Source organism: Pseudoliparis swirei, chromosome 5 (genome assembly GCF_029220125.1).
Source record: "Pseudoliparis swirei isolate HS2019 ecotype Mariana Trench chromosome 5, NWPU_hadal_v1, whole genome shotgun sequence".
Classification (NCBI taxonomy): Eukaryota; Metazoa; Chordata; class Actinopteri; order Perciformes; family Liparidae; genus Pseudoliparis; species Pseudoliparis swirei.
Window position 1 is genome coordinate 23,901,526 of NC_079392.1, and position 72,089 is coordinate 23,973,614.

Sequence of the window (72,089 nt, forward strand, 5' to 3'; positions counted from 1 at the left end):
CAAAGTATTGATTCTGCTTTCATTCAGTCATAACTTGAGCTTTTATATGTACCGATGTGATGTAGTACAGTATAAAGTACAATATTTACCTCTGATACTTAGAAGAGCAAAAAGTACAATATGTACCCCTGAGATGTTTTATTTGTGTTACTTCAGATATATAACTTAATATAAATATCTTTCTAACTAAGTAAGCCAGGCCAGAGATGAACATCAAAAAAGGAATTAATTGTCATTTTTAAAGCTACTACAGTGGGAATCCACTAAAACCTGTACACTGTTCCTTTAAGAATTACAATATAGACATCAGCCAATCACTGATGGTCTTGTTTGTTTAGGTCTTATAAAATCACCAGAATTAAATAGAGGCCGTTTCATAACAAGTTAAAAGCTCTTTTTAGTAACTTTAGGGGAAGCGTTGCATGAACCGACCCCCATTCATTTAGCTGTGTACTCAACCGTTAATAAAACCGTTAGCTAGCTGTTAATCACTGTCAGCTGCGACGCTATCCAGTTAGCTCGCTAAAACCCATGCTACGACTGTGACTAATAAGGTTAGCTAACGGTAGTTCGGTTAATAATTGTGGCACAATGTAGCTTAAAAACCTTTTGCATTACTAAATTAATGTTGCGCTGCCGTGTTTAAGAGACCGACGCCCTTAGCCTTGACCGCGTGTAGCATCTTAGCATCGGAGCTGCTGCATGTTGTGTTACTGGGAGAGTCCATGTTGTAACTGCAACTGCAATGAAGCAATGTGACCACGTGAGGGCGCCCTTTGTCCGTCTCTCACTCTCTCATCCTTCCTTCAGCGGACTCTGCAGACTCCATAAACCACACTATGTCCCCCACTTAACAAACAAAAAAGACATTTAGCCTTTAAGTTTGGTCGTGCACACGGTCCTAAATGTAATGTGCACTTGTTATCTCGATGACACATCCGCCATGGAGCTGTTACGGCACGGCCGTGAGACCTTGAGGACAAGTCGCATGTTTGCCTTTTCTCTTTCTTCTTTCGAATCGGTCCGCTTCAAGGTGACGCATTCGAGTGTCTCCTGCACCGGTCACGTATTTGCTCGCGTCTATATCTTCCTTTTGAAGACACTCATTTTTCCCCACGACTTCCATTATTTCCCGTGGCAACTCTGTGAAGCGCCTCCGTCATTTCTCAGGTGAACAGGCCGCGCTCTCGACTGACAGAGGGTGTGAAGTCCACATCGTATTGGGCAGAGCGTGAAAAGAAAGCGCTTGTTTTATTGCAATCGAAGATAGAAAAACGCAGCCGCCCCATCACCGTCCTCCCGGCGTCGCCTGACCCCGGCGAGGCTGAAAGCAGCTGCATCTTCTATCCACTCGATTTACTCCTAATGTGCGTTACTGATTGAACCGGCAATGAGGGGAGGAAAAGTGTCGAGGCCGGATAGAATCTCTCCCCCCCCGTGTCCCTGTACACACAACTTCCCTCCTCCACCCTCGCCCTCCTCCTCCCCGCTCTCTCCCCGGCGGCCATGCGAAGTCCCTCCGGCGGTTCATTAATGGGGAAGGTGAATGTCGCCGCACGCCGCCGCCCATGCCAACAGCAGCCCCTCCATCTTCACCTTCCTCTTCACTCTCTTCGTCACCGACGTGGTCGTGACTCAGGCTCTCCCTCGGCGGTCATTTAGCTTCCGGACCTCTCGGCCCCCCTCAGGCGGGCCGGTGTAACACCTCCTCCTGCGCTCGTGAAGACTTGCACAAGCTCTCGAGTGTTTTTAGTCGACTTTTACGACAACCTGGAGCGTCCGGACTTCGCTCCGAGGTCTACAATATGATGAAATACGCATTAGTATCGACTCCGGAAAGATGTCTCGGGTTGAAAGTCAAGTTATTGTGCAAGAAAGAGGTAATTTCTGAGTAGTCACGTCCATATAGCCAACATATTGGACAACAAATATAGTCCATGTCAAATTAGTCATAGGGGAGATGAAAGTATCTAATTTGCCGTTTCATGACTGATGACTGGAACTGCCTCAGTCAATAGTTTTTGCTCTCCTTATGACAATTACTGGTGACGTCCATAATCCTGGGACTGATGGAATGATGAGTGCAGAGGGATGCAAGACATTCCAGATATGTTTCCTGAGAAAAAGTTTCCAGTGCATCCAGGTCCCATTATTACATTTACTTTACTTTCATAAAGGATGGTCCAGTGTGGACTGAAGGAAGGAAGGAAAGGGAAGATCTTAGAATTAAAGACCTGACTCATTGTGATGATAAAGGAAGGAAGGAAGGAAGGAAGGAAGGAAAGAGGGAAGGAAGTAAAGGGCAGATCTTTAGAATTAAAGACCTGACTCATTGTGATGATAAAGGAAGGAAGAAAGGAAGGAAAGAAAGAAGGAAGGAAGGAAGGAAGGAAAGAAAGAAGGAAGGAAGGAAGGAATGAGGGAAGGAAGTAAAGGGCAGATCGGATCTTTAGAATTAAAGACCTGACTCATTGTGATGATAAAGGAAGGAAGGAAGGAAGGAAGGAAAGAGGGAAGGAAGTAAAGGGCAGATCGGATCTTTAGAATTCAATACCTGACTCATTGTGATGATAAAGGAAGGAAGGAAGGAAGGAAGGAAGGAAGGAAGGAAGGAAGGAAGAAAGGAAGGAAGGAAGGAAGGAAGGAAAGAGGGAAGGAAGTAAAGGGCAGATCGGCTCTTTAGAATTAAAGACCTGACTCATTGTGATGATAAACGAAGGAAGGAAGGAATAACTACTTTAATATGCATTTACTAACTAGCTATTATTAAGCGATACTTATTGCAACTACAATATAGAGCTCCCTGTCCGGAATGAGTATTACATATTGCCAAGATTTATAAAATGTAAATAAATAATTACATATAAATACGTTTTAGGAATGAAACACAAAAACACACATTTAATGTATACTTTCTACAGTCAACAAGTTTCTCATAAGTGCTTATAACTGTTTTATATCGTCGTATTAACCCAGCGTAGTGTTAATGAACATTTTACAAAGCTTTATTACATATTGATAAGTTATTAAAAGGACATTAAAATAAGGATTTTGAAACAAGGTCACCGGAGGCCATTTTACGAGGCGCTTATCCTTTTGGGAAATAGATTTTTTTTTGCGTTCGAGTACCTTGCAGGAATAATAGAAAACACAATAGCTGGTTGGTTTACAAAAACAAAAGGTAATGTCATCGCTTACAAAACACGAGTGCGGATGCTGGTTCAAAAAAGGTTGTTGTGGTTATTTGAACCGAAGCGCGTTGCCGTCTCTCTTTTCGCTTCGTGATACGACTCATCGCCGCGTGAGGAGGAATCATCCTCTGTGAAGCAGTGATCGGGCTCACCTTCACACGGAGACAGAGTGCCCCCCCCCCCCTCTCCAAAAAAACCACACTGGAGTGTAGATTACATTTCAGATGAGATGCCAAAAGGCCTTTTTGTTTTCTATTTTCCCGGCGGGGCGACACAATCAGTCGTGCGTGTGTGAAAACACGCTTTTGTTTCGTCATTTGCATAAAGCCTCGAGTTTTTAGCCTCCTTTTGTTTTGTTTTTGTCGCCTTTTTTTATGCTGAAGCACTTTTGTTTTCCAGCCTTGTGTCGCCATCATCATCATCATAATCATCGTCATCACCATCATCGAGTGAGTCTCTGTGGGACCCGTCCTCGTCAATCCTCTGTGTATGATATCAAACTATCGTCTCTGTCAGTGGTTCTCAGCCTTTTTTTTGTGATGTAATCCTTGGGAAATATTTTTTTCAGCCAAGTACCCCCTAACTAGACATTTTTGTTTAAATACACAGCGCTGTGCCATCAGTGTCTGATTTAATATAGAATATATACAGTTCTGAAACCGGTCTTAGACATGGTGGACCCCTCTGGGGTGGACTTTGCCCTCCCAGATTAAAAACACTGGTGCCGATGCTGACTTGATATGATGATGCAACCTTAAAGATGTACTTATGTCAGACTGGTGATGTGCGAATGTGTTATTTTCTGTGGTTTTTCAAATTAGTTTTTATCTATTTGTTGTTATTCTTTACCTTTTATTTCTCCTTTGCCTTTGTATTGTATCCTTAAAGTCCTGTCTTGTTAATTTATCAAATCAAAATAAATACATTAAAAAAAGAAAAATATATACAATTCTGTTTATGAATTTACACACTTATATTCTATTTTTAAATGGTTTTTTTAATGGATGCTAATTTTAAATTGTTTATTTTTTTTACAAATCTCATGTACCCCCTGGAGTGCTTTCATGTACCCCCAGGGGTACACGCACCCCCTTTTGAGAACCACTTTGTTATCGACTGTCCCAAAAAATATTTTCACCTTCATGGACCTTCTTTTTCAGGCTTCTAAAATACAAAACTCAAAGAGCTCAAAGAGCCAGTAATATATACACATTGATACGTAAACATGTAGTTATATAATGCACCCCGTAACTAGCTTTGTTGTAATGCTTCAGAGGAGCATTAAAGGAGATATTCTTTATATTTGTTGTAAGACTAATCACATTAAAAAACAAACATCTCTCTTCCATCTCTATCTCTTTCTCTGCGCGCTGGCCCTTTAACAGACTCTTGACTACACCTCATGCTGGCAGCAGTTGCCATGGCAACAGATGACTGAAGTGTATTCGTTGCACCGAAAGCTGTCAGAAAACAGATAAATAAAAACCAAACAGAGGAGGGGGAAAAGTTTTTGATTCCTTCTCGCACAATTGGAGCCACGCGACGACTCAACACCGGCGCGTTCGCGTGTCGAGTGTTCACAGACCGCCGCCGCCGATTGGTGGCTGTCGCCGGCGGGATTTCACATCAGAACTCGAGATATTTGACGCTTTGCTGTTTTTTTTGGGGTTGCAGCTTCGTTTTTTTTGGCGGGCCGAGTAATGGGCTTCCTCCCCAGCAGCACTGCATCATTCCAGAGAATCAAATCGACCTCTCTGCCATATATGGTCGCGGCTTCCTGCGAACAGGCAACTTGGTGATGAATGGTAGATGAAAAAAATGAAAAAAAGACTGACTGGCTTTATACATATTTAAATATGCAGAAAGGGCAGATCGGATCTTTAGAATTAAAGACCCGACTCATTGTGAATATGAACATTAGTGTCGACTTACGAGGCGCCACGCCGGAGTCCATAAAGTACTAATGAACGGCGGCAACAACAACAACAACAAATAAACCGCCTCACCTCCTGAAGTGGAATATGCTCACCGGGACTCCAGAAGCCGGCATTTACGATTGCTGCAGGAAAGAAATAATCTTTATTGATGCACTCGAAGTAAAGTAAGAGCCCATAATACACCGGGGTCCTAACAGCGATGGTTCTCAAGTGGGCCATCAGGTGGAGTTAGCACACATGTGGACAGAGTTGCAGAACATTGCTGGAGCTGATTCTGTATTAACCCACCGAGGGTGATATATTATTGTAGATATTATATATATATACATATATATATATATATATATAATATATCTACAATATTATATATATATATATATTTACAATATTATATATATATAATAATATATATATATATATATTTTATATATCTTCAATATAAATATATATAATATATCTACAATATTATATATATTATAATATATATATATATAAAATATATCTACAATATATTGTGGCAGCTGTGTCTGATTTGGCCTCGGGTGCTGGTGATTGTCAATCACTCAGCAGCCGAGGCCACTCTTATAAAAGCTCCCACTCGAGAGTGGAGGGAGAGAGGTGAGCAGAGGCACGTGTTTTGCGGTCTGCTCGGTGTCGTGTGTGTGCCAATAAATATGTCGTGGAACCAACCCTCTTGCGGTCTGGCGGATCCTTGGTGCTGGGGGGGGAAACCCACGGGTGGCGGCCTCAGGCTTGCTACATTGGAGCCCAACGTGGGGCCCCTGAGGACCCAGTGCCTGCAAGGGAGGGAGCCAGACCAGGAGGGAGAGCTGATGAGCAGCTTGGGCCAGATACTGGCCCGGATAGAGGAGATGGGGCGGGCACAGCCGGAGGAGAGCCGCCTGTTCCTCGGAACCCTCCGAAACCCGCCGGCGCTGTGGCAGACTCCCGTGACCCGTCGCCGCCGCCGACCCCCGAGCCCCGGGAGCCGTCGGAGCTGCCGACCCCCGAGGTCCGGGACCAGTCGGAGCTGCCGACTCCAGAGCCCCAGGACCCGGCGGAGCGGCCGACTCCAGAGCCCCAGGACCCGGCGGAGCGGCCGACTCCAGAGCCCCAGGACCCGGCGGAGCTGCCGAACCCCGAGGTCCAGGACCCATCGGAGCTGCCGACCCCAGAGGTCCAGGACCCATCGGAGCTGCCGACCCCAGAGCCCCAGGACCCGTCGGAGCGGCCGACCCCAGAGCCCCAGGACCCGTCGGAGCTGCCGACCCCAGAGCCCCAGGACCCGTCGGAGCTGCCGACCCCAGAACCCCAGGACCCGTCGGAGCTGCCGACCCCAGAACCCCAGGACCCGTCGGAGCTGCCGACCCCCGAGGTCCAGGAGCCGTCGGAGCTGCCGACCCCAGAACCCCAGGACCCGTCGGAGCTGCCGACCCCCGAGGTCCAGGAGCCGTCGGAGCTGCCAACCTCCGAGGTCCAGGAGCCGTCTGAGCTGCCGACGACCCATGTTCCCCGGGACCCGTCGGCGGAAGGCCGACCCTGGTTCCCCGGGACCCGACGCCGCTACCAACCCCTGATCCCCGGGGCCCGTCGGCGGCGCCAGTTACCCCTGCCCCGTCCCCATCTCGGCTGGCTTCAGCTCCCCGTCCCCCCGTCCCAGTCGACCCCAGAGCCCCCACGTCCTGAGCCCGGTCCCCCAGAGGCCCTCCTCCGCCCAAGCTCTCATGGGGGGGGGAGGGGGAGTAGGCTAGGCCGGATGGAGCCCCGGCCTAAATCGAGTGGTGGGGAGTGTGGCAGCTGTGTCTGATTTGGCCTCGGCTGCTGGTGATTGTCAATCACTCAGCAGCCGAGGCCACTCTTATAAAAGCTCCCACTCGAGAGTGGAGGGAGAGAGGTGAGCAGAGGCACGTGTTTTGCGGTCTGCTCGGTGTCGTATGTGTGCCAATAAATATGTCGTGGAACCAACCCTCTTGCGGTCTGGCGGATCCTTGGTGCTGGGGGGGGAAACCCACGGGTGGCGGCCTCAGGCTTGCTACATATATATATATATATATTGTAGGTACTGGCGGAGGTCTAGTGGGTGTTCTTTGTTCGAAGGCTCTATATAAAATCCGCTTTTATTCCAAATATTACACGAAATAATATCTCTATTTCATATCATAAATACTATTATAGAAGATATAATGCAGGCGAAGACCTCTTGCTCCCGGTGCAAATTGGTTTTCTGAATGTGTCAACAAACTGCTGTCAAAACCTTTCACTTTTAATTGCCGTCAGTCTCCATAATGATTGACAGCGAAAGAGGCAGCAACTAATAAGTGTGTGAGGGAAACCAAAAACATCCGATAAAGTAGAAGAAAAGAAGAAGAAGAAGAAGAAAACATCATCGAATCCCAAGATTTTAATAACGTAATCTTGAATTTGCGAAATATGGTAGGTAGAATGTGGGCGGAGTTATTACGTGACAAATTACGAGTGTAACGGAATCTCAAAGGTTCTGAATCCCAAAATCTCAAATTACTAGACGTCCCGAGGAATTACTAATGCAGAGGAAAGAGGCCTCAACACAACATTTAACTTTTGGGATCTTCTGATTATTCCTCCAGTGGCCACCAGGGGGTAAAACATTCGAATTTTCACAATTATTTGGTGTATACCTGCACAAACAAACAATCAAATGTTAGCGGAGCATCAGTTGCTGCATTTGTTTTGGATTTTCATTTGTTTTTTCGGAAGTTTATAGAAGATTTACAGATTATTTCTCCTCCCGTGCTGTTGCTCCACCGAAATCAATCTGCTTCAAATACATATTTATTAAATACATTTTTATAAAATCCAAATCCAGTTTCCATAATGGTCATTGAACCAGATTTTCCTCAACGTCAAAGTCCTCGGTACACGGTGTACCGGAGTTCTCCGATTCCTGCTGTCAACATAATTCTATTCGTGGTTGAACTTGTTGGAAGTCACAGATAATTGCCGTCCTTTCATCGTCCTCCTTTATGTAACTGCAGCGGTGGAGGTGGCGGAGCAAGACGAGCTGTTTGACGTTGGAGTGGGCAGGAGAGCTTCTTCGTCGCAGGAAGAAAAGAAAAAGAAATGAATTTTTTTTTAAAGGAAGACAAACTCATTTCTGTAAATAATGGAGGCCGACGATCGCGGCGAGGGAATAAAGCGCGGACGACACAACGGGTCAAAGGAGACGGGGAAAACATGTGACAGGAGCCAATATGATCCAGGATGTGTGCGTCTCGACCTCCAGTCCATGAAAAACGTACACACACACACACACACACACACACCACCCACGCATCACTCTCTTCACTACACTCACACCTTCCACACTTCTGCCCACGCATACACACATACTACTTCATGCAGTTAGGTTATAAAAAAGCTCTCTCCACACACACACACACACACACACACACTATCACTCACCGCTACCTACCTCATGCCCCTGTAGCTCGGCTGGCATCACTCGTATAAAACGAGAAGGTCTTCTTCACCCCTCCATCTCCAGCTCTCACAGAGAGGACACGTGTAAAGCTGCTGCTCTATAGTTCTTGCTCTATTCAATAGTTCTTGCTCTATTCAATAGTTCTTGCTCTATTCAATATTTCTTGCTCTACTCAATATTTCTTGCTCTATTCAATAGTTCTTGCTCTACTCAATAGTTCTTGCTCCATTCAATATTTCTTGCTCTATTCAATAGTTCTTGCTCTATTCAATATTTCTTGCTCTATTCAATATTTCTTGCTATTCAATAGTTCTTGCTCTATTCAACAGTTCTTGCTCTATTCAATAGTTCTTGCTCCATTCAATATTTCTTGCTCTATTCAATAGTTCTTGCTCTACTCAATAGTTCTTGCTCTATTCAATAGTTCTTGCTCTACTCAATAGTTCTTGCTCTATTCAATAGTTCTTGCTCTATTCAATAGTTCTTGCTCTATTCAATAGTTCTTGCTCTATTCAATATTTCTTGCTCTATTCAATAGTTCTTGCTCTACTCAATATTTCTTGCTCTATTCAATAGTTCTTGCTCTACTCAATAGTTCTTGCTCTATTCAATAGTTCTTGCTCTACTCAATAGTTCTTGCTCTACTCAATAGTTTTTGCTCTACTCAATAGTTCTTGCTCTATTCAATATTTCTTGCTCTACTCAATAGTTCTTGCTCTATTCAATAGTTCTTGCTCTACTCAATAGTTCTTGCTCTATTCAATATTTCTGGCAATAGGAAAGGACGTGCGGGCCATTCTCTGTCTGAGCGGGAGAGCTCCGCCTCCTGACGACACCTGGAGCATGACAGCGACGGTGAATACGCTCCATGATAAACTAATAATAAAATCATGTTTTTGTAAAGTTATGGTTTCCTAAACAACTCTCTGAATTCATGTGCCACATTGTTATAGCAACATCATTGTCTTTTCATATTTTCTCCAGATATTGCTAAATAAAAATGTGTTTCATAAATTATTTAGCTCACGATAATTGTGTCTTAAAAATGTGATATTGTCAGACATCTAAGTTTAATCTAAAAATAGATATATTTACAATATTTACATCTCCACTCATCAGAACATTCTTCTTCTAGTGCGGGACGTGGAGGTCGGTGATGTTCCGTGTACTCTCAACTTAAAATCTATTTTTATATTCATGTATGACAAAGTTAATATTCATTCTAGAAGAAGAATCTGAATGGACGCCGACTGTTTCCACCGGGACACGAGTACGTAAGACCAGAAGCTCAATTACTGTGTGTGTGCGTGTATGTGTGTGTGTGTGTGTGTCATGAATGGACTGATTAAAATGTGTGAAAGACAAAGGGCACGCTCCATAATGAGCCATACTAGTCACGACCCCCCTACACAACACAACACACACACACACACACACATCTTTGTCCCACGTTTGTCAGAATGTCCTTTCTATATCCATGTTTTTCTCTTCTTATCCGCTAACAAGCTGTCAGAGTATTTGACGTGTGTTCATGATTAAAAATATATCACATGTCAGGGCGACACTTTATTCCACCGAGCGTGTGGAGACAATCGATCGGCGGAAAAGAGCATGTCAAATAATTTTCGGAGGATGAGCTCGTCTCCGGGGAGAATCATGTCATTGGTACCCGGTGCTATCCATAAGGCCGAGCCCCGGAGAGCCATGAGAAGAGGAGGAGGAGGAGGAGGAGGAGGGGCTCCACACAGCGTGCACTTCAGCGTGTGACTGAACATAAACAGCCCCGGTAAATTATTAACCACGCCATTTATTGCATTTGAATCTATTTTGGTGCATCACCTCGGCTTTCATGCATCATCGACATCCGTGAGATGCTGTGATTCATCCTCCACACAAGTATAGAACAGGAAGAAGAGCCTTCGCACTTTAAATGCAGGTTTTCTTTGTAGTCTGGAAGGATAATGAGCTAAATATTTCTTTAAATATCTTAAACATGTAAAACACAGATTATTATGGGAGCAAATTACAAGGCAATGGGGATGTATTACAATATTAACTCTGACATCAAGGGAGACTGGGTAGATCTGTTGTTTGAATAAAAAAAAAATCTAATTATAAGTGTGACAAATTAAATGTGTGTGTGTCTCTCCAACACTCACATTCATTCTCATTTATCTTTCACTCAGCTTGTCACACACACACACACACACACACACACACACACACACACACACACACACACACACACACACACACACACACACACACAGACACACACACGCACACAAAGCAGCCTTCCACCACCCCTCTGTACCTTCCTTTCCTTTGATGGAGCCATCTTTTGTCCTGTATGGAAACAGTTTTTCTGGCCCTCCGTCACACCGGCTCGGTACAGGTGCACGCTTGACAACAGCGTGGTAATCAGGAACTGATTGGTGTTGCGCACCTTCCGCTTTTTGGGGGGGTTTGTGTGCCTCTTCCTTTGCTGCACGCCGCTTCTCTGTTAAATGTGATGTGGCGAACACTCACCGTGAGCACAGACACGAGGGAAGGGGATCATGTGGCCATCGCACGGGCTGCAAAACAAATATCAGTTGTAGTTGAAATGCGATCCTGTTGGTTCTCACTCCCGACGCCGGGGCTCAGTCGACGCCACCGGGCTTTCCACGGATTTACACGTGAACCCAAACGCGTCATGAGCGGAGAGACTCGGAGAGAGAAGGATGTCTCGACACAGGACTTCACCCAGCAGGCCGCTGTGGGGGTCTCGTGGGAAGCCAACGCTTCACCTCAGTTCTGTTATGGAACTTCAACATTTAACTAACGCCAGTTAGCTAACAAACTTATTCTAATCCAAAACAACAAACTTTACTTCAGACAAATTAAGTGACTTTGTTTCAAATTTAGTAGATAGATAGTTGGATAGATAGATAGATAGGTAGGTAAGTAGGCAGGTAAGTAGGAAGTAAATCAATAGATAGATATGTAGGTATATAGATAGATAGGTATGTAGGTAGGTAGGTAGGTAGGTAAGTAGGTAGGTAGGTAAGTAGGTAGGTAGGTAAGTAGATCAATAGATAGGTATAGATAGGTATATATATATATAGATAGATGGATATATAGGTAGGTGTGGAAGGTATACGTAGATACATACTGTATGTAGGTAGGTATGTATACGTAGATACATGTGTAGGTAGGTATGTATACGTAGATACATATGTAGGTAGGTATGTATACGTAGATACATACTGTATGTAGGTAGGTATGTATACGTAGATACATGTGTAGGTAGGTATGTATACGTAGATACATACTGTATGTAGGTAGGTATGTATACGTAGATACATGTGTAGGTATGTATGTATACGTAGATACATACTGTATGTATACGTAGATACATACTGTATGTAGGTAGGTATGTATACATAGATACATGTGTAGGTAGGTATGTATACGTAGATATCTTTGTAGGTAGGTATGTATACATAGATACATACTGTATGTAGGTAGGTATGTATACGTAGATACATGTGTAGGTAGGTATGTATACGTAGATACATATGTAGGTAGGTATGTATACGTAGATACATGTGTAGGTAGGTATGTATACGTAGATACATGTGTAGGTAGGTATGTATACGTAGATACATATGTAGGTAGGTATGTATACGTAGATATCTTTGTAGGTAGGTATGTATACGTAGATACATGTGTAGATATGTATGTATACGTAGATACATATGTAGGTAGGTATGTATATGTAGATACATGTGTAGGTAGGTATGTATACGTAGATACATATGTAGGTAGGTATGTATACGTAGATACATGTGTAGGTAGGTATGTATACGTAGATACATGTGTAGGTAGGTATGTATACGTAGATACATATGTAGGTAGGTATGTATACGTAGATACATGTGTAGGTAGGTATGTATACGTAGATACATGTGTAGGTATGTATGTATACGTAGATACATATGTAGGTAGGTATGTATATGTAGATACATGTGTAGGTAGGTATGTATACGTAGATACTTTTGTAGGTAGGTATGTATACGTAGATACATGTGTAGGTATGTATGTATACGTAGATACATATGTAGGTAGGTATGTATACGTAGATACATGTGTAGGTATGTATGTATACGTAGATATCTTTGTAGGTAGGTATGTATACGTAGATACATGTGTAGGTATGTATGTATACGTAGATACATGTGTAGGTAGGTATGTATACGTAGATACATATGTAGGTATGTATGTATGTAGATACATATGTAGGTAGGTATGTATGTAGATACATGTGTAGGTAGGTATGTATACGTAGATACATATGTAGGTAGTTATGTATATGTAGATACATGTGTAGGTAGGTATGTATACGTAGATACATATGTAGGTATGTATGTATACGTAGATACATATGTAGGAAGGTATGTATACGTAGATACATGTGTAGGTAGGTATGTATACGTAGATACATGTGTAGGTAGGTATGTATGATACATGTGTGTAGGTATGTATACGTAGATACATATGTAGGTATGTATGTATACGTAGATACATGTGTAGGTAGGTATGTATACGTAGATACATGTGTAGGTAGGTATGTATACGTAGATACATTTGTATTTATGTATACGTAGATACATGTGTAGGTAGGTATGTATACATAGATACATATGTAGGTATGTATGTATACGTAGATACATACTGTATGTAGGTAGGTATGTATACATAGATACATGTGTAGGTAGGTATGTATACGTAGATACATGTGTAGGTATGTATGTATACGTAGATACATATGTAGGTAGGTATGTATATGTAGATACATGTGTAGGTAGGTATGTATACGTAGATACTTTTGTAGGTAGGTATGTATACGTAGATACATGTGTAGGTATGTATGTATACTTTTGTAGGTAGGTATGTATACGAGATACATGTGGTAGGTATGTATACGTAGATATCTTTGTAGGTAGGTATGTATGTGGATACATGTGTAGGTATGTATGCATTGCTAGATACATATGTAGGTAGGTATGTATACGTAGATACATGTGTAGGTATGTATGTATACGTAGATATCTTTGTAGGTAGGTATGTATACGTAGATACATGTGTAGGTATGTATGTATACGTAGATACATATGTAGGTAGGTATGTATACGTAGATACATGTGTAGGTATGTATGTATACGTAGATACATATGTAGGTAGGTATGTATATGTAGATACATGCGTAGGTAGGTATGTATACGTAGATATCTTTGTAGGTAGGTATGTATACGTAGATACATGTGTAGGTATGTATGTATACGTAGATACATATGTAGGTAGGTATGTATACGTAGATATCTTTGTAGGTAGGTATGTATACGTAGATACCAGTGGCGGCTCGTCCATAGGGGGCGCTAGTGCGCCGCCCCTCTTAAAATTTGGAGATGAAAAAAAAAGAAGAAGAAAAAATCCTGTCAAAAAACATTATATGCCAAATCATTTAAATAGTAAATATACCGTGTTGACGCGCTAAATGTGTGTGGGAGACCGTAAACCCTGTCAACAACCACTTAAGTTAATGTGAAAAAATATAATATATCGCCATTATCACGGAGAGAAGCCCCTCCCTTTTCGAGGCGCTGCTCTAACGTGTGTGTACGGCAACGAGAAAACATTTCAGTCGTTTTGGCAATGACCGGCTTCACATTGGCGGATGAAACCGGGAATCTTGGTGCGCACAAATGTGCGCACGCGATTGGATTATTCGGCAGATCAGAGACCCGTATGTTCCCTCAGCAGTGTTGCCAGGTCCGCGGTTTTCCTGCGGAATCGGGCCACTTTTGAAGTGTTGCGCGGGTTGAATTTGTTGTCCTTGGTTCGGGTAGACCTATTTTGCATGCAAATTACATGAATATCTTTAAATGAAATCCATATTTTAAATGAAATAATTTATTCATACCCAAATCCTACCAAACTGACTCCAGATCAGCACGTACACACATTTTATTTATGATAATATACTGTATCTAATTACACAAGGCCATTTTAGGACCTAGGTGAAATAACTTGAGGGAAAACTGCTTTTAATGCTGGCAAACTAAACATATGTTGTTACTTTGTAGATATTACAATACATTTGGCAATGATAGCAATGCTGTTGGACTTTAAAAGCAGTGTATATGGTTTGGCACGGGCATATTTTTTTTGTTTGCCAACTTGAAAGAGAGGCGGGCTAAATTTCTTTACAAGTAGTGGGGCCAATGTAGCCTACAATGTGATGCATCTCTTTCTGAATCCAATGTTTCGTTTGTTTCGTTGTTGTGGACAGTGTTGAGCACTGTGTTCTTGAAATAAAGCTTTGTTACAATATTCTACTCAAAACCTCTTATCTTCTCATTGTGGAGTGCTATTTAAACTGCGCCGCCCAACTGCGCCCCCCCAAAAAAAAAATTCACCAGCCGCCACTGGTAGATACATGTGTAGGTATGTATGTATACGTAGATACATGTGTAGGTAGGTATGTATACGTAGATACATATGTAGGTAGTTATGTATATGTAGATACATGTGTAGGTAGGTATGTATACGTAGATACATGTGTAGTAGGTATGTATAATGTAGATACATATGTAGGTATGTATCACGTAGATACATGTGTAGGTAGGTATGTATACGTAGATACATGTGTAGGTATGTATACGTAGATACATATGTAGGTATGTATGTATACGTAGATACATATGTAGGAAGGTATGTATACGTAGATACATATGTAGGTATGTATGTATACGTAGATACATGTGTAGGTATGTATGTATACGTAGATACATGTGTAGGTAGGTATGTATACGTAGATACATGTGTAGGTAGGTATGTATACGTAGATACATATGTAGGTATGTATGTATACGTAGATACATGTGTAGGTATGTATGTATACGTAGATACATGTGTAGGTAGGTATGTATACGTAGATACATATGTAGGTATGTATGTATACGTAGATACATATGTAGGAAGGTATGTATACGTAGATACATGTGTAGGTAGGTATGTATACGTAGATACATGTGTAGGTAGGTATGTATACGTAGATACATATGTATGTATGTATACGTAGATACATGTGTAGGTAGGTATGTATACGTAGATACATATGTAGGTATGTATGTATACGTAGATACATATGTAGGTATGTATGTATACGTAGATACATATGTAGGTATGTATGTATACGTAGATACATATGTAGGTATGTATGTATACGTAGATACATATGTAGGTATGTATGTATACGTAGATACATGTGTAGGTAGGTATGTATACGTAGATACGTGTGTAGGTAGGTATGTATACGTAGATACGTGTGTAGGAAGGTATGTATACGTAGATACATATGTAGGTAGGTATGTATACGTAGATACATATGTAGGTATGTATGTATACGTAGATACATATGTAGGTAGGTATGTATACGTAGATACATGTGTAGGTAGGTATGTATACGTAGATACATGTGTAGGTAGGTATGTATACGTAGATACATGTGTAGGTAGGTATGTATACGTAGATACATGTGTAGGTATGTATGTATACGTAGATATCTTTGTAGGTAGGTATGTATACGTAGATACATATGTAGGTATGTATGTATACGTAGATACATATGTAGGTAGGTATGTATACGTAGATACATGTGTAGGTAGGTATGTATACGTAGATACATGTGTAGGTAGGTATGTATACGTAGATACATGTGTAGGTAGGTATGTATACGTAGATACATATGTAGGTATGTATACGTAGATACATGTGTAGGTAGGTATGTATACGTAGATACATGTGTAGGTAGGTATGTATACGTAGATACATATGTAGGTAGGTATGTATACGTAGATACATATGTAGGTAGGTATGTATACGTAGATACATATGTAGGTATGTATGTATACGTAGATACATATGTAGGTAGGTATGTATACGTAGATACATATGTAGGTATGTATACGTAGATACATATGTAGGTATGTATGTATACGTAGATACATATGTAGGAAGGTATGTATACGTAGATACATATGTAGGTAGGTATGTATACGTAGATACATATGTAGGTAGGTAGTTACTGTATTCATCCCCTGGGGGGAATTTGTTTGTAGCAGCATAAAGAACATTTACAGAGTAAACATAACAATATGGATATTGCACATCGATGCTGGATGACGGAGCGGCCTGCGTCCTTTGAGAACAACGTTCCTGCTCCACACTTCGGTGTGAGGCGTGTGGAGCTGAGCTCCGGCAGCGTGACCCGTGATCACCATGACGCCGTGTCAGCACCAGCACCCAGACACGGATCCACAGGCGGGCCAACAGAAGGTGCGAGCAGCACTCAATATGTCTTTGGCTCTTGTTTTGGCTAAATGCAGCATGGTGTCAGCCCTCCAGCAACACACACACACACACACACACACACATGCAGACATCCATACACACACACACATAGACGGCTGATTAATCATGAAGGCAGAACCAGAAAAGGCGAGATGAAAGTTCTCCTTTTGCATCGTTTGTGTTTACAACGTCACGATTCCGATGTGAGTACACGAGCGCCTTCAGGAAGTACCTCTTCATTCTCATGAAACTCCTCCTCCTCCTCTTCTTCTTCCTCCTGTGTCTCCCCGGAGCCGTTTTTACAGTCGGTCCTCCTCAATCACCGGCTCCGTCCGCGTGGAGCGAGCCGGGCAGGAAATGAAAGAGAATAATCTCCCCCCCCCCCCCCCCCCGTTATTACATAGTCGTCTGACTGCACCCGAGACCTACTTCTACACCCGGAGTCAGAGGCGTCTCCTCGGGGGGGGGGGGGGGGGGTTCTTTATGATCCTATCTTGTTTTATTATGTTAGTCTTTTGAATTGGAACATTTCTTTTGGAGCTTAATGAGCTGCATGGAACTGTGACCGCGTCCACGCAGGAGCCAATTAAACGAGAGCCGAGGGGCCATCGCTCTCCTCCGGCCTCACTCCTGGTGTCGGGTGTTTCCTCCCGTCTCGCTCTCTATTGCCAATTAATGGCGGGTTAAGAATGTCAGACTGGAGTGTGTGTGCTGGGAAATTAGATTACTTCCTTTTCCAATTTGAAGTGACGGCGGATATTATTTTAACGCAATTTAGGGACTCGAGATAAATTATTAGTGTGGAGGGGAGAGGAGGTCAGAAAAGGAGGCGCATGGGTTCTTTTATGAGAGGGAGCACCATGTATTTGTATTTACAGTTTTTTTCGTTTGCTAAACGACAGTGGGCACAACTGGAGTCACATGTGCAAAACTCTAACCACAGTCTGCACTACCAACGTCACCTGAGCTAAACAGTTCACATCACCTGCAAAACTCATTCCAAGCAACACAACTCTTCACACATGGCTCAAAACACGCTCAGTGCAGCCAAACAACATGCACAACCCTCACTGAGATAACACACACTGAGGTAACACACACTGAGGTAACACACACTGTCACTCAGAACACACTGAGAGTAAAAACACGAGCATCAAACACCAATACAGAATATACTAACTTTTCATCTTTACAGTTTGAACAATTTCAGTGACTTCAAACAAAGTAATATTTTCTTCAAAGAAAAGCGTGACATTCTTTCACATGATTTATGAATTTTTTTAGAACATAACAATTCTTTAAGGTAAATTAAAATTAGCAGTTTGCTTCAATAGTCTGTAGTAATTTACGGAATTACAGTAATGAGAAAAAAAAGGTAGAAACTAAAAGTACATACTGTAATTCGAACAAATACAGTTTTTGCCTATTGCTTACACACGTTTTGCTAAATTTGGCTCATTGTGTCAAAACTCTACACACAAGCAAAGAAGACACCACACTGGGAAATAAACCATTGACATCTATGTCAAATTGACACTCTGCTATCAAAACCTAACAATCCTTTGTCAAAATGTCACTCTGATGACAAAATGATGCCCACTTGCATCATATGAATACACTTTCAGATCAGCAGCAACACACTAGTCTACTTTAGATAAAAAACTGCAGTCTTTTGTTTTCAATGTTTTTATTCAGTTCCATAGAGGGCATATTTTCACAACAACCAAAAAAATGAAATACTGAATTAAAAATCATTACATTAGTATATTTTACAGTACAGTACATTTACAGTTTTTGCCTATTGCTTACACACGTTTTGCTAAATTTGGCTCATTGTGTCAAAACTCTACACACAAGCAAAGAAGACACCACACTGGGAAATAAACCATTCACATCTATGTCAAATTGAAACTCTGCTATCAAAAACTAACAATCCTTTGTCAAAATGTCACTCTGATGACAAAATGATTCCCACTTGCATCATATGAAGACACTTTCAGATCAGCAGCAACACACTAGTCTACTTTATATAAAAAACTGCAGTCTTTTGTTTTCAATGTTTTTATTCAGTTCCATAGAGGGCATATTTTCACAACAACCAAAAAAATGAAATACTGAATTCAAAATCATTACATTAGTATATTTTACAGCACAGTACATTTTGTTAAATCAAAAATAAAACAAACAATACACTGCTGTAAACACAGAAAAACACAATTGTGCACAAGTGGGCTTATGGATCCTGCCGTCTGTTGGGGTCTGGCCACAGGATCTCATCAACATCACAAGCAATGTCTTCCCTCGCTAAGCATCGGGGGAAATATCCCCTTGTGTGGCGAATCCATCCCTGGATTGACCTCACCTCCATGTCTCCGCAGGCCTGTTCCATTGCCTGAGGCATACGGGCATGTGGTTGGCGGTCATATACGCGCCATCTCCAAGCGGAAAAGAATTCCTCTATAGGATTTAGAAATGGCGAGTAAGGGGGCAAGTACAGAACTTCAAATTGATCATGGTTGGTGAACCAGTTCTGGACCAGAGCAGCCCTATGGAAACTAACATTATCCCAGACAACAACAAACCTGGGCTGCTCTGGTCCATCCTGTACAACTGCATCATGAAGTGCATCTATAAATGTGAATATGTGTTGCGCATTGTAGGGACCCAGTTTGGCATGATGGTGCAGTAGCCCTCGAAGACTCATGGCAGCACACAATGTGATGTTTCCCCCGCGCTGCCCCGGGATGTGCAAAATTGCCCTTTGGCCAATTATATTACGTCCCCGTTGTCTGTTTTTGCTAAGGTTGAATCCAGCCTCGTCAATGTAAATACATTCATGCGGCTGGCAGCTCCATCCATGTCCAAGATTCTCTGTAACAACATTTTTTGTAGCTGGCTGATTGGTGTTCAGTTTTGTAAGTAAGTGTTTTCAGGTGTGTGTCTATGTCTTTTCAATTAACCAATGTGTGTTGTATTTTGAATAGAGGTGTTTTCCCAATGGTACCCTGAGATTTCATTTTTGAACTAAGTGTCTTATGTATGAAATAGTGTGTAGTGTCTAGGAGCAAGTGTGTTGCAGAAAGGAGCAAGTGTGTTACAGAATTGCAACTAAAGTGCAAAGCAGCGCTTTTGTTTAAGGTATGGTTACACTTTGTTTAAGGTATCGTAACAACAAATTCAAGTTATGTTACTTTGGTTTAAGCATGTGTCTATAGTGTTCAAGCAACGGACAAAAACTGTAATTGAGGGGCTAATCCTGCCTCTCTCTAGCATCAGGCCACATGTTGTCATCAACATCACATCTAATGTTCTCTCTTGCCATGCACCTGGGGAAGAACCTTCTGGAGGGCCTTATCCATCCCTGGCAGTCCTCTGGAGTCGTGTCCTCACATCCGGCACGCATGGCTTCCAAAAGAGACATTTGGTCCTGTGGGTGGTGACCAAACACTTTTGTTGCAGCCTCAACCTGCCTCTCTCAATGAGAGACCATGGTTCACGACATGGTCTATAAGTGGAGCCCTTATTTCATCTGGAATAACAGCTCTTTGTCTTCCTCCACGCATCCCCCTCTCCCTGCCACCTTCTCCCTCCACGAACCCGTCTTCCTTGTTCCATTTCCAAAATGAGTCTTTCTGAGCTCTACCTATATATACTGTAATATATATATATATATATATATATATATGTGTGTGTGTGTGTTCACTAACAAGTCTAAAACAAGACACCTGCTTAGCCTTTCAGCTGAAATTGCAATCCGCAGTGTTTGAAAGGCACAAGGCTGAACTCTATTCCGTTTTGAATGTGTGGTTCACAGTGTTGACAGCAGTGTGTTAGCATTTGAACAAAGTGCTGTACATCCACAGTGTTGTGCCGGTTGTGGTTAAAGTCATGGGATAAGTGTTAGAGTTTCGAAAACTGTGTTCAAGCAATGAAAAACAAACTAGAGTTTGGTCCACATAAACTGCTGCTGTGCAGACTGTAGTTAGAGTTTTGCACATGTGACTCCAGTTGTGCCCACTGTCGCTTAGCAAATGAAAAAAACTGTAAGGATTAATAAAAAAAAGACCCAGGCACTGTTGCAATGTGTTCGGTAACACAAGAGGATTTCGGTTTGCAATGAACTGTAATTGTTCTTTACTGCAGTTTCCAGGTGATAGATGTATCCGATAACCATAAAGCAGCAAGTTAGGACATTTATACTGCATCATAATGTAGAAATGATTTGGTCTATTTCTACTGATTTTTATTACTCATATAATCTACAACTTTATTAATACAGATTATTATTAATATTGATACATTATTATTACGAGAGTGTGTGCGTGTGTGTGGTGTGTGTCTGTGTGTGTGTCTGTCTGTGTGTCTGTGTGCGTGGGCTGTGTGTGTGTGTGTGTGGTGTGTGTGTCTGTGTTTATGGGGTGTGTGTGTATTTGTGTGTGGGATGTGTGTGTATGTGTCTGTGTCTCTGTGTGTGTGTGTCTGTGTTTGTGTGTGTGTGTCTGTGAGTGGTGTGTGTGTGTGTGGTATGTGTGTGTATGTGTGTGTGTGTGTGTGTGTGTGTGTGTGTGTGCGATGCTCATAACTCCACTACAGAATGAATATGGGATACAATCATCTCCGGGTAGTTTTCTGAGAGGTTTTCCAACAACTCGACTCTTTACTAAACTTTATGTTTGATGACATTGAAACATAAACAAATTAAATAAACAACAAACAAACAAGAAGAATGTGAGCGTTGGATTAATCTCATTTATAATTGACCAGTTTGCTTCTTTTATCGAGGAGGAATTGAAATATATATGTTTCCAACTCGTCTGGGAGGGATCTCTTTAATATATTACTGTATGGTTTGTATCTCTCTATAAAGGTTATTATATTTAGCTGTTTTTTATCTCTCTATAAAGGTTATTATATTTAGCTGTAACACTTATTATCACTTTGAATCTCTCTTGGAGCTCCAGTCGTGTTGATGGATTTCCAACCGAGCAATCTGCTTCCTGTGGTGTGACATTATGTTTTATATCGTCATTTATAACAGAGGAGGACATCGCTGAAGGGAAGTGGAAATCTTAAAAATCAAATAACCAGTAAAAAGTTTATTCCTCACATAATTATAATGAATTATTATTAATTATAATAGGAATAATTCACCTGAAGTATTCCAGAATACTGGAGAGCAGTCTCTAACGACAGGTCATATCACAAGAAGAACATGCAGCGTGAATAACCGGGACAATCCTAAATATGGGGTTGTAGTTTTGTGGTGGGAGGCTCGAGACACACACACACACACACACACACACACACACACACACACACACACACACACACACACACACACACACACACACACACACACACACACACACACACACACACATCAGGCCGCGATGTGGAGGAGACGGAGCCGCTGGGTTTCACATTGCAGTGAGAGAGAGAGAGAGGTGTGGTTGGAGGAGAGTATTGTGTTTTATACATTTTTCTTTATTTATATATATGTAAAGAGAGAGAGAGAGAGAAAGAGAGAGAGAGAGGGAGAGAGGTGTGTGGTTGGAGGAGAGGATTGTGTTTAATACCTTTTGCTTTATTATGTATATATATATATATATATATATGTATATGTGTGTAAAGAGAGTGAGAGAGAGGGAGAGTGAGAGAGAGGCTTTTATCCGCTCTACAACCCCCTTTTTCCTCGCAATGATTTCAACAACAAAAAAAAACATTTTTCTCCCCCCCCCTCTCTTTTTTTAGCCAGCAGCTGAAATAGCACAATATAGAGAGGAGAGAGAGAGCGAGAGAAAGAGGGAGAGAGAGCGAGAGAGAGCGAGAGAAAGAGGGAGAGAGAGCGAGAGAGAGCGAGAGAAAGAGAGAGAGAGAGAGAGAGAGAGAGAAAGAGAAAGAGAGAGCGAGAGAGAGAGCGAGAGAAAGAGAAAGAGGGCGAGAGAGAGAGAGAGAGAGCGTGTCTTAAGGTTGCCATAGCAACAGCGTGAGTCATTCTGCTGCAGTCGGTTCAGTCACACTCGGGGCATCGACTGTATGTTTTGTCCTTCTCTCTCCCGATTCCCACTGTCCCTCGGACACACACACACACACACACACGCAAATACACACAACCGTGTGCACAGACACCTACACAAACACACACACCTACACACACACACCACTGTTATTCCTGTTGTATTCATCAAGAGCAGGAGATAAGCTGGCTCAAGTTGTCTCTCGATTATCCTCCAATAAAACACATGAAGAGGGGTTAACAGGGGATCTGAAGATGTGTGTGTGTGCGTGTGCGTGTGTGTGTGTGTGTGCAATAGAACCGGTTGATAATAAAGGGCGAGCCGAATGTGGCTGCTCTCGCTTTGATTACTTATTTATGGATCAGGCTAATCAGTGAACCCACAGCTGAGAAGCAGCACACTGGGGGAGGCGGGTGGTGCGAGAAGAGACGGGGGAGGAAAAGAAAAAACACAACAACAACAACAGAGGAAGGGGGGGCACGTAACACTCGTCTTTCTTCCGAGAACAATCGCTCCAGCTCTGCCTCAATGAGAAGGAACGCGCCATGATGGGGAGCTGTTTCCTGTGTTCCTGTAATAATGACGGCCTCCTCTTCGGGAATGAATCAGCAAACACCTCATCGTCGGTTCACTGACACTCGGAGAGAGTGTGAACAGGAGCTTTGTTGGTTGAAGGCGAGGTGGGAACACAAAGGAGGGAACACAGGTGGGAACACAGAGGAGGGAACATATAGGTGGGAACACAGAGGAGGGAACACAGGTGGGAACACAGAGGAGGGAACACAGGTGGGAACACAGAGGAGGGAACACAGAGGAGGGAACAGAGGAGGGAACACAGAGGAGGGAACACAAGTGGGAACACAGAGGAGGGAACACAGAGGAGGGAACAAATAGGTGGGAAGACAGAGGAGGGAAGACAGAGGAGGGAACATATAGGTGGGAAGACAGAGGAGGGAACACAGAGGAGGGAACATATAGGTGGGAAGACAGAGGAGGGAACACAGAGGAGGGAACATATAGGTGGGAAGACAGAGGAGGGAACAAAAGTGGGAACACATAGGAGGGAACACATAAGTGGGAACACAGAGGAGGGAACATAGAGGAGGGAACATATAGGTTGGAAGACAGAGGAGGGAACATATAGGTAGGAACACAGAGGAGGGAACACAGAGGAGGGAACATATAGGTGGGAACACAGAGGAGGGAACACAGAGGAGGGAACACAGAGGAGGGAACATAGAGGAGGGAACATATAGGTTGGAAGACAGAGGAGGGAACATATATGTAGGAACACAGAGGAGGGAACACAGGAGGGAACAAAAGTGGGAACACATAGGAGGGAACACATAAGTGGGAACACAGAGGAGGGAACATAGAGGAGGGAACATATAGGTTGGAAGACAGAGGAGGGAACATATAGGTAGGAACACAGAGGAGGGAACACAGAGGAGGGAACATATAGGTGGGAACACAGAGGAGGGAACATAAAGGTGGGAAGACAGAGGAGGGAACACAGAGGAGGGAACACAGGAGGGAACAGAGGAGGGAACACAGAGGAGGGAACAAATAGGTGGGAAGACAGAGGAGGGAAGACAGAGGAGGGAACATATAGGTGGGAAGACAGAGGAGGGAACATATAGGTGGGAACACAGAGGAGGGAACACAGAGGAGGGAACATATAGGTGGGAAGACAGAGGAGGGAACACAGAGGAGGGAACATATAGCTGGGAAGACAGAGGAGGGAACATATAGGTGGGAACACAGAGGAGGGAACATATAGGTGGGAAGACAGAGGAGGGAACACAGAGGAGGGAACATATAGGTGGGAACACAGAGGAGGGAACACAGAGGAGGGAACATATAGGTGGGAACACATAGGAGGGAACAAAAGTGGGAACACATAGGAGGGAACACATAAGTGGGAACACAGAGGAGGGAACACAGAGGAGGGAACACAGGAGGGAACACATAGGAGGGAACATAGAGGTGGGAAGACAGAGGAGGGAACAAAAGTGGGAACACATAGGAGGGAACACATAAGTGGGAACACAGAGGAGGGAACATAGAGGTGGGAAGACAGAGGAGGGAACAAAAGTGGGAACACATAGGAGGGAACACATAAGTGGGAACACAGAGGAGGGAACATAGAGGAGGGAAGACAGAGGAGGGAACACAAGTGGGAACAAAAGTGGGAACACAGAGGAGGGAACATAGAGGTGGGAACATAGAGGTGGGAACACTGGTGGGAACACAAGTGGGAACACAGAGGAGGGAACACAGCAGTGGGAACACAAAGGAGGGAACACATAGGAGGGAACACAGAGGAGGGAACACAGAGGAGGGAACACAGAAGTGGAAACACAAGAGGGAACACAGAGGAGGGATGATTAGCTCGTTTCTTATTGGTCAGTATCTTCAGAATCGTAATCCCTTCCTCTTCCTCGGTGGAGCGTCAGCTGGAGAAGCGTTGCTGTCGAGGAGGATCTGAGTCATAATCCTCCGGTCCCGTCCCGCTGGCATGATGTTGACATCGGTGTTGATGTTTAGGAAGTCCCAAGACGTGGTGAGTCACTCTCGCGTTTAGTCGACCCGCGTCCCTCCCCGGTCGTCTTAAAGGGCCAGTGTGAGCGTCTGGAACACAACACTCACTACATCGGTTGATAACTTTTCAACTGACTCCAATATAAACCCACTTATGTCATTATTAGACATTTAGAGCAGCTGACGTATTAAAAAAAAAGCTTCAAAAGCCACAAGGGGCAAGCGGGAGGGTGGTGGGGGAAACTAACAGGTGCGTGGCTGTCACAGGTATAGTTTCTCCCCCAAGCACCAAAGCATATTTGGTAATATCTTTTATTACGACTGCAGACTGTGCCTCTGCTCCTCAGTCCCTACTGCGCCTTTATGGACACACACACGCAGATTAACCCCAGCTGGGGCTGATTAACAACCAACCAACGCGAAACGAAAAGTACGTTTGTCACCTGTGGTGTAAAGTCAGTCAAGTTACCGTCAACCTCGCTCTTTTCCTCGACCGTATAGCGGCTTCGTTGCCTACACTTAACTTCCTGTGTATTTTTTTTTTTTAACACTACGACTGGAAACTGACACGCCGTTCAAAACCAACGCGATAGACGTCAAAGCTTCGAGTTGAGTCCCCCGACCGAGCGTTCGGCATTTGACATTGATGCAGAACGCGTGGCCTTTCTCACGGAGGAGTGAGAAAGGGAGGAGCGAGCCGAGGGGTGTTTAAGTTTCCTGTTACCTTAGGGTCAATTTGACCCCATTCAATGTTTGACCCTCCTGTTACCTTTATATTTACTGACATATTTTACCCTTGGGGTCAATTTGACCCCAGCAATTAAAACCTCCAGAAAATTATTAGAATTAATATTGTTTTCCAAGTTTAAGTGTGAGGTACTTTATGTTTGTTTGTTGACTCCCTAAATAGCCCTGACACATTTTGACCAATGGATTTCCAGGACTTTTCCATGACTTTAAACCAAATTTCCATGACCAAACATGAACAATTTAGAACATTTTGCGTATTGAGAGCGTACGCCGGGTTACATTTTGAGCGTCTTTCTTTAAAAAACATATTGATTATTTCAAACTCGGCGTGAATGAACACGTGATTAAAACAAATTTCCATGACTTTTCCACAACTTTTATGATTTGAGGTTTTTTCCATGACTTTTCCAGGTCTGGAAATGACCATTTTAAAATTCCATGACTTTTCCCTATAATAAAGAAGAGCGATGGACAGTTTAACCCTCCTGTTACCTTTAGGGTCAATTTGACCCCATTCAATGTTTAACGTCGGTGTTCTTTCGGGTCATTTGACCCCAGGCTGTTTTTCACTGTGTCAAACATATAAGAAATATCAACTTTTTTATATATTTAAAGGTACTTCATGTTTGTTTGTTGACTACCTAAATAGCCCTTTAAATATATAAAAAAGTTGATATTTCTTATATGTTTGACAGTGAAAAACAGCCTGGGGTCAAATTGACCCCAAAGAACACCGACATTAAACATTGAATGGGGTCAAATTGACCCTAAGGTAAGAGGAGGGTTAAGTTTCCCCACGGCCAGATGCCACTAACTCCGACACACTGTCCCTTCAAGGTCTCTCGAAGGAGGACCAGAGCCCTCGGGAGTCCGTGTGCGACGGGCGAACAAGAGAATCTCTCCATCTGCAGGATCGGACAGAGATCCGGACAAAGGAGCGTGTCCACCGGCGGCTGTGATCACAGCAACGACACACAGGACAGGCGGGGGAACCCCCGACTGCACTATTTCACTTTCAGGGCACATTTAACCCCATAATTACTGTTTCTGTCATCAGCTGACTTATGAAAAGCCTCTCTCCCCCGGCCTTGATGAAACACACGGCGACAGTCAAAGTGGATTTTTAACGGCCGCTCGATCGATACACGCGATAACTCACTAACGTGTGTGTGTGTGCGTGTGTGTGTGTGTTTCTGTCCTTCAAACTCATCGTGAAGTGTAACAAAGAGCCCAAAGCTTCAGTCTGCGTGTATAAAAAAAAGGAAATTGAAAGCTAAGCAGTGGAGAGTTCTGACGCAACTGAGGAGTGCGAGGGAGGATAATGGAGAGGAATGGATGGAGCAGAATCCTGAGGAGGAGGAGGAAGGTGGTGGTGGAGAGAGGGAGCGTGGGCAGACTGCGTGGGAAGGAGATGCTGCATAATCAGCTTTCTAGGGTTGTTCTCCCGCTCGCTTTAATTCCTTCTTCGCCGTCTCTCTCTCCCTCCCGATTGGCCCATTCGTCTCCGCCGCTCTGCCTCTTCCTCTTGTCTCCTCTCCTTCATCTGTCCGTCTGCATTCTCACCCTCTTTCTTCCCTTTTCCCCTCCTTTCTCTCTTTCCGTGGCTCATTTAGCAGCAACAAGCTTATACACTCAAAGAAATGACTCATTGGATGAACTCAATTAAATTGTTGGCAGGTTTTCCATCCAATAATTATATGCAACTCCAACTCAAATTTAGCACATCAGTGCAATAAAATGTAATTAAGTTAGTCCAACTCATTTGTATCAAATACATCTCAAATAAAATAACGATATTCATTAAATTAAATTCATTTGTGTTTGTCCAACTCAAAATATAAACTAACTAACTAACAAAATATGCAAAATCCACACAGAAGGAATGCCACGACTGGGAATTGAACCCACGGACCTCTGGCTTTGAGGCGACAGTGCTAGCCACTACACCACCATACAGCCCTGAAAGTGTCTTCACCTCATGTAAACAACTGATTTTCAGCTGGCGCATGTGCAAAGGGTAGTCTTCAATGAAACACATTTATTTTGAGTTGATATGCACACCATCTAACCTAAATAAATCTAATAAATGAAGGTATTCATACATTTTGTGTTACACCCATAAAATATAAATATCTATTTTTGTAATTGATTTTTTAAAATGTATCAAACAATATTTAAATGTGTCACCTCGAAGAAGGGCTTGAATCGTTTTTTTGAGTGTAGGCGCGTTAATAGAGTCTCCTAGTCCTCTATTTGTTTTCCCAAAAGAATGAAAGACCCCCCCTCCTCCTCCTCGTCCTCCCCATCACCATCCATCTGCACGCACATCTAATGATGTTATTGCCATTGTTCATTAAACTGCCTTTCCCTCCTATTACAGGCATCAGAAGTTAAAAGAGATAGAGAGATAGAGAAGGAGAGTATGAACTAAGAGGGAGATGGAATTTCAAACAGCTGATTGTTCATTCAACTCTAAAAAACATGTGTACATCTGTCTGTGGGGTGAAACAGTGGAATAGTTTAACTGATGACATCAAGGAAAGTAAGAATCTGGTGATATTCAAAAAAAAATTTAAAGACATGACTCTGGACAAGTACAGACGTATCAGCATTGATGACGCTTCATAAGTAACGGATAATGGGGACAAGCTTTTTGTTTTTGTTTTGTTGATTGTTTTATGTATATGTAGGTATGTGTGTGTATATATGTTTATATGGGTGTGAATTTGTATGCATGTGTATATGTTTATATATATATATATATATATAGGTATATGTAATGGTTCTTTAAAATAAGTATTTTCATGAAAGCATAGGTTAGGGCACTTATAAGCTTGATAGCTTCAGCCTTGACCCTTTCGGTCGGCCACTTTCTTCTTTTGTTGAAATTTTGATTTTTGTATAGTATTGCTGATCGAAATAAACTAAACTACACTAAACTAAACTAAAAGTAATAACTTGGCTCTGTGCAATTCACAAAACCACACCGCAGTAGTAAAAACCCTCTTTAAAAACAGAAAAAAAAATGTATTTGTTGCTTTATGTTCTGTCTAACACGCAGCTGAGGTCTGCTCCGTTGACATTATTTCACACTTATCAGCGTCTGGCATCACATTTATTCAGCCGCACACAACAAGTGAGAAATAGAATATAGCCGCCGAATCGCGAGCCGAGAGGAACCCGGTGAGTCGTCGGCGTTTTCTCTCTCCCTCGCGCATTCGACCGCCGCCTGGGGCTGCTCTCGTTAAAAGGAAATCTGGGAGGAGGGGTTGACGCGTGGATGGAGGGGGGGAACGAGGGAGCAGGTGGTGGAGGAGGGGATGGAGGAGGGAGGGTGCGGAGAGGGTTTTCCTCTCGGAAGCATCCCCGTGCTGTACGGCCGTCTCGCGTTGGAGGCGGAAAGGGAGGAGGAGGAGGAAGAGGAGGAGAGGTGGAGGGGAATTGCAAATATGTGTTCATTCATGTGTGGAGGGTAGACCTTAAATGTTGCGATGTGTGGGCGGGGCGCTGTGAAGCGGGGAACGCCGTCGCCGTCTTAATTTGACGCAAACGCGCCGAGCCGGAGCGAGCCGCGCCGGCCGAGGCGTCTCCTAACATCTGTGTTTGTGTTGCGTTGTTCGTGGCTCGTCATCCCCGGACGCTAAAGAGACGCTTTAGTTTTCACGCTAACGTGAAAAAACCAGCGATGCGGTCACAAGACGGGAACGCAGAATACGAAGAGGAAGCAAAAACAACGTTAGCCAAAGTCTGTCATTTAGCATTTCTTCCAGCCTGTTAGCTGCAATCGCCATCCAAAAATGTTAAGTCCTCTCCGTCGTGCTGTTGAAGGAGACGTAGATTGTTAAATATGGAGGTGTAGTCTCCCTGAAGCCACAGCGAGGTCACAAAGAGAGGAAGTGAAGCTCCCGGAGGGCGGCTCCGGGCCGTCGCCATCTTGGTTTTCTGGAGGCAAGCTGTTTTCACACAGAGTTCGGAGCGATATGAAAAAGAATACGTATACATGTGTATGTATTCCATGTAATCATGAACCAGGAAGTATAAAGACTGCAAACATCTAACCTTTGAGCGAAGAAACAGCCGTTCGTGTTAACGTTGATTTATTTGTCATGTAACTTCCTTGCGTAAGTCGCACCACTTCCGTAGTTATTTTAACCTAAACCATCCTTTCCTGAACCAAACCAAGTAGTTGTGTTGCCCAAAGAGTGAGGCTTGATGGAGGACAGTCCCTATAGTAGCTATAATGAACGGGAGTTAGCAGCTACAGCTAACTCGGCGAATATGCGATTCACGTTAACAATGATGCTTTTAATTGGGATGCTAATTTCGGCTAGCTATAAACATGTTTGATTGTAGAACCTACAGGAAGAACAAGGTACAACTCAAGTCCTCTTCCCTCAGATTGGTGTATTATGTTTGGGGCACTGTCCGGTCACGGTACCCCCGAATTTTTGTGAAAACACCGACCTGCCGGTGCCCGTTGTGCGATGTCAACCAGAGTATCATCTAAAAGCCACACAAAGTCCAATGAACCGCATAGACAGTCATATTGTGTCCAATATTGCTTTAAAATGATCCAAAAGGCACCAGCACAGCGGAGGGGCAGATCTCTGAGACTGATATCATCTGAGGCGAGCGGCTGTGATGGCAGCAGCCTTTGAGGCTTAATGAGATTCAAACGGATGAGTACACTCGTCATTAACGGAGACATTAGCCGTCGAGACCAAAACCAGGCTGTAAACAAGTTTTCTTCTTCGGGGAATAACTCGCTTTTAGCGGCAGCCTCAAGTGGCCACTCGGGGAACTGCAGTTTTCATCTTTATGGACTCATCTCTATTATAGAGGGGCAGGTAGTAGAATACAATTTTAATACAAGCATGACATTTGGTGGAGATGTTCTCCAGAGGTATTTGGTCAAATCTGCCTGATTGGCCATTAAAAAATCCAAGATGGCGGCTATTTTTCAAGATTTTCCGCCAATTGGGTCTCCAAAAAATTTGTTTTCTTAATAAAACTGTTTGTATTTCCCCGATTTGAATGATCTTTCTTGGTGTCTATTTATAGGTAATAAAATATGCTTTAATAATGATAAAAAAATAGAAAACTAAAATAATGAATGTAATTTGACATTTAGTGGAAAAAAATATGAATATGTTACGATTATGGCGCCTTGGCATTCAGCACAACAGCCAAAGCACGATGGGAAAGTGTGTTGTCAATACAAAAAATGTACAAACAACAATATTAATAGTCATCCTTATCTCAACGGGTATCATATGACGTGTTGAATAATAAAATATGAATCGAGGCTGGATTTTTAGGTTGTCGGTATAACAAATGTCAGTGGGGTTATGCGTGTATGAATCTTTTATGCCCCTGTTGCTTCAGACTGCCCATTGGTGCAGTGCACACCGCTCTAGGGGGCATTCATTCACATTGGATACGTAACCAGCCTCAAAGGGGGTTGCGCTGGATTTTCCACACTTCGACGTACCCTCACGGTGTGAAGGAACCCCCTCTCAAAGTCAGCATTGGCTCACAGCGAACAGCTCAGCGATTGGCTGATGGACAATAACGGGGTAACGGAGGAAAAGGGATGATGCAAAAGAGTGAAAGAAGCACAGAGGAGAGTCTGAGACTCGTTCACTCCGTCAGTATAGCGATGTATTAAAATCCGTAGACTGACAGGGAATTCAAACAAGATAACACATTTGATGTTGTGAAAATTGCGTTCTTCCAAGAGAATAAATTAAATTAAATGATGTAGCTCCAGGCAGAAAGCGACTGCAGACTGTTGGTTTGAATACACATTACGCCTTCTTCTTATTGCTCTGGTTGTTGTTCTTCTTCGTTGATTCTAAGGAATATCTAATCAGTCTTTGACAATTGTAAATAATAACCCAACACTATTTTGGTTTTGCTACTGCGGAAGAGCCAATTAATCATTTTCTTATTGGCGGAAATTGATTTTTTTGGGACATAACTCTTTGAAATAATTAATTTTGTATCACCCGTTTTTTGTTTTAGCGAGAGTAAAAAAGATGGAAGATGTTGTTGTAAAGTGACCAAGTAGACTTATTTAAAGTAAATAGGCTACAGGCCAGTCAGGGAGATCATGAGGTACAAGGAAGAAGAAGAAGAAGAAGAAGAAGAAGAAGAAGGATGAAGCGGAGGAGGAGGAGAAAGAGTTGAAGAAGAGGAAGAGGAAGAAGAAGAAGAAGAAGGGCCCCTTTGTAGATCACTGGCTGGATTTGGCTGTTTTTTCCAATTAATCTAAGGGAGGGGATAAAGAGCGGCAAGGAATCAAAAGGAGCTAAGAAGAGAGGAAAAAAATGAAATGAGATTCCTGAGAGGGAACCGTATCCGCGATCCGTTCCCACGCCTCGATTAACCGACCATCCCCTTGAAATAAAGCGAGTTAGAAACACTTTCAGCTTCATTCGTTTATTCACAGATTGGAAAACAACCCTAAAATAACAAAAAAAAATCTCTTCTTCTTCTCGATAATTTGGTCCCTCGAGGCTCAATCGATTCCGATCAACTAAAGCAAAAGTTGTAAAGAAAGCTCGTCTTTTTTTCTTTTTTCTTCCTTTCGATTAAATTAAGCGGTTCACTAAACAAGCAAGGAATACAGAAATACTTTTAAAAGGGATAGATCTCACAAAATCTCATCACAGCATCCTAGCATGACTCTTAAAAGTACAAAAATCTCACGTCGTGCCGACGTCTCCACAAGTGAGCGGTGACTACGCGGTGACTACGCGGTAACTACGCGGTAACTACGCGGTAACTACGCGTAACTACGCGGTAACTACGCGGTAACTACGCGTCCTTCTGTACCCCGCAACTCTGAGGAAACATGAAGGTTTGTACTAAAGTGGTAACTCTCATGCAGACCTACACACAGCTATGCACCAATGCATTCGACAGGCTACTGGTAAGCACGCAAACACCATGATTTCACCACGCCGCCCCCCCGGCTATACAGCGTCAGTCTAAACCTAAAAGAGGACGTCCATTTAGTCTAGCTCTTGTGACATTGTGCTTGTATACGCAGCGGAGTTGAATCTTTGTACACGTGTACGGGAACGCGACCCTTTGGCGCCATTTTTCTATGGGCGGCGTGGCCGTCTTCCCTCCGGTCCTCTGGGATGCATCGGTTCCCTTATGAGTGATCGGGGAGGATTTCATTTCCCCTCCTGCTGATTATCCACGTCATAAAAAAAAAAAGAACACGCTGCGTTTCTTTCACGGTGGGTTATTGTGATTGGGGCCGACGTGAAAGAAGGTGGAGCAAAGAAACATATACACATATATATATGTCACCTCCTTTTATCTCGTTGCTCTCCTTAATGGGGAACGCAGCAACTGCACTCATCCAAAAGAGGAGACTCCTGTCACGCGGCGCAGAGAGATCTAATCTGGTGAGCATCATCATAATCCTCATCATCATCACAGACAAGCAAAGAGATCCCCTCATCCCCCCCTGATTCTTCTATTTGGTGATTTTGGTAATAGCCTCAAAAGAACAAAGACAGGGAGACGGGGGATGAGAGGGGGGAACTCCTTCTCCTCGCGATTCATATTCAACACCATCTTGTGCGGCGGCTCCGAGAAGGAGATCTCATGAGCGTGACCGGGTTACCGTCAACCTGCTGCTCTCGCTTTCCTGAATGAGAGGCACCAAATCATAATAATAACGAGAACGGGCACTCGGTAGAGCGCATACCTTCATATATCACAAGATTGGGCATTGAATTATGAACATTTTGGCATTAGTTGCATGCCAATTGGATAAAAATTGACCGCGCTTTGGTAAAAAGAAGATGTTGACCTTTTCATGACCTTGACCTTGACCTTTGACCCGATCGATCCCAAAATCTAATCAAATGGTCCCCGGATAATAACCAATCATCCCACCAAATTTCATGCGATTCGGTTTAATACTTTTTGACTTATGCGAATAACACGCACGCATACAAATACACAGCGATCAAAACATTACCTTCCGCATTTTCAATGCGAAGGTAATAATAATAAAGGGGACTGTAACAACAAACAACGTCTTTGTTCCGTCTGGTTTTACAAGCCGGCAGGAAGTGAAGCCCTCGGGGCCGCAGGGGAGGATCTACTGTCACTGTCAACTTTCTCAGGAGACGAAGAGGAAGAGGGGGGAGGAGGGAGGACAAGTAAAGCCTGTTCTCAGAGCCATCATGCACAAGAAAGCATGCCTCTCCTTATAGATTCAATAAACAGCAGCGATCTCAGAGCTCTTCATGGCGCCGCCCAGCTCACCGCCGTCGACCGAGTGTGTTCTGCCGGCGGGGTCAGAGGTCGATGCCCGAGAGTGCATGGAGTCGTAGTTTATGGAGGTTATCGTCATATTCGCGATACCAGGGTGTTAGTTCTGAACCGGTCCGCTTCAAACCTGCCGCACTCTCAAGCTTTTATTGTCATTTAAGCAAAGCAGACGTACACGAATAAAAAATGAAAACGCATTGAATAAACACATTTAAAAAAGAAACACAGTTGTCACATAGGTGATGAGCATTTTCCCATCCCAAAACAACAACAACAAGCATCGCGACCAGTCGGACTCTCGATGAGGACCCTCAGAGGACATCCTCCTTTTCAAAAGATCAAAGTAAATGATAACGTTTTGCTAACTGTGTCCTTCATGTCCATTTTCTCGCAACCAGTGGTTCCCAACCTTTTTTTGGCTTATGGCCCCCTTAGAAAGTCCTGTTTTTCTGTCGTTGTCAGATGCCTTCACGGATTCACCGAGTTAGCTAGCGCAAGCTGTAGCTGCTAACTTAGCATTAGCTGCTAACTTAGCATTAGCTGCTAACTCGCGTTCATTACAGCTCCTATAGGGCCTGTGCCCCACCAAGCCTCACTCTTCTTCTACTCCGCCCTTTCTCAAAGTATCCTCATACAGCGGCTGGTATAATATCGTATGCCGCCAGTAAGCATCGCTCTCTGGGAATATGAAGCTTCTTTCGCGCGTTAGCGGCGGTTGCTACCCAGCGGTTGCTAACCAGCGGCTAAACGAGCCGACTGGAGGTCCTCACGCCGACTAACCCACCATCACATGCGTGTTAGTTTGTTTATAGCCCAACGTTGCACTCACACTTACAGCATTATAAAAGCGGTGTGCATTTCTGGAGATTATCTTGCTACAGAAAAACGTGTTTGTATCATAAAGTCGTGTTTGCAACGTAGCTTATTTTCTGCAATGATCCGAAAAAAACCAACGGTGAGTCCCATTGGCGATGCTAACATTCAGGTTGGCCTACAAAAATACGTCTCTATATAATCATGCAGCGACATTCTCTTCACTTTAAGAGACAAAAATAAGATGTTTATAACGAGCACAGTTAATGCCCCCCTACCACTATATGAGGGCTATGCCGTGTGCAAATACTCATGACACATCACAAGTAGTGGAATTACTTTGTTAAATTAACTAAAATAACTTGATTTCGAGACTGGTGTTACAGAGAAAAAAGGAAAAAGAGCCGTATCAAAGGCATTTAGACGCCGAACGCACGCAATATCGTCCAAAATGTGAATGTTTTATTGTCGAAATTAGGATGAATGGACCAATAATATTTGTTGAGCGCAGAAACACTCTAAAACATCGAATAATATTCATGCATTGAATTATAAAACATTGGTGAATCCCAGAAATCAATAGGGGCTAAGAAGATCAGAACATCTCGTGGATGGGAACAAAAGAAAGAGGACATTTGTTTTTATATCGTTTCCTGACCGCGAAAGACTTGAGGGCTACTTCCAACAATTTGAAAAAACATTCCACCAATCAGAGCTGAGCGAGTGATGAAGAACCGGGATGCCATCTTCCTACGGAGATAGTTACAATCGGGAAAAGTTGGCACAGAATTGGCACAGAATTGTCAACAAGCATGGATTGACGTCGCGATACGGAGACGGGAACTGATCGCTGAGGACAAACCCAGACATAAGTATTTGTACATAAATCACTTTAATCCTCTCTGGGGACCCCCCACAGGTTGGGAACTACTGATCTGAACTAGTGTGAACAACTTTTAAAAAAGGGACAGTTCACCCAAAAACCCATTAAACTATAAACTACAAACACGGGCCTCTCGTCTAGACGATGAAGAGCACTAAGAGGCACGAGAAGTTTTCATTTTAGGCTGAACTGTCCCTTTAAATTTGCCTCACGAAGCTTTGATTGAGAATTCAGATATTTCAGATCATTTGGTAGTGAAAAAAACAACTTATTTCCCACGTCTGCACGTTCAAAGGACTCGCTGGTGCGTCCAGATCTATCGTGTTCTACTCCTCTAATAGCACCTGGTTTCACAGTGGATCCACGAGCACCGACGCCATGTCGGTTTTCAGTTATTCGAAACTGGAGAGCGGAGACAAGAAGCCAGAGATGGACACGGACTGCAGTCACGGCAACGACGAACGAGGAAACAGGTATCACTGACAGCAGACGACTTTTGTTACGTTAGCTCTGTTTTGTCTGTTATCTCGCGCCGCGGCGACGGGTGATTTAAAGCACACTTCCCATTCGAGCTGCACACGGAGAGACGGAGAAAAACGGAGGCGGGACGAGTGGAAACAGGAAAGAAAGAGGGAAAAAGTGAGCATCGGCGGGAAGCGAGAGGTGACGAGGAGGAGGACGCCTGGAGCCCTGCTACACTGGGCTGTGGTCCGGAGAAGCGCGCGTGGCCGTCGCCGCCGCCGCCGCGCACTCGGCGGCCGAGTCCTCGGTCCTGCGAAGGCCCGCGTACAGCCGCTCCCCGAGGTGAGCGGTCAGTTTGTCCGCGAGCTCCGCCGTGATGGTCTGGGGGCCGTGGCGCTCCTCCTCCTGAGGGTCTCGGTGCCAGAGAGGTGGCGTAAAAGAGGGGGCGTCGACCTCCGCGTCTCCGCCGCCGGCCCCCTCGGCGGTCTCCTCGTCCGGAGCGCTGACGATGCGGGGGAGCGTGCCGCGGTAGCTCGCGTCCAGCGGGCAGTTCACGCTGTCGCCTCGTCGGAGCGGCGCCCGCAGCCGGTCGAAGGAGGTCTGGAAGTGTCTGACGCCCGGGTCGCTCCACTGCTTGTGGCGCTGCCACTGCTTGCGCAGGTGGACGCGGGACCGGTGCTTCCTCGTCGGCGACTCCTGCTGGTCGAACTGCGGGTCGTGGCGGAGGAACTCGTGGAAGAGGGCGTCCGTCTTCTCGTCGATGCTGTAGTCTCGCCGGTGCAGCGGCGGCGGACGGGGAGGCTGCGCGGCCTCTCGGGGCGCGAGCGGCTGACCGTACGGGACCCAGCTCAGCGACGCGGCGCCCGTTCCTATGGAAACGCCTCCGCTGGCGCCCAGCAGCAGCTCGTCCTCCAGCTCCTCCTCGAAGAGGCGAGACTCGGAGCTCTCGCCGACGGTGCCGGATCGCCCGGCGTTGGTGAAGTGGTGGCGTTTCTCGTGGGCGGTCCTGTCCTTCGGGCTGCCGCCGCCGCCAAACAGCCGCAGGTCTTCCGGCCCGCGGCACGGCGCCTCGATCGACGCGTAGCCGCTGTCCATCTGCAGCAACTTCCGAGTCCCCGTTTCTCCGTCGGTGCTCTTCTGTTTCCTCTTTCTTCCCTCCGTCGCCCCCGACCTCTCATCCAAATACACCGAAATGTCGTCGTCGCCGCCCTCGTCCCCTAAGTCCTGGGACCGGTAGCTGGGCGGCCCTCCTCTCTCCGTCTCCGTGCGCCCGCCCAGCGAACACACACTCTCGGCGTCGGAGTTCCGGTCGTTGCTGCTGCTCTGGTCGGAGGCGGCGTATTGTTCCAGCGTGGCGCGAAGGTTCCAGATGTCTTTGTAAAGGGACTGGGGTTCCTGGGGTTCCTGGGGGTCTGGGGGGTCCGCGGCTTCCCTTCTTGCCAGGGACAGTGCTTCGTCTTGGGGATCGGGGGACAGGCCGATTACCCCGGGTCCTCCGCGGCTGCAGCTGGGCTCCACCACGACCTCTACCTCTACCCTGTAGCGTGCACGCAGGTGTGGAGGGACGAGACGAGACATGAGAAATAGTTAGGAGAGACGGAAGGGGGAGGAGCCAGCGGACACGCAAAAACAAAAAAAACAAGCACCAGTGTCAGAGCATTTACCCGAATGACACATTCCTCTGACACGTGTTCACACCGCACAGAATGGTTTTCATGACTTGCAATGGCTGCTGTTTGCATGTCCTCTCTCTGAGTTGAGCTGAATACTGATGCCATGCCGTGCTCGGGAAAAAAGAAAGAAAGAAAAGGAAACACCCCCGTGCATTTCATCGGCAAATTTAAAGAATGCATACTGCGAGGAACGCGACGGCTTCCAGGAAATCGCTTTTGTTTTTTTGACAACAAACATCTGCAAACACACGCGGGAAATATCGGTTTTGTTTAATTTAGTAGATTCTACGATGGGAGATCGGTTATTTTTGTTTATTCGGTAATATTGAGGTGGAATCTGCGTTGCTATAATTGCATCATAGCAGCGATCAGATGTCAGCGATGGAATGGTTTCCTACGCCAGAATAAACCCCGTGTCTCCATTCTCCACTTTGCTCTCCAAGGAAAAGTGCACTCTGGGAATTCCCTACGTCTGGCGCCAAAATCGTGAAAGTGGGTCTCATAACATGCAAATCATCCTGTGGTGAAATAGCATTGACACAGTAGTTATAGAGCATGTTTGAAAACATCCTTTCTGTCTCTATTTTTTCCAATGATTTACAGTTTAATTCAAAATGTGACTCTATCCTTTTGTTGTCATGAGAGCACACGCGTCGAGCAGAGCGGTGAAGAATTGGGACGTACGACGTCACGGCGGCGACGGTCAAGACGGAAATGAGTGCGAGGCAGCGAAGCAGTGAACGAGATGAATGGCAAGGGAATTAAAGATACCTGCCGAGGGAGGGGGGCGGTGTGGACAGAGGCGAGTGGAGGCGCGGCGCCGGGCGGACCGGACCGTAGGCGAGGTCCCGGGTGCGGGCGAAGTACTGGATGAGGTCTATGTGGTGCGCGTCGTTGTCGTCCTGGTCCATGCTCTCGCTGGCGGCCCGCTGGCGCTGGAACTGCCTCCTCTTCGGGGAGCCTGGGGGGGGAGGGAGGGAGGGAGGGAGGGAGGGAGGGGTGAGGTCGGACTTAAGAGACACTTCAGTTCTGGAGAAAGCTTCCATCAGGTGTTGAGGTTTCTGAGGGGATTTTGTGTGATCCGCCCCCCCGGGTAGGAATCGGAGGATTGAGCCTTTAGGAAGCGCAGGGAGAAAGAAGTGTGTGTGTGTGTGTGTGTGTGATTTGATTGGAAGACCAAACTTTACGCCACGGAGCCATCTGTCCTGCAGGTCTGTGTGTGTGTGTGTGTGTGTGTGTAACATCCGAGTCCTAGCGGCCTCACAGTTGGTTGCTGGAGCCCGCTGCTCAACGCTCATCTGTTCGGGGGAATATTGCCAGAATATTGCCAGAAATACGAAATAAATAGAAGAAAATACATCAAAGGAAGAAACTGCCCACTTCATTATCCCCCAGTTCAGATGAGAGTGTTGCACCTCCCCGCTGCATCGGCCCCGGCCGTTATCTGAGAATATGAAGGCCCGTCTCGTCTGTATGGAGGATCCGTTACCTCTGGTGTCCAGGCTGGACGCCCTCTGGCTGCTGTCCAGCTTCCACTTCTTGATCTTGAAGTAGGGACTGGACCCCTCCAGGCTGGCGTGGCGCCGCAGTTTAGTGAAGAACTGCAGCACGGGACCCTGGCTTCCCGCGGTGGCCCCTTCTCCGACGAGACCGACGTCGCTGCCTCGGCCTCGGGGCCCCGCGCCCATCATCTCGATCTGAGAGAGAGAGAGAGGGTCAGACGGGAAAACCTGCCAAGACTGGTGGCGTGTATTTAATCCCTTCTGACAGTGACGTTCCACACGGGCTTCCTTGTTTAACCCTCCTGTTACCTTTATATTTACTAACATATTTTACCCTCGGGGTCGATTTGACCCCAGCAATTAAAACCTCCAGAAAATTATTAGAATTAATATTGTTTCCCACGTTTAAGTGTGAGGTACTTTATGTTTGTTTGTTGACTACCTAAATAGTCCTTTAAATATATAAAAAAAGTTGATATTTCTTATATGTTTGACACAGTGAAAAACAGCCTGGGGTCAAATTGACCCGAAAGGTAACAGGAGGGTTAAACATCAACCATCACTCTTGTCGCCCCCCTCCTCCTCCTCCTCCTCCTCCTCCTCCTCCTCCTCCCCCCTCACGTATGACTCGCTGGTTAAGTGGCTGCTTTAATGTCCATTTGCTGCACTGAGTGACTAGCTTCCGGAAGAAAAAAAGCCGATCGCTCCACAGACGATTGCCTCGACACACTCCTTGCACACCGCACGTTCCCAACAACACTCTCGCGGGTCGCTCGTATGCACACTCACGGCGCTTCGTGAGGTATTTGCATGCCAAACTTCAAATAAAATATTCAGTTCAATTCAATTCAATTCAGTTTATTTGTATAGCCCAATTTCACAAATTACAAATTTGTCTCGGAGTGCTTTACAATCTGTACACATAGACATCCCTGCCCCAAAACCTCACATCGGACCAGGAAAAACTCCCAAATAACCCTTCAGGGAAAAAGGGGAAAAAAAGGAAAGAGAGCAACAGAGGAGGATCCCTCCTAGGATGGACAGATGCAATAGATATGTGTAGTACAGAAGGACAGATTTAGAGTTAAAATACATTCAATGAATATGACAGAGTGTATGAATAGTTCATAGTATATTATATGGAGACCACGATCCATCAGGCAGATGGCGGTGGGGAGGAGTGGGCGTGAGTCAACAGGACAGTGGCGTAGTCATGAGCAGGAATTCCACGACCCAGACGATCCATCAGGCAGATGGGATCTATGCGGGTCTCATAGGGTCCGATGACCCCATGAGGCGTAAAGTCAAAAGGACTTCCGGGAGAAAGCAGAGTTAGTAACGTGATTGAGAGATGAAAATTCATCCTTAAGGAGAGAAAGAGAATAGGTACTCAGTGCATCCTAAAACGTCCCCGGCAGCTATAAGCCTATAGCAGCATATCAGGGCTGGACCAGGCAAACCTGATTCAGCCCTAACTAAGCTCTGTCAAGAGGAAGGTCTTAAGTCTACTCTTAACGAGGTGACTGTGTCTGCCTCTGACTGGAAATTGGAAGCTGGTTCCATAAAGAGCTTGATAACTAAAGGGCTCTGGCTCCATTCTACTTTTAAGACTCTAGGAACTACAAGTAGTCCGCATTTGAGCGTGCTCTCTGGTGGGCAATATGGCGACAAGCTCCTTAAGATATGATGGAGCATCACCAATCAAGGCTTTGTAGGTTAGAGGTTAAGAGAAGAATGATTGAAAGTGATTCTTGCAGGCCAGCTAGTGCAGGAGTGATGTGATCTCTTTTCTTAGTTTTAGTGAGAACACGAGCTGCAGCATTCTGGATCAACTGGAGGGACCTAGAGATTTATTAGAGCAGCCTGCTAATAAGGAGTTGCAGTAATCCAGTCTCGAAGTAACGAAGCGTGAACCAACCAATTTTTCTGCATCTTTTTGAGACAAGATGTGCCTGATTTTTTGATTACGTAGATGAAAGAATGCAGTCCTTGAGATTTGCTACGTGGGAGTTAAAGGACAAGTCGATCAAAGATAACGCCAAGATTCTTTACAGTGGTGTTGGATGCCAGGGCAATGCCGTCTACAGAATCCACATCACCAGATAATTGATCTCTGAGGTGCTCAGGGCCGATTAAAATTACTTCGGTTTTGTCTGAGTTTAACATCAAGTTGCAGGTCATCATGTTTTTATGTCTTTAAGACATGCTTGAATTTTACAGAGTTGGTTGTCTCCTCTGGTTTTATCGATAAATATAGTTAGTGTCATCTGCATAACAATGAAAAGTTTATGGGTGTTTCCTGATAATATTGCCCAAAGGAAGCATGTATAAGGTAAATAAAATTGGTCCAAGCACAGAACGGAACTCCGTGATTAACGTTGGTGGTTATAACAAAAATACAAATATCTGAGATCGATCTGATAACAGATTTAAACCAAATTAGTGCCGTGCCTGAATGCCAATCGACTGCTCCAGTCTCTGTAACAGGATGTCATGGTCTATGATGTAATTGTCGAATGCAGCACTAAGGTCTCGACCAGGACAGAGAGGAGTCCTTTATCTGCTGCCATTAAGAGGTCATTTGTAATTTTCACCAGTGCCGTCTCTGTGGTGTTCTAAATTGTTCTAAATGATTGAAATTTCTCAAATAAACTATTATGATGTAGAAAGTCGCACAACTGATTTGCGACCACTTTCTCAAGGATCTTGGAGAGGAAGGGAGAGGAAGGGAGGTTAGAGATCGGTTTAATAACGCCAGAAGGGTGTAATAACAGGCCTTGAAGGGAGTGTGGTACGCCTTGAGAGACACATTGATTATCTAATATCTAATAGAGCCGCCAATTAAAGGCAGCGTCTTTAAGCAGCCTCGTCGGGATGGGGTCCAAGAGACAGGTGAGAAGTGTTGAAGTAGAAACCGTTGAAAATAATTGGTCACGGTTGATAGGGAGAAAATCCTCAAATATACACCAGGGCATAGCGGTTTCCAGGCCATTCCACTTGAGGACAGGGCACTGGTTATGGGCAAGATTATTAATCTTGTCCCTAATAGTTAAATCTTTCATTAAAGAAGTTCATAAAGTCATTACCACTAAGGTTTATAGGAATGCGGCTCCACAGAGCTGTGACTCTGTCAGCCTGGCTACAGTGCTGAAGAGAGAAACCTGGGGTTGTTTTATTTTTCTATTATTGATGAGTAATAGGCTGCTCTGGCATTACGGAGGCCATGGAGGCCTTATATGTTTTAAGACTATCTCGCCAAACTAAGCGGGATTCTTCGAGATTAGTTGAACGCCATATGCTCAAAGCTTTCGTGAGTTGCTTTGCAGGGTCTGAGGGATACCAGGAGCAAACCTCCTCTTCCTCCTGTCTTCTTCTTCAGAGGGGCTATCGAGTCAGTGTCATTCTCAGAGCCTATGGCACTGTCAACAAGATGATCACTCTGGGACGGACTAAAGTTAGACCAGGAGTCCTCTGTTATATTGAGGCGTGGTATCGAATCAAATACAGAAGAATCGCTTTCTTCTTTAATTAGCTACAGCACTATCAGTTAGACATCTAGTGTAGAAACTTTTGACATCCGGTAGTATTCAAGAGTTATGAGGTTGTGGTCTGACAGAGAGGATTCTGTGTGGAAGGCGTTCAAATGCTCAATATCAGCGCCATAAGTAAGAACAAGATCAAGCGTGTGGCCAAAGCTATGAGTGGGTTTCTGTACTCTCTGACAGAAGCCAATCGAGTCCAACAAAGGAGATGAATGCAGCACTAAAATCAATCATTATCAACATCCACATGGATATTAAAATCTCCAACAATAATAACTTTATCGGTTTTAAGAACCAAACTTGATATAAATTCTGACAATTCAGATATAAAGCCTCAATATGGACCTGGTGGCGGTGCACAGAATCACAAATCGATTATTGGCTGTAGTGTTTTCCAGGTTGGATGTGAAAGACTAAGAACAAGGCTTTCAAAATGAGGTGTAGTGTAATTTTGGTTGAGGATTAATTAATAGGCTCGATTCAAAGATGGCTGCTACTCCACCTCCCGGACCTCGAGATGTGAGTATTAATATGACTTGGAGGACGATTCATTCACAGACATATTCTTCATGGCTCAGCCAGGTTTCAGTTAGGCAACATAAATCAATGTGATTATCTGATATTAAATCATTCAGTAACACAGCTTTAGATGACAGAGATCGAATATTTAGGAGACCACATTTAATAAACCTATTTTGTTGCACTGCTGAAATAATTGTGTTAACATACTTGTATAAATTGTGTGACTCCTCTTCTGCTTACTTTTTTATTTAATTTAATTGAAGTGGCCGGACAGACTCTACTCTAAAGTCAAGGGTGGGTAACTGCTCAGAATGGAAGAGCAGAGAAGGGTGTTAAACTACAACTCTGCTCCCGGTTCTGAACCCTGGGGTGTCATAGATTAAGTCCGGTGATCAACTTGGTCATATTCGCAGAAATGAGGCGCGCCGTCAACGTGGGATGAATGCCGTCTCTCCTCATCAGATCTCCTTTTCCAGAAAGTCTTCCCAGAAAGTCTTCCAGTTGTCTACGTAGCCCACATTATTAATTATTCGCTGGGCACCACCTCGACAGCGGTTGAAAGACGACATTCGGCTATACAATTCGTCTGTCTGCAAATTTGGGAGGGCCAGAGAATACGGTGTCCGACAACGTCTTGGCATAAGCACACACCGATTCCACATTAATTTTAGTGAGTTCGAGGCGGGCTCGGCGTCATTACCACCGGCGTGTATTACAATCTGACTGTATCCGCTTATCCTTAGCCAGCAGCTTCAAACAAGACTCCGTGCCGCTCTGGCCCCGGGAGGCTACGACTCTGGTCCGTGGCTTAGCTATTTTCATATAGACTCCCGATAACCAGGTGTGTTCCTCAGCGGGTGTGTCGCTGACCAGTGAAATCTGGTTCGTAACGTCAAGTTGTTGGTGCACAGCGGGCTTCTGTGATGACTTACGACTCATTCGTACAGATACCCAACCATCCGGCTGCAGTTACCGCAGGGCACAGCTAACAGCTGACTGTAGCTCAGCACGGGAGAGGGCGGGCTACCTAGCATAGCTGTCTGAGCTGCGATAGCAGACGTGCATCTAACCCACTTAGACCTGCCTCCAACCTGGCAAATAAACTACTTGTTGCATGTATCGTTATCATTAAGGAGGCAGGGGATAACTACATGAGACACACTGAGCAAGAGGGAGGCGGGAGGAGAGAAGAGTCATGCTGCATGTTGAGCTGGCAGCAGAGCGTCAGAGCTGTTGAGCTGGCAACCAGAGCTTACCGGAAGAGTGAGATGATGCACGCAACAGCAGTTTTGGGGCGACTTACGGAGCTGGGGGCGGGCTCTTTAGGTCCGAGAGACGTCGCGTTCGCCACCGAGTTGAGGGCGTCTCCGGGGAGGGCGCAGCTGGGATTGACGCTCAGGCTGGTCAGCGCCGTTTGTGGCAGTGGGCACAGCATCGGCTGACGGGAAGATACAAAAATATATTATTATCCCCTTTTTAGTCCTATTCTGAATATTCTGAATAGTACAAATACCGGCCAGGCACTTAGAAAAGTGTATATTTCATGTTTATGTGAACGCCATGAATTAATACCGTGTCCAGATGCTCTCGCCAGCTGTCAGCTGATGAGAGCATCTGGAAGGGAGATCCAGGGGCACGACCCTGACCCCGAGCCCCGGTCCCGGTGCTTTCTAACTAATCCCGGTCAAAGGCAAACGATGCATCGGGACCGAAAAGCAGGTTTAAGGGGCCGTCACCTGGAAGATGGAGAGCGTGGACTTGGCGACGGGGCGCGTCGTCATGGCGACGCTGTTCTCGGCCGCGTCGCACTCGTGGATGGTGACGATCTTGAGGCCCGGGGGAGGGATCTGGAGGTGTGTGAGCCGCGCGTTCTTCAGGTGGTGGAAGTCGCCCTCGGTCAGCGTGTACCTGGAGAGAACGAGATCGAGTTAAAGAAGACGTATCACGCTTTGGTTCAGGTCCGCGCTGATACCAGATAGTTTCTACGAGATGTTTACATGCTTTAATGTTCTTAAAACACTTCATAGTTCCCCTTATGTCAGCCTGAATAAACCAGGCAGTGACGCACCATGCGGAAGTGCCTCCGGCCTGCATTATTTCTAATCGCCATCAGGGGGCGACCTAACACTAATTGATTTATTAACTTAGTAAACATTGTAAACGTGAGTTTTTGGGTCTCAATTGCTTGTTTAAAGTTTTCCTCAATTCAGCACGATTGAAAATCCTAGTCCCGTTACGGGTAAAACAGCCACTAAAGCGGGGTATGCTTTAGGGCGGGGCTACCTTGTGATCGACAAGCCGCTACCACAGACGTATACCGTCTCTTCGTCTCTTATAACTTCCGTTCAATGATGCAACCAAGATGGCGGTGGCCAAAATGCTATAATTGAGGCTTCAAAACCGACAAATCGACAAACCAACAAAGTGTAATACACCGTCTCGAAGGAGCAAAGCTTCATTCAACTGAAAAACTCTCAATTTTAGCGCCTGTCTCTTTAAGAAAAAGCCAATTCCGCTCTGATTGATCAGTGCGTTCAGGTTTCTTAACGAAGTCCTTGTGGCTTCTTAATACCGGATCTATTTCGCTCCATAACTAAAAAAATCTCACTTTCTACTTTCTGTCCCCTTTAAATACAAAGCAACAAACAGTCACATCCACTCTGGATGACGCCTGTCCCTACACAAGAGGAAAACAGCCATGGGGAAATGTCTGACTGCAGACCCATCAGAGTTGCTCTGGTTCCTACATTTAGCCTCACAGAATAATTCCTTTTGAAGTATTTGCACATCGGGCTCCGGGCTTGAAGAGAAAAGCAGGGTCGTGAAATATTCTCGGTGTCATCAGAGCACTTAAATGTATTCTGGATTCACTCCCAACCATGAACTAATAACAGGGTTCTTACACATTTTGACTAATGGATTTCCAGGACTTTTCCATGACTTTAAACCAAATTTCCATGACCAAACATGAACAATTTAGAACAATTTGCGTATTGAGAGCGTACGCCGGCTTACATTTTGAGCGTCTTTCTTTAAAAAACATATTAATCATTTCAAACTCGCCGTGAATGAACACGTGATTAAAACAAATTTCCATGACTTTTCCAAAACTTTTATGATTTGAGGTTTTTTCCATGACTTTTCCAGGCCTGGAAATGACCATTTTAAAATTCCATGACTTTTCCAGGTTTTCCATGACCGTACGAACCCTATAATAAAGAAGAGCGATGGACAGAGTTTAACCCTCCTGTTACCTTTAGGGTCAATTTGACCCCATTCAATGTTTAACGTCGGTGTTCTTTGGGGTCAATTTGACCCCAGGCTGTTTTTCACTGTGTCAAACATATAAGAAATATCAACTTTTTTATATATTTAAAGGGCTATTTAGGTAGTCAACAAACAAACATAAAGTACCTCACACTTAAACTTGGGAAACAATATTAATTCTAATAATTTTCTGGAGGTTTTAATTGCTGGGGTCAAATTGACCCCGAGGGTAAAATATGTCAGTAAATATAAAGGTAACAGGAGGGTTAATGGGGTCAAATTGACCCTACGGTAACAGGAGGGTTAAAGCGGCGATGCTTTGATCACAGAGAGCAGTAGAATCCGCAGCGCGCGGACGTTGACGTGAGTTCTTTGCGTGTCGCCTCTGTGTGCCGCCGGCTCTCTAACCTGCGGCCTTTCTCCTGCGCCTTCTTGCCGTGATCGAAGAGCGCGGCCTCGTTGAAGGAGACGCGGCGGCCCATGGTGCCCGTGGAGAGGAAGCGCTCCGTCTCCTGGTTGTGGGAGCTGGCCATCGACAGGCAGTCGGACTCGTCCACCCTGATGGTGATTTCTACCGGAGACCCGAGAGGAGGAAGAGCGACAGGTTATTGCTGCAGCCGTGTTAGCGCTCACTGCTCCGGGCTGAAACGTCTCAACAACATTCCTGGTCCCCAGAGGATGAAGACTCGTGACTTGTGACGATCTCCTGAGTTTTCAGTGAAATACTGAACACTAACAACCGTCCAAAAAAACACTAAACTGCACTTTGTGTTTAGTGCCACATAGAAAATTACTAAATGCTAACACTAAAATCAAGATGGTGAACATGCCAAACATCTTTCATGCCAGGCTTTAGCATGTTAGCATTGTCACTGTGAGCATGTTAGCATTGTCACTGTGAGCGTGTTAGCATTGTCACTGTGAGCATGTTAGCATTGTCACTGTGAGCGTGTTAGCATTGTCACTGTGAGCGTGTTAGCATTGCCACTGTGAGCGTGTTAGCATTGTCACTGTGAGCGTGTTAGCATTGCCACTGTGAGCGTGTTAGCATTGCCACTGTGAGCGTGTTAGCAGTAGCTACAGCATCAGCTGCAAGTATGGCCTTCAGACTCTTGCCTTGAAAAGGGATTAATAGATTATAATATGAAGGTTTAATATGGATAAATCAGGTATTTTAAATTAAGCAGAGTTTAGCCCAATAAGAACTAATCTTTGTTTCGTAAATCCAGTTTACTAGCTAGTTAAACAGTCGGCTAGTTAGCATTGCGTTACTCTTTTGAGAACAAACTTGTTGGCTGGATTAGTGGAGCTATACGGCCGAATGATAGAAGATACAGAACTGTTTTTACAGTATTGTCCTGTCTCGCTGTTCAGTTTCATGACAGGATTATTAGGAATCTGGATTATTAGTTTTAGAGATTGGTGCGACATGATTTAAAATTAAACCAACGATCTGATCGGGTTTAAAAATAATCCTTGTTGGTTCTACCAAGCTGGACTATTGTTCACACACGTTGTGTATGTGCACTTTGGTCCACATCATAGGTGATGATTCATCTAATCCATCATGGGATTACCATGGCTCTATCTGACGTTGTGTCTGTGCTTCCCTGTTGAGATCAGGGCTCAGGGCGACGACCACAAACCACGACGTCCCCAATTCAGTTCCAGCTGGGGACTTAGGTTGCAAAAAAAAAAGCCTTACAAAGGCAAGTCCGGTGCCAAACCGAAGCTTCGGTTTATCAATAAGTCATTTCGCATCCCAGACATTCGCTGGTCCCCAAAATGTCGAACTGCGTTCCAGGAGTGGCGCACAGCCACTTCCACTAATTGGGTCGAGATCACAATATTTTAATGGAAAAGACATTACACATTCTCGCTGACGCGCTAAAAATATCCCCACTTCCATCAATTCAATCCCTCCATCTGCCCGTCTCCATTACACCTCCCTCTACTCGCCTCTCTCTCTGTTCCCCCGCTCTTTGTCCATTCCTCTCTTACCATGGGTGGGCTGACACTCCTCCACGTAGGTGGTGTTGAATTTCTCGGGGTCATCGTTGGCCCTGGGGCACACAGAAAACACTCAGATCAACGCTGCGACGGGTTTACCCCCCCAAGGTCCGTCTTTCGTCTGTCCAGATCTGGCGGTACCAGGCTTTTCCCATCGGCTCCTGTTAAAACACACCCAGCTGCAGGACAAGTATAAGGACACGACCACGAGATCTTTGTGTAAATGTCTTCTTCCCCCGGCTGCATAATCAATGAGGGTCTCGATCGTTGCCGGAAACTTGATAACCCTCGAGGGCCAGAGGAGCTCTCGGAACACGCACGCTTTGCTTTATTGAATTGCACGCTTCCAACCCATCTTTAAGGAAAACAGAGAGAAGACGCGATAGCGGCCACGTGGCGTAGGGGATGAAGCGGGCGCGCTTCTTCCGGACTTCTTTCGGACTTCTTCCGGACTTCTTCCGGACTTCTTCCGGACTTCTTCCTGACTTCTTCCGGACTTCTTCCGGACTTCATCCTGACTTCTTTCGGACTTCTTCCTGACATCTTCCGGACTTCTTCCGGACTTCATCCGGACTTCTTCCGGACTTCTTCCTGTGAATCCCCCTTTCGCATTTCACAGCTTCTTCACGCCCAGAGTTTACATTATGAAGCGGAAACAAGAAACTGAAAAGCTCCTCCCGGACTTTCTGCTCCATCTGATTTCTTTGTGCAGAGATACGACTTGCGTCTGTCTGTGTGTGTGTGAGTGTGTGTGTGTGTGTGTGTGTGTATGTGGGGGTGTGAATTAACTTGAGGGATTTCTCCATCCTCCCAGATCTGTGCTTCTTCCTGTCTTTCATTTCCTCTGTGGCTCCTGCTTTCTCACACGGCGTGTGTGTGTGTGTTTGTGTGTATTCCTTGCACACACACACACACACACACAGGGCTGGGCACCGATGCGAGATTAATCACCGCCGACGGCTGCTATGAAATCTCATTACGCTCATCATTTGTCCCGGTCGGCCCGGCTCTCCCTCCTGCCGGCCTCGCCTTTCCGCCGCGCTCTCTCGTTTATCTGCGTGTAGCCGGCGTGCGCCTCTCGTAAATTCAAGTGTACTTGATGGCGCGTGCTGCCGCCGTGGCGAGGGAGACGAAGCGTCCGGAGGGGCGGCCGCGCCGCCGCCGAGTAAACACAGAGAGGATCGCGTGACGACCGAGCGCCTGTCACTCAAACGGCCGTCTCCTGGGCGAGTGCACGACGTCGACGCGCGTCTCTTCGGGGTTACGTCACGTGTTCACGTCACTCCTCCTCCCCACCGCCATCTGCCTGATGGATCGTGGAGGTCTCCATCGTGGAATATGCCTACTATGAACTATTCATACACTCTGTCATATTCATTGAATGTATTTTAACTCTAATCTGTCCTTCTGTACACATGACATCTATTGCATCTGTCCATCCTGGAGAGGGATCCTCCTCTGTTGCTCTCCTGAAGGTTTCTTCCCTTTTTCCCCCCTGAAGGGTTATTTGGGAGTTTTTCCTGGTCCCATGTGAGGTTTTGGGGCAGGGATGTCTATGTGTACAGATTGTAAAGCACCCCGAGACAAATTTGTAATTTGTGAAATTGGGCTATACAAATAAACTGAATTGAATTTAATTGAACTTATTGTAAGTCGCTTTGGATAAAAGCATCTGCTAAATGACATGTGATGTAATGTAACATGTACAACGGAGCTGCATCGGGGGAATAAAATTTTTCGGAGTGGATGACGTCCAATTATACCTGGCGCACCACAGCCCTCCTCGAGAGCAGCGACGGAAGGTGAGGAGGAAGATGCCGATGAAGATCACGGCCCCCACCAGGAAGGAGGAGAGGATCACCAGGAGGAGCACGTGGCCATCCCGCTGCTCCTCGGCCACGAACGGGATCTCCTGGGAGGGCAAAAGGTGGATGTGCACTCAAAGAAATGACTCATTGGATGAACTCAATTAAATTGTTGGCAGGTTTTCCATCCAATAATTATATGCAACTCCAACTCAAATTTAGCACATCAGTGCAATACAATGTAATTAAGTTAGTCCAACTCATTTGTATCAAATACATCTAAAATAAAATAACGATATTCATTAAATTAAATTAATTTGTGTTTGTCCAACTCAAAATATAAACTAACTAAGAAAATATGCAAACTCCACACAGAAGGAAAGCCCCGACTGGGAATTGAACCCACGGCCCTCTGGCTGTGAGGCGACAGTGCTAGCCACTACACCACCGTACAGCCCTGAAAGTGTCTTCACCTTGTAAACAACTGATTTTCAGCTGGCGCATGCGCAAAGGGTAGTCCTCAATGAAACACATTTATTTTGAGTTGATATGCACACCATCTAACCTAAATAAATCTAATAAATGAAAGAATTCATACATTTTGTGTTCCACCCATTAAATATAAATATCTATTTTTGTAATTGATTTATTTAAATGTATCAAACAATATTTAAATGTGTCACCTCTAAGAAGGGCTTGAATCGTTTTTTTGAGTGTGGGTAGATCGTTAGAGACAGCCGTTCTGTTCCCACGATGACCGGTGCAAGGTCTGCATATGGAGCGGCGCCCCCCTGGACCGACGGGTCCGGTAGCTGCGCATTGTACAGCTGTGAGTCACGAGTAGGCAGCGAGGGGAAGGGAAGTGGATTCAACGGGGAGAAAGGCCGGTGATGTCATGCGCTTTAAAAAGAGAGAGCGTGAGTAAAGCAAAGAGCTGCCCACATGAGCACCAACTGGTAACCTCTCTGAAAGAAACAGGTCAAAATATTATTTTATAAAAGCCTCAAATGAGGATTCTGACTCAATTAGACTGCATTAGTCACGATAAATATGCTGCTTTCCATTCGGACGGATTCCAACCGGAAAGCTTTTTAAAATATACACATTTATTTATATTCCGATTCAGGAAAATAATATTCATATGTATATATACTTATATGTATATAAATATATGTATATATACATCTATTTATTTATATTCTGATTCAGGAAAATAATATTCATATGTATATATACTTATATATATAAATATATGTATATATATGTATATTTATTTATTCATATTCTGATTCAGGAAAATAATATTCCTATGTATATATACTTATATGTATATAAATATATGTATATATATGTATATTTATTTATTCATATTCTGATTCAGGAAAATAATATTCCTATGTATATATACTTATATGTATATAAATATATGTATATATATGTATATTTATTTATTCATGTTCTGATTCAGGAAAATAATATTCATATGTATATATACTTATATGTAAATAAATATATGTATATATACATTTATTTATTTATATTCTGATTCAGGAAAATAATATTCATATGTATATATACTTATATGTATATAAATATATGTATATTTATTTATTCATATTCTGATTCAGAAAAATAATATACATATGTATATATTTGTATGTATACATATATATATTTATTTATATGTATATATATTTATTTATATGTAGACAATTCTTCATCTTTTACGGTGTTTTTTAAATTGAAATGTAATGTTATTTGGAGTCCCTTAAATATGTAACAAATAGGGAGAAGAGATGTTTTTCTCCTGTTGTATTTCTCTATTATTATTGTGTAGATATAATGTGACTAGCAGTCATACCGCTCACACATTCAAGTTGAAACAAATGTTTTTTTAAATATTAAATATATAAGGCGTGCCTCCTCGTCAACGAATTTTAAATGTATGACATCAATAAACTCGTAAAGACAAAAAGTGTGTGTGTCATGTAAGTGAAACATCAGGCTGGATTTGGGCTCCTCACCATGCAGCAACTTAACAGATTGATTTAGAGCCACCGGCTGGCCGACCTGCATGAAGTGAATCCATAATTGCAACGGTGAAATGAATCAATAAACGCCGGGGCTATTAACCTGTCGGCGGGGCACCTTAGCTATGGGGGAGCTCTCCCTGGGAGGACTGCAGCTGAGTAAATGAAGCACAGCAGCAGTCTCCGTGGCACCGGAAGATCGTGTAGTTTGGGATGAGCGCGTTTAGACGTCTTAAAAATCTCTCCTCTGCTTTTCATATCGACAAAACTGGATTTAATCCACCGCCGGAGCTCCCACGTGAGTAGACCACGACGAACCCGATCTACCACCTCGACCGGGAACACGCATTTTTGTTCATGTTATTTTTGGGAGTGGCACATTCGCGTTAACTCAACTTAAAGCTAACGGGAGTTCAGCGCTCGCTGCTAGCGGCTACCGGTTAGCTAGGAAGCACTTTTTTATTGTACAGGGTCTAATTTGATTTATTAAGATATGAGTAAATAAATACATGATTAGTGGCACATTTGCGTTAACTTAAAGCTAACAGGAGTTCAGCGCACGCGGCAAGCGGTTAGCGTTTAGCTAGAAAGCACATTTTTTTTACTGTAGAGGGTCTAATTTGATTTATTAAGATATGAGTAAATAAATACATAATTACTGAAAATAACACAGACATAACACGTGAATAACTTCTTAGTCACGTCAGTAATTCTTTTTATTAAATGTAGTTGTGTAAGATTTGTCTTTCTTGACTAAATGAACTTCCTCTTCCTCACCGTATAAATATTTTTGGGTTCATAGTTTATCACCAATTCACTAAATTTCTTGAATTATTTATTTCCTTTAATAAATTAAATGTTTGCGTTTTTTTAATCCAATTTTGCAGATGTAGGCAGAAAAGAAACGTAAACGGTTTAAATAAAATGATTGTCTAAATGTCCTTTGTTGTTGTTATCTTTTTTGCACTTTATTATATATATATATATTACTTTATTACTATTATTATTACGACAATCAGTTAATGTTGGACAAGAAATAAACGTGTTTTCGATCTTCCGTATGTTTGCATAAATGGAAGAAGTGACAAAAAAGATGACTTTTTTTGGATAGACGGTGGCACCCCTAACCCCCCTAACCCTGACCCCTGACCCCTGCAGTCTCTCCAGATCTCAAGATGTGTGCTGAACTCTCCGAGGAAGAACGCGTGGAAAGTGTCGACGCTGAACTCCGACGTCACGTGTTCCTCTTGCGAGGGGAAATTAAAACGGAGATTAGATCAGAGATTTAATTATGTCAGGTTCCAGGTCAGGATGTTTTCTATTAGCCCGTCAATCAGCCAGACGAGGGGAGCGTATGGTTCTGGTGGTGAGCTGGACACAACACACACACACACACACACACACACAGGAAGTTAAGTTTATAAGCTGGTGGCGAAAGGCAGACTTACTGTGGAGTTTTCTGGTAGGATGTTCCAGAAGGTAGACTCATTGCTCATGGTCCAGGTCAACTAGAGATTCCCCCTGAGAGATAACACACACACACACACACACACACACACACACACAGAGGAAATGACTGTTACCAGAGCTGGTCATCAGAACACAAGAGATGCTGCTTTGTAAGTGTGTTAAAAACAGATCCGATGCCCATGGAGCCGTGACAACCACCCGGCTCCGAGTTCACGAGAACATCGCACGGCCGTGCGGTCCAGATATTGACGTCTGATGTCTCATAACAAGCGATAGAAGATGCTTTTCGGGAAATGAAAACTCTCTCACTGGAGCAGAAACCGAATATATATTTGTGTGTGTGTGTGTGTGTGTGTGTGTGTCGAATCCCACGGAAGATGCAAATGCCAGCATCTCGGCTGCAAATCATCACCCGTAATTCCATATCAGCCAGAAGGCTCTTTAACTACCTCCCACACACACATGCACACACGCACACACACACACACACACACACACACACACACACACACACACACACACACACACACAGAACAGAGAACAGAGAGAAACACCAGCCCTCACTGGCTCCAGCCACCGCTGCGTTTGCACACATCATAGCAATTAATACAGCTACTGCTGCACCAAACTCCCCCCCCCCCCTCCACACACACTCACTCACACACCCTGGATATAGCTTACTCACCCAGCAGAGTAGGAGCAACATGCCAGCAACATGCCAGCAGCACTCAGCGCTCTTTGCTCTGCTGCCAGTCGATACATGCACGGTCAACTTCAGCACCACAACCTGTTAAGCAACTGCCAAAAGCCTCACTGGCTGCATCTACCGTCCAAGCGTCAACAAAAACAACAACAAAAATACAACAAAAATATACATCGAAAATACAGTTACGGGAAACACGTCAGGCTGTGTGTGACCAGCATGCTTCCCTCTGCATCGCTGAACCACACATCCTGCTTTCTACCAGCGACTTACCCTGATGGAGGGGCAGTGCGCAGCAGCAGCTTTGAATACGTGTGTGAGAGTGTGTGTGAGTGTGCGTATGTGTGTGTGTGTCTCAGGCTATGGCTCAGGAGTCTCCTCCTCCGCTCCCTTGCTGCATCTTCAGCTACCTCAGCTCCGACCAGCCGACTGAGCCCCCTCACCTCGGGGCTGGCCCACCGGGCCTCTGGGCGACGGCGGCAGAACTATTTTTTTTAATTATTCAGCCTGCAGTGAATAAGTTTGTCGTTACATAAGCTGCATTCAACATGTGCACCGTGTGTTAGTGGTGATGGGATGACATCAAACACCAGAGCCTGTTCTTCCAAGGATTATTGTCTGCCTCAATAGATATGTATGCATTAAATGCAATAACACAGTTAAAATATATATATATATATATATATATATATATATATATATATATATATATATATAAAGATCCTCTGTTGCTATGGCTCTCAGACTCATAAGGAGAAATAATCATATTTGGAAGATAAGAATCAAGAAGTGAGTATGGTAGATCAGTGCAGCCTGGTTCTTGGTGGAGAACCAGGCTGCATCGGGGGGTTTCGTACCCGGAGGAATGCTCTCTTGCCGGCTCGCCTGAGCAGATGGTGAGACACGGGGGTCCCGGCAAAGGCACATCCCGTCGTGCCTCACACCATTTCCGTCTATCAATGCCAGCTGCGTGGTGTGTAGGCACCGGGGATCGGTTTCTATGTCTCGCCCCCCGATCACAAAAGAAAAACACACACACACACACACCGAGGAACACAATGTGGACGTAACGCTTCATGTCGGATCTCGTAATAACCTGTCTATAAATGGGCAATAAAACAACTGTTGCACGAATGAAAACATCTCGTTTTTGTATTGCTTCGCACAGCAATATACACCCCCCCCCCCCCGTCTCACACAGACACACACACACACACACCGCCCCCAACAATAATGAGCTTCGTCTCTGGCAGCGGTTTCCTCATGGAGGTTTTTTTGGGCTGATAAGAGAATCAAAAATCACATCACATGTACGCGGTGAAATGAAGCCAATAATAATAATAAATAATAATAATAATAGCAACAACAAATGGATGAAAAGCAGCACGCGACGCGGCGAGGTTAATACAATATATATCCCAGCTCGTGACACCGACAGAGAAGGTATAGCTCGCGACTAGAATATAGGTTGCGCGAGGAGCAGGCATGCGGCAAAAAAATAAAATAAAGAAAAGGAAAAGAAAAGAGAGAAGGGAGCACTCACCTACTCAACTGGCCGGGTCCATGCAGGGTGGGAAGAGGGGCAAAGCCAATAAACGCGAAAACTCCTCCCGCGGAACACTTTAATGTGGATTTGTTAAAGCTACAACTATTTATGAATGAAATCCCACTGTTTAAGACACGCCCACCACCCAGTCAGAGGCGCACCACGTGACGCGAGGAGCGAGGTAAAAGCTGCGTGATTGAAGGGTTTTCTCCAAATGAGCGCGACTTTCAGTCCGGTGTTTCGGGTACAGGGGGGTGGGGAGGGGGAGGGAGGTGTTTTTGTGAATGTAAACTATGTTTCCGGGTTAATTAAAACGCATTCTAGCACTCTTGCGTTGTCTTCTTTTATTGATTAGTTGTGTAGTGAAGTCACTCGCTTGCACTTGTGGGCAAAATGGTGAAGCATTGAGTTCATAAGTCTGCATTTGTGTGTGTGTGTGTGGGGGGGGGGGGGGGGGGGGGGGTATTTAGTAGCATACAAAAGAGCAACAGCTCCCAAATCAAACGAAGTGGGGCCCCTATCTGTTGCCCCCTATCTGTTGAACACGTCACTTTGGCGCCATCGGCTGGTGACGTGAGCTCAGTGGTCTCATACGCGACACATATGTATATGTACATTATTTTTTGCTAAATGAGCTACTCTCACTCAAATGTTTCCCTCGGAACATTTTTCAAGTGTTACACGAAAACCCGCGATAAAACTCAAATGTAAAGCCGAAACAGACACTGTTTAATGTGCGTGAGACTCATTTTCATACAAAAGTACAATACTTACGTGCATTTAAAATTATCCGAAACAAACTGACAAATAACGACTAAATTCTCAAATAATCCACCATAAAAACCGCGTTAATCTCTCTAAACGTGTTTTTATTTAATTTTTGAAAAACTACACTCCCCAGCATGCTTTGCGCCACCGCAAAGCTTCACGGGTAGGCTCCCAACGTCCTTGTCCTTCCGAGCGCACACCGACTGCCTTCACGCGAAAGGGGCTCGAGGATCTCTGTCATTCCCTTGAACTTTGCATTTAAAAAACAAAGACAGTTTTTAGGACGCCATGGCAGCCAGGTTCCTCCGCCGCTCCCTCCCCGTGCTGAGGCAGGCTCGCCGCTACGCCGAGGCCGCGTCCGCCGGCCCGCAGATGTCCTTCACGTTCGCCTCCCCGACGCAGGTAGCTCGCTAACCTCGACCCGAGGCTTATCGGGGCCTAGCTAGCTAGACGGCTAACCAGTGGTATTTCTTGTTGAAATTTACTCTCAAAACGTGGAGACAACGTCTCGTGCGTGGGGTGTTGTACTAATGCGCGGCGGTTGGAGTCATTGCCACGCGGACAGGTACATTTCGTGGACGGTTGGTGGACGATGTAGCATAGCTTGTTTTAAGCTACCTGTCATTCGCTGTCTTTGAGCAGAGTTTACTTCGCGAAACTATCCTCCTCTTTTCCCAGTTCAATAACTGTGTGGATATTTTTTTTAAATTCTACGTTGTCGGGTTTAATATGAACTCTTATTGTGAAGAGGTCGCTTGGCTGCAGTGCGGTTAAAGCTCTCTAACCTTGAGGTTCGTGTCTGACTAAATTCAGCCCACTGGAGCTCCACTTTCACACCGGGCTGCAGGTGTACTTCACATCCTGATGTATTCAGATTATTATTCTATTAAAGTACAAAATAAAAAACATTTTAAACGCAAACAAATCTGTATTTATTTAGCATAAAACGTCAAGTGACAGGTGACAGTGAGTGGTCACCTGTTGTTAATTCCACATGTCTTATGTCCGTGAGTCAGTGAATGCATCTCTCCATCTCCTGTCTCCACTCTCCAGGTGTTTTTCAACGCGGCCAGCGTGAAGCAGGTGGACGTGCCCACGCTCACCGGGGCGTTCGGTATCCTCCCCGCCCACGTGCCCACCCTGCAGGTGCTCAGGCCCGGCATCGTGACGGTCTTCAGCGATGACGGCACCGCGGCCAAATTCTTCGGTGAGATTTCGTACCCTTCTAAAAAAAGCAAATCAGTTTACCTGCTGAAAAAAAAGAAAAATACATTCCTTTGATGCCTCCACAACAGGTGTAGGTAGAGCATAGCCCAGAGTCCTTTTATTACACTTTATTAAAAAAGAAAACAATGTCAGATCACGACTTATTACGTAGTCTTACACTAGTTAGTACGTTCAGGTTTTTTGTGCCTCTCGGCTCAACATACTGAAATGCCTAACATCTGCTCTGACATCACTAATATCTTTAATTCCCAGTCAGTCTAGAGATCAATACATATTTTGCCCCACTTTCCGGCTGCCGCCCCCCCCCCCCCATTTTTATTTGAGTTTTTTTGATTGATCTTTCTGAAAGTTATTCACAGCTCATTTCGCTATTAAAATAGCTCCGACATCCTCATGATTCGACAATCTGTCTTGTCTCGGACTCGAAGAAGCTGAAGCAGGGCTCGTACGGTCACGGAAAACCTGGAGAAGTCATGGAATTTTAAAATGGTCATTTCCAGGCCTGGAAAAGTCATGAAAAAAAACTTAAATCATAAAAGTTTTGGCAAAGTCATGGAAATTTGTTAAAATCACATGTTCATTTACGCCGAGTTTGAAATAATAAAAACATTTTTTTAAAGAAAGACGCTCAAAATATAAGCCGGCGTACGCTCTCGATACGCACAATTTTCAAAAATGTTCATGTTTATACCGAGATTTCAGTTTGGTCATGGAAATTTGGTTTAAAGTCCTGGAAAAGTCCTGGAAATCCATTGGTCAAAATGTGTAAGAACCCTGCTGAAGTTATGTAATGAAAACTTAAAAATCCTAATTTCTTGGTGAAATGATTTGGTTCCTCAATTTCCAAAAACACACATGGATGAACAAACCCTCGGGAACAGAAGCCAGCCTGAGAGCGAGGCAGGAGGTCCTGGCTCTATAACGGCATCATTGGTTATAAAACACAGTGAAGATGACTGTATATTGGCGTGTGTGTGTGTGTGTGTGTGTGTGTGTGTGTGTGTGTGTGTGTGTGTGTGTGTGTGTGTGTGTGTGTGTGTGTGTGTGTGTGTGTGTGTGCGCAGTGAGCAGTGGGTCAATAACAGTCAACGCTGATTCTTCGGTGCAACTGCTCGTCGAGGAGGCTGCATCTTTGGACCAGCTGGACATCGCTGTGAGTATAACGTCAACATCGCACACAAACTAGAGCGGCATCTGTGCTAATGTTGGACAGACTGACCATAAATACCACCAGATTATTAGAATTTGTCAAATATATATATTTCTTGCTGTAAATGTCTTTTTTTTAATGTATATACGTTGTTGAAATGATAGTATATCATTCTGCATACTGTTTTTGACATTATCCATATCGCTCAACATCACCTGCATTACTGAGTGTGTTATCTTATTGTGTAGCCTACTTTAATCCACACACAGGGGGAGGAGCTTATAGAGACTCTCTCCTCATAAAGAGTTTGCATTGCAGATTTTGAGGGAGAAGCAAGAGTTCCCATGCAACCTATAAGTAGGCACAGGAGTTAATGTTGGACACGTTGGCTTGAAAACAGGAGAAATAAATGAGATTAAAATACTGGAAAGTATCAAATAAACTGGAATGAAACTTGTATTCTTCATGTAACATTTTATTATTAAGCTGACTCACAACTACTCAACATTGAGGGGATTGAAAATGACGACCGTGTTTTTAGATTCCGCTGACGGCCGGCGGTCGTCCCGGCAACCGCTTTTAAACGTGAGCCTTGAGTCTCGAGTGGTCTTCGAAGTGGAGCGTCTAAATATAGCTGCGTGCTGCATCGTGTTCCAGAACATCACAATGGAGAGAGAAATCAATACAGAAAAGTAGGAGAGAGCCAGTGAAATGAATCCAGTTAATAAAATAAAGAAAACGCACTTCTCGACAGTCTCAACGCGAGTTTCACAGAAGTCGTTAATGTTGAGTTAAGTGACTGGATGTCGTCGTACAGGTGATATTTACCTTCTATATGATTTGAACTAATGGTAGTGGCATTGAGGTCTTTTTTTAAAAACAGGAAACGTGGCTTTTTTTATTATGTATTTATTTTTTACTATTAAGCAAAACACTGTTCCACGAAGAACCTTTCAAAAAAGGGTCCTTTAAAGAACTATTTCCTTAAAGAGTTCTTCAAAGAACCTTCAACACATGTTTCTTTAAGGCACCATTTCTGGTTCCTCAAAGAACCTTTCAAACTAAGTTTTATTTTTTTTAAAGAACCATTTCCTTAAATAATTCTTCAAAAGAACCTATAAAAGTGTCTCAAAGAACCTTAAAAAAATGGTTCTTTAAGGCACCAATTTTGGTTCCACAAAGAACCTTTCAAACCAGGATTTTTTTAAAGAACAATTTCCTTCACGAGTTCTTCAAAGAACCTATAAAGGTGTCTCAAATAACCTTAAAAACATGGTTCTTTAAGGCACCATTTCTGGTTCCTCAAAGAACCTTTTAAACTAAGGTTTTTTTTCAAGAACCATGTCCTTAAATAATTCTTCAAAAGAACCTATAAGTGTCTCAAAGAACCTTAAAAAAATGGTTCTTTATGGCACCATTTCTGGTACCTCAAAGAACCTTTCAAACCAGGATTTTTTTAAAGAACCATGTCCTTAAATAATTCTTCAAAAGAACCTATAAGTGTCTCAAATAACCTTAACAACATGGTTCTTTAAGGCACCATTTCTGGTGATGGTTCTTCGTAGAACCACAAAGCCTTTTAAAGAATCTTTTAAGAACCGTTATTTTTCTGGGTGCCGTCGGCTCTGCACTTTGATTTCACTGTAAAAAGTTAAAGTTCTCCTTTTTGATATGATGATGATGCCGTGTCCGTTTCTTCCCTTCAAAGCACAAACTGTAGAGGAGGCGTTGTCCCCCTCGTGTTACCGGGCGGATTGTTGCCCGTCGCTTTGTAAAGACTTCCTCCTCACGTGGCACATCGAGCTGAAGCCGCCTCCTGCGTCCACCGGCGTGTATTTATTGATATCGCGGGGTTGAAGTCTCGTGTGGGGTCGCTCGATCCTTCATGGATCTTTTGAGTGGAATGCCATTTGTGTGATCGGTGTCCGTACCCAGCCTCCCGCTCTGATCCTCTCCGCCGACGATTATCCATCCGATCGGCGCCGCGTCGAAGCCCTCGTTTAAATGTCGGTCTCGTTAGCGTCGTTTCGCGCTCGGCCCCGGACGCCGCCCGCCTCTGACCTCGGGGCAGTGCCACTGTCGAGTGGACTCTCTGGCAGTAAATTAGTTATTCCCCCCCCTCATTGTCCTCCGCGCCGCGGGGCGACGCACACGGACGCCACGCTGTTCATCGGGAGGGAAAGGTCAGTCGCTGTTGAGTTATAGCAGATGTGTCAAAGCCCCACTGGGAGACCTTTAACTCCCAGCTATGTTTGGCATTTCTGGTTTCTAATCACTACCGTGACGAATGGAGCTTTCACGGCCGAGAGGCGGCGGCCGCTTCCTCCGCTCGCCGACTTTTGACTCGTCGCTTTTCTGACTTCCAAATGGCAGTCGGAGGTTTTTTTAGGTGGAGCCTGGCGACGTCTAGACTGCAGGCAAATCCAGATTTGCTTCTCAAATCCGGTCTTGTTAAGGCGGGACTGTCCGCGCTTGTTCTCTGCGAGGCGTCGTGTGTTTTTGTCTCCGATCTCTCCGCGTGCGATTGCTTTGGTCTCGAAAGCCAAAGCCCCAGGAGGCCACTTCTTAGTGGTTTTCCTCCGCAGCGCCCGCCTCAGAATCGCATCTCAAGCCTCAATTCAATTCAGTTTATTTGTACAGCCCAATTTCACAAATTACAAATTTGTCTCGGAGTGCTTTACAATCTGAACACATAGACATCCCTGTCCCCAAAACCTCACATCGGACCAGGAAAAACTCCCAAATAACCCTTCAGGGGGGAAAAAAGGGAAGAACCCTTCAGGAGAGAACAGAGGAGGATCCCTCTCCAGGATGGACAGATGCAATAGATGTCATGTGACCAGAAGGACAGTAGCCTCAACATCCAATATGCACCAAAAAAGTGCACGTCATGCATGTTTTTTGTTGTTGTTTCTACACAATCGGGATGTGCCCCCCCCCCCCCCCCCCCCCAAAAAAAAGAGAACCGGCAGTCGGACCGGGGCAACGCGGCTGAATCTAAATGTGTGGCGTTATCGTTTCGCTTTCCTGTTTCTCTTCTCTATTTTTAGGCTGCCAGGGCCAACCTGGAGAAGGCCCAGTCCGAGATGGCGGGCGCGTCCGACGAGGCGGCGAGGGCGGCGGTCCAGATCAGCATCGAGGCCAACGAGGCGCTCGTCAAGGCCCTGGAGTGACCCTCCTCCGGGTTATCCTTATTGTTTCTTTGATGGACACTAATCCTCCATCTGTGGTTCCAGCTCGGTCACGTCGGTGTCCGGAAGATTCCATTCTTGCTTTGTACAGTGGATGAATTACAAAATAAATTTATTTGGAAATATCTGCTGGTGTTTTTTCTTTGCCCCCCCTCCTATGTATATATTGAAGATGCATGAAGAACACTGCGTCTACTTGACTTGTGTAATTCCTAAAAAGACCCACGTACAGGTCGCCCAATCAGCGTGACTTGTAGTAGACACACACACACACACACTCTCTCTCTTCAGGAAGTAGACACCACTTCTGTGCCGCTCGTGTTTGCCGTGCAGTGACTGTTTCCGCCTCCAGGGGGCAGCAGATATCCGCCTGAGCGTTTCCACATCGTCCCGTTTCCATTGCGCTTCACACAGTTCCAGGGAAGGAACTCGCCCGTATTTGTCATAAAACCACAGATTTCCTTTCGGGGGCAACTCCTTAAAAAGGAGGATCTTCTTTTTGATGCGACTTAGTCACTTGATGTCGCCCCCTCGTGGGTCGGGAGTTATTTGGAAGTCTCGGTCCCTGCCTTGATTTAAATGAACTGGCGGCGATGACCTCAGGCCTTTCTTCTTTGGTTTCAAAACCACAGGTTTCAGCTCCGACTCCAGGAGGCGCCGACCTCATTCGCGTGCCGCCTCGAGGCTCTCGGAGCTCAGACCGCACGTCAACGCTCCTCGAGGAGAGCGGCCTTCAACGAGTACTCGAGGATTTAAGAAAACACGCGACTACCGCGTCGAGCTCTGACGCCTGTGAGTGTTTCCCCGGTGCAGGAAGCTCATGCGCCTCGACTGTATCTATAATCTGTATAATATCCTTTGTACCCATTGACGCGTCGACTCGCAGGCCGAGACTTGGCTCGGCATCCATTAATAAAAAAACAACAAAAAGAGCCGCTTCTCAACACCACTCGCACATCCTGCTCTCTGTTCTCCTTTTCCAGTCCGTCTCTTTCATCAAACCCTTCTGGCTCCAGCCACACACACACACACACACACACATCAGTCAGCCCTCGTGGGGCCCCTGGAGATGTGAGTCACGCTTCAGGCGCACGAGATGAAACGCCCCCCGTCTAAACCACCACTTCATGAAACGTGATGTTGTAACCAAGCGCCGCTGTAAAAAACACGCCGGGCGCGCTCCATTCGCTCAGAAACCGAGAGAGTGCAGCGACCTCCGAGAGGAGGAAGTCTGCGCGGCGCGTCCAGACGTCGTTCCCACTTGTTTCTCTTGTGACGAGGAAGTGATTCACTACGAATTCATCTTTTCCTCCCAGCTGTTTCCCGCCGCGCGTCCCGTAACGAGGCGAGCGTCTCGCGCCGAACTCTCGGGCGAATGAAGCGCCGCTCGCGGATGCAGAAGCGTCGATGTGGGGTCGCCGAGCGTCCTCCGAGGGCCCGTCGCTCGAGAGCCACGCGGCCGTGTTTCGGGGCTCTCGCTGGTCTTGAGTCGCTCGTCCATCCGGCGTGGAAAGACCCCGTGTACCGTAATTCTCCTTTTTCGTTGACATTTCACTCCTCGTGCTCAATGGCAACTCATGCGGCCGACCTGCGTGGCGCAGAGGCCTGTTTATTCATCACATTCATCCCGCGAGGAACCGACACCTGCATGTGCAATAGGTGAATAACAGGAGAGCTATGCGCGGCGGCGGCGGTGGCGGCGGGGGCGTGACAGATGACACGTGACGATCGCGATCTGTTTGTTCAACAGGTGCCGCGACTCGTCTTAATCAACACAGGTACCGTCGACCGACAACAAAAGGGATGAGCTCACACAGTCGGATTACTCATGTGCATGAAGTGCGCTCCTGTTCTCCTCCAATCAGCAGGAAAAACCACTTCTTGCCCGGTCGGTCCTGTTCCCTCTATCATCTGCGCTTCCTCGTGGCACGTTGAAATAATATTTGAATTGGCCTTTTTTTTGGGAGGGTTTACAGAGGAAATGAGTCCAAGAGGCGTGATTGTGGACCGGAGACGAGGAAGGAAATGAAAGATCTGGAAAGTCTAAATGCGTATACACGCAAAAAAATGATTCAAGCCCTTCTAAGAGGTGACACATTTAAATATTGTTTGATACATTTAAATAAAGCAATTACAAAACATGGAGTTTGCATATTTTGTTCGTTAGTTAGTTTATATTTTGTGTTGGACAAACACAAATTAATTTAATTTAATGAATATCGTTATTTTATTTTAGATGTATTTGATACAAATGAGTTGGACTAACTTAATTACATTTTATTGCACTGATGTGCTAAATTTGAGTTGGAGTTGCATATAATGATTGCATGGAAAACCTGCCAACAATTTAATTGAGTTCATCCAATGAGTCATTTCTTTGAGTGTACGGTCAAGAGATACTGAAGCGTGCATCGAGGAGGAAGAGAGGACGGAAGAGAAGAATCGAAGCGCTGACCTTTTTTGGTGGGACTGTGTGAAGAGGGGGGGGGGAGGGGGGGGGGCTGCAGACTCTCAGTCAGCTGTCAGATACCGCATCCAGCCTGGCAGTAGGAGGAGGGCCATGACACCAGCCTCCCACCACTCCACTCTGCTTGTGTCATCCATCGCTCCATTCTTACAGCCATCCATTCCACACCACCCACCCACCAAACACACACACACACACACACACACGAACATATTTCGGCGTGTGCCAGCTAGGTAACATTTCTACGAATAGCCGTGTTGTGTGCATTTGGGACAAAGTGGCTTGCTGTAGGGGTGAGATAATCAGCTTTGTGCTACCAGCAAATGGCCCCTGAGTGGCAAGGCAGGTAATCATTGCAGAGTTTTTTTTTATTTTTTTGGTGGGAGAGAGCAGAAGAGTGCTTTTCCGTCCCCTGTGCGTGTGTCTCTGCATATTCACACAGAAATGAGCCAATTTAAAGACACCCTGGGGTAAAAAAAAACCTGCACTATTCTCATTTGTACGCTCTTAATTACCACACGCATACTTATGGATGGTGTGGTAACTGCATATCTAACACCTACACCGGCTCTGCCCAAAGATAACAACAACAACCCCAAATGAATGTATATTTATGCATTTATGCAGCCGTTAAAAAAAAGGAAATGAAGCTGTTCCTTGTCTGTGTGACATTGTCTTGGGAACCTGAGACACCAAAAGGTCTCCGCGGCTTCAAAGCTGCTCTTCAACTTCCTAGATTTACATAAGCAGGTGAAGAAGAAGAAGAAGAAGAAGAAGGAGAAGAACAAGAAGAACAAGAAGACGAAGAACAAGAAGAACAACACAAAGAAGAAGAAAAAGAAGACGAAGAAGAAGAAGAGGATAAGAAGAAGAAGAAGAATCATGTTTACATAAGCAGGTGAAGAAGAAGAAGAACAAGAACAACAACAAAAAGAAGAAGAGGAAGATGAAGAAGAAGAAGAGGATAAGAAGAAGAAGAAGAAGAAGCAGGTTTACATAAGCAGGTGAAGAAGAAGAAGACGAAGAACAAGAAGAACAACAAAAAGAAGAAGATGAAGAAGAAGAAGAGGATAAGAAGAAGAAGAAGCAGGTTTACATAAGCAGGTGAAGAAGAAGAAGAAGAAGAAGAAGAAGAAGAAGAAGCAGGTTTACATAAGAAGAAGAAGAAGAAGAAGAAGAAGAAGGAGGAGTTACTCCACAATCCCCTGGACTGTTTTCCCGTGCCTTTGATGATCTTACGCTCTCTTTATTGTACATTAAAGGCTCTAATTAGCAGATTTGCACATTCTGTAAATGAATGGCTGTCAACAGAAGACAAGTTTTAATTAACTGGAATAAAGGAGAGGAAAAAGATTGTGCGACGAAACATGAAACTGATTGGAGGCCCGGGGACGGACGCGTAAAAATAAATAATAATATATATATATATATATATAAATATATATATATATTTATGTGTATATATATATATTTATATATGTATATAGATACATATATATATATAAATATATAAATATAAATATATATATATATGCGCTTTTCCAAGAGGTTGCTGGCTGCCTGTGTGACTGCTTGGCATTCCAACCGGAGGTGTCACATGCTGGAGGGTTCACGGGAGGTCACCGACAGGGCGGAGGCCTCACCTGTGTGTGTGCGGTTCACCGCGAGCCGCGCTCGTGTGAGGGTGAAGCTGTGCTGATGATGGGGGAGGATAGAAAACGGGAGATTGGGAGATTTCGAGAAGGAGCGTCGCGGTATGAAGGGAAGACGAGGTCAGGCCACACACACACAGAAGAAGATGCTGACGTTTGGAGGAAGTGTGATGAGAGCAGCGTGACCTTCCCTGCTCCTGCTGACAGCGCGCACACGCCCGTGTTTGGTCGTGAGGAGTCACTTCGGTTCGGCTTCGACTTCTCTCCTTAAATTAACCCGCGAAACAGAAAATAGCCTCCGATCCGAAGCGTGTCGCGCTCCGTCGCTGATTCACAACGCACACGTGTTTGTCGGGGTTCTTGGAAAGCAGGCGGTGTCATTTTAAGGGTCAAAAAGTATAATCGGGTTCCTGTTGTCGAGTCCGATAACGGCCGAGTGCCACTTCCAAAGAGCGCCCGGAATCTAGTTAGCAGGCCATCCGAGAAGTTAAAAGAGTGAAGAGTGAAGCAACAGTGAAACAGTTAGCTAAAAAAAACAAGGGATAAACAGTTGAAATGGTTAGCTAAGAGTAATAAAGGTAAATAATGCACGTGGTTTGCTTAAAACTCACGGATACATAGTTAGCATAAGGAATCTTGAACAAATAAACCATTGCAAATTTGAGCAACAACATTTTAAAATTGTTATCTTAACGTAACAATTAACAGTTAAAATTGTCAGTTCAAAGTAATATATTTAAAAATAACGGAAAAACAGTCAAAATTGCTAAACAAAAATAACGGAAAAACACTCAAAATTGCGAAAACAAAAATAACGGAAAAACACTAAAAATTGCGAAAACAAAAATAACGGAAAAACACGAAAAATTGCGAAAAATAAAATAACGGAAAAACAGTAAAAATTGCGAAAACTAAAATAATGGAAAAAAACACTCAAAATTGCGAAAACTAAAATAACAGAGAAACATTTGGGACCGTTAGCTTAAAAGTTACGTTGACGGACAAACCGTCGAAGCGGTCGACTTCAATGAATGAATGAATGGTGACAGAGCAACATGCGGTGTCAACGAAACGCTATTTGAGCTGCGGGGATTTCATGGAAAAAAAACCCAAAAAGGTTGCGAAACGCCGGCTTCACGTAATCCGCCAAGCTAATCGTCACGCGGAGAACGATCACCGCGGCAAGACAGGTGGTCCGCTTGCGCAACAGTTTCATGTTTGTGAGTCGTGATACACCCCGCAGCCCTTGCACATGTAAAGGGTGGAGGGGGTGGGGTGGGGGGGGGCACCTGGGTTGACAGCTGTGAACCCTAAACTAACAGTCGCGCCAGCTGAATGACGCTAATCCTGGCGCAGACTCCAAACAAGGGACCCGAAAGAGGATCCCTCAGTTCACGATGTCTGATTTCTCCACTGCCCTTTTGCGGTGGTTTAGTCATCTCTTCATGACACACACACACACACACACACACACACACATGCACACGCTGTGTTGAGCTGCTCTGCCCCTGTTTTCCAAAACATCCACTGGATGTGCCCGGGCACGTGAGGCCGCATGAGATCACATCCCCCCCCCCCCCGCCCCCGGTCATGAAAATACAGTTGGTTAATTATTGACCTTCTTATTGCACGCTAAGCATAGGTCAAGGCCCTGATATATGCCATTGTGTGTGTGAGTGTGTCTCAATGTGTGTGTGTGTGTGCTCAACCACAACATGTCAAAAGAGGAATTGAGAAAGCCTGTAAATAACCCCGGAGCAGCACCTCCGCGTGTCCTTCCCTTCCTCTCGAGCGTGCCGCCGTGTATCGCCTCGGCCACCTTGTGCTGTTTTGAAACTTCCCGACAGGACGCAGAGTTTTCTCGAAAGTGTCGGCGGCGATGTCACAGTCACGAAAAAGCAGATGTCGCGCACACGATTGCGTCCTCTTTTTGAGGATGTGCCTTGAGCATGAAAGATAATAATAATATAATAATAATAATATACACTTTTATTAATCCCCAAGGGGAAATTAGTCCTCTGCATTTAACCCATCCTTAGTTATTAAGGAGCAGTGGGCTGCGGTGATGCGCCCGGGAAGCAACTGGGGGTTCAGTGCCTTGCTCAAGGACACTTCGACTTGCAACTAATGGGGAGAGCGGGGATCGAACCCACAACCTTGCACAACCTTGCAGCCGCCCCCAAAACGGACTTCCTTCGTGCGGAGCGACCGGCTCGGGGCCTCGTGTGGAAATCTGTTGAGTCATGGCACGCGTTGGACTGATGGCACTGTCGGAAAATATGCCCACGAGTTTCCACCCGGAGCAGACAGGAATGACGCCCTTAATAACAAGCACGAGGGAGGGGGGGGAAGGGGGGGGGGGGCAGATCTGGCAGATTCCAGCACCCATGGGTAGGGATGGGTATCGTTTTTTCTTCTTTTTCGAAACCGGTACTTTTAAAACGATACCGGTGCCTGAACTGATACTTAAAAAAAGAATAAAAAGCACAAAATGACGATTGACGATTAAAAACCTCTTTGGCCATATTTCCTGTAAAAGCCGGTCTCATGGCCTCAATGACAACAAACGGATATCAGACTGTCGCGCTTGTAGCTAGCGCTAGCTCGTAGCAAGCTCGAAGCTCATAGCAAGCTCGTAGCTTATAGCTAGAGCTAGCTCGTAGCTCGTAGCAAGCTCGTAGCTCATAGCTTGCACTAGCTCATAGCTCGTAGCAAGCTCATAGCTCGTAGCTAGCGCAAGCTCGTAGCAAGCTCGTAGCTCGTAGCTCATAGCAAGCTCGTAGCTCATAGCTAGCGCTAGCTCGTAGCTCATAGCAAGCTTGTAGCTCGTAGTAAGCTCGTAGCTCGTAGCTCATAGCAAGCTCGTAGCTCATAGTTAGCGCTAGCTCGTAGCAAGCTCGTAGCTCGTAGCAAGCTTGTAGCTCGTAGCAAGCTTGTAGCTCGTAGCTCATAGCAAGCTCGTAGCTCATAGCTAGCGCTAGCTCGTAGCTCATAGCAAGCTTGTAGCTCATAGCTAGCGCTAGCTCGTAGCTCATAGCAAGCTCGTAGCTCATAGCTAGCGCTAGCTCGTAGCTCATAGCAAGCTTGTAGCTCGTAGTAAGCTCTAGTTCGTAGCAAGCTTGTAGCTCGTAGTAAGCACGTAGCTCGTAGCTCATACAAGCTCGTAGCTTATAGCTAGCGCTAGCTCGTATCTCGTAGCAAGCTCGTAGCTCATAGCTTGCACTAGCTCATAGCTCGTAGCAAGCTCATAGCTCGTAGCTAGCGCAAGCTCATAGCAAGCTCGTAGCTCGTAGCTCATAGCAAGCTCGTAGCTCATAGCTAGCGCTAGCTCGTAGCTCATGGCAAGCTTGTAGCTCGTAGTAAGCTCGTAGCTCGTAGCTCATAGCAAGCTCGTAGCTCATAGCTAGCGCTAGCTCGTAGCTCGTAGCAAGCTCGTAGCTCGTAGCAAGCTTGTAGCTCGTAGCAAGCTTGTAGCTCGTAGCTCATAGCAAGCTCGTAGCTCATAGCTAGCGCTAGCTCGTAGCTCATAGCAAGCTCGTAGCTCATAGCTAGCGCTAGCTCGTAGCTCATAGCAAGCTCGTAGCTCATAGCTAGCGCTAGCTCGTAGCTCATAGCAAGCTTGTAGCTCGTAGTAAGCTCTAGTTCGTAGCAAGCTTGTAGCTCGTAGTAAGCACGTAGCTCGTAGCTCATAGCAAGCTCGTAGCTAGCGCTAGCTCGTAGCTCGTAGCAAGCTCGTAGCTCGTAGCTCATAGCTTGCGCTAGCTCATAGCTCGTAGCAAGCTCATAGCTCGTAGCTAGTGCTAGCTCGTAGCTAGCTCGTAGCTCGTAGCTAGCTCTTAGCCATATTATCACCGGCTTTCAGTACCCAACCCCACCCATGGGTGAGGTCGGGTTCTACAAAGAGCTTGTGATGGTCAACGAGTTCCTTTCTAGTGCAAACAGTTCATAGGAGGTAACCTTTATTTCACATTGAACCATAATCTCAACTAAAGATTATTTCTTATCTACCACTTTGATGTAATTTCCGCCAGAAAATACGCCGTGTTCTACTTTTGTGATGAAATGCCCGTCGGGCTCCCCGACGCCCCATCTTCTTCCTCCATCGCTCGCTCGCCGTGTCGTAACACGCAGAGTGCAGCTCCCCCGCCTGGTTCCACACGTGGAGCTTGTTCCGTGACTCCAAATAGAAAGAGCCGCTCTGTCAAAGGTCAGATGGATGGATTCCAGGAGCCAAGAGACCCGAAAGTCCAACGACGGCTCAACGCTGAGATGTCAAAAAACACAACGCAGCTTTCTAAGATCTATGTGAGGAAAACAAAGAGACTGCATGTGGGAATACTGTTACTTCCTTATCCATTTAACATCTTCAACAATACCCTGCTTCACGCACACAGAGACGCCACTAACCTGCATTGTTTTAAAAAACACGTTTTGTAACTACTAAACGATCAAATTTAAGGAGAAATGCGTCACCGAATGCCCGTAAATGTCAATAATAAGCCAACAGTGGCGGAATGCAGGCCTTCCAGCATGTTGGTGTAACACTATGTGACGAACCGTCCAGTTAATTATTAGTATGCCACCCATTCAGGGGTCAAGAATCACACTGATTGTTGTTAACGCGGTGGTGAACATTAACAACGAACGCCGGGGAGTTGGAGGGAAGCGGTGGGAAACGTGAACGATCATAATCATGATCTAATCCAACAAAGGATCATAAAGGTCCCGTCACGAGACCGATTAGCTTCGTCCTCGGGATTGAGACGCACTCGACGTGTAACGACTCCCAACTTTGATGCAGCGGAAGATAAATCC

The 72,089-nt window shown here is 44.9% G+C and overlaps 2 protein-coding genes across 2 annotated transcripts; one reads left to right on the forward strand and one right to left on the reverse strand.

The window, feature by feature from the left end:
- Nucleotides 1-32,777: 32,777 nt before the first annotated feature.
- cbarpb (CACN subunit beta associated regulatory protein b) lies at nt 32,778-55,271 on the reverse strand. The gene is made up of 10 exons (XM_056413985.1): nt 55,256-55,271; nt 54,549-54,621; nt 51,029-51,177; nt 49,257-49,318; nt 47,664-47,826; nt 45,725-45,896; nt 45,292-45,426; nt 39,912-40,119; nt 39,194-39,383; nt 32,778-38,286 (listed from the first exon to the last, which is right to left on the reverse strand). Exons 2-10 carry the CDS (start codon nt 54,594-54,596, stop codon nt 36,981-36,983), a joined length of 2,433 nt encoding a protein of 810 aa, XP_056269960.1. The 5' UTR covers nt 54,597-54,621; nt 55,256-55,271; the 3' UTR covers nt 32,778-36,980.
- A 2,485-nt stretch (nt 55,272-57,756) lies between these two features.
- atp5f1d (ATP synthase F1 subunit delta) lies at nt 57,757-63,282 on the forward strand. Its single transcript, XM_056413989.1, has 4 exons — nt 57,757-57,989; nt 58,641-58,794; nt 59,879-59,967; nt 63,015-63,282. The coding sequence occupies exons 1-4, from the start codon at nt 57,876-57,878 to the stop codon at nt 63,135-63,137; spliced, it is 480 nt and encodes a 159-aa protein (XP_056269964.1). The 5' UTR covers nt 57,757-57,875; the 3' UTR covers nt 63,138-63,282.
- The last annotated feature ends 8,807 nt before the right edge of the window (nt 63,283-72,089 follow it).

Excerpts from the sequence above, each read along its gene's own strand:
- atp5f1d (XM_056413989.1), top strand. The coding sequence starts at position 57,876 with ATGGCAGCCAGGTTCCTCCGCCGCTCCCTCCCCGTGCTGAGGCAGGCT. Across the intron at positions 58,795-59,878 it reads CACCGCGGCCAAATTCTTCG|TGAGCAGTGGGTCAATAACA; the intron begins GTGAGATTTCGT and ends GTGTGTGCGCAG. Across the intron at positions 59,968-63,014 it reads TGGACCAGCTGGACATCGCT|GCTGCCAGGGCCAACCTGGA; the intron begins GTGAGTATAACG and ends CTCTATTTTTAG.
- cbarpb (XM_056413985.1), bottom strand. The coding sequence starts at position 54,596 with ATGAGCAATGAGTCTACCTTCTGGAACATCCTACCAGAAAACTCCACA. Across the intron at positions 45,427-45,724 it reads CCACGCTCTCCATCTTCCAG|CCGATGCTGTGCCCACTGCC; the intron begins GTGACGGCCCCT and ends TCTTCCCGTCAG. Across the intron at positions 40,120-45,291 it reads AAGAGCCCGCCCCCAGCTCC|ATCGAGATGATGGGCGCGGG; the intron begins GTAAGTCGCCCC and ends TCTCTCTCTCAG.